Source organism: Balaenoptera borealis (genome assembly GCF_965194805.1).
Source record: "Balaenoptera borealis genome assembly, chromosome: 2".
Lineage (NCBI taxonomy): Eukaryota > Metazoa > Chordata > Mammalia > Artiodactyla > Balaenopteridae > Balaenoptera > Balaenoptera borealis.
In genome coordinates this window covers 164,009,670-164,070,617 of record NC_138867.1, presented here as the reverse complement: position 1 = coordinate 164,070,617, position 60,948 = coordinate 164,009,670, and the positions used below count along the sequence as shown (strand labels likewise).

General features: G+C 39.9%; 1 long non-coding RNA gene and 1 pseudogene across 2 annotated transcripts; both read left to right on the top strand.

Moving 5' to 3' along the window:
• The first annotated feature begins 446 nt into the window (after positions 1-446).
• LOC309624047 lies at positions 447-10,388 on the top strand. Its single transcript, XR_014241751.1, has 2 exons — positions 447-3,412; positions 3,448-10,388. It is a non-coding gene; the product is annotated as an uncharacterized lncRNA (long non-coding RNA).
• Positions 10,389-13,187: 2,799 nt separating this feature from the next.
• On the top strand, positions 13,188-29,628 carry LOC309624046 (UDP-N-acetylglucosamine--peptide N-acetylglucosaminyltransferase 110 kDa subunit pseudogene; annotated as a pseudogene). Its single transcript has one exon. The product of its transcript is annotated as a UDP-N-acetylglucosamine--peptide N-acetylglucosaminyltransferase 110 kDa subunit pseudogene (transcript).
• The last annotated feature ends 31,320 nt before the right edge of the window (positions 29,629-60,948 follow it).

Sequence of the window (60,948 nt, the reverse complement as noted above, 5' to 3'; positions counted from 1 at the left end):
AGAGCCATGAAGGCAAGACATTTTATCTGTTGTATTACTGCTGACTCTCCACAATAGTGCTTGGTACCTGGTAGACAATATTTGCTCAATGTTTTTTTTGTTTTTTTGTTTTTTTTTTTTTATAGCTACTTTATTTATTTATTTATTTATTTTTGGCTGTGTTGGGTCTTCGGTTCGTGCGAGGGCTTTTCTCCAGTTGCAGCAAGCGGGGGCCACTCTTCATTGCGGTGCGGGGACCGCTCTTCATCGCGGTGCGCGGGCCTTTCACCATCGCGCCCCCTCCCGTTGCGGGGCACAGGCTCCAGACGCGCAGGCTCAGTAGTTGTGGCCCACGGGCCCAGCCACTCCGTGGCATGTGGGATCTTCCCAGACCAGGGCTCGAACCCGTGTCCCCTGCATTAGCAGGCAGACTCTCAACCACTGCGCCACCAGGGAAGCCCTTGCTCAATGTTGTTGAAAAGAGTAGCAAATTTTAACCAGTGCTTGTCCCATGAACTAAACTGTGCCTTTCATCAGAAAAAAAAAATTGATAATAAGAAGTATATCACTGTTGCAAAGACATAGCCACAGAGTAGAAAAATGTTCCATGTGGCTTTTGTAAACTAAACAGATATTCGCACTGGGGCCAGCATTCAAAAGGGAAGCATATCTTGTATTATGATCCTTATACAGGCAAAGTGAAAAATACTAGTCCTAAGAGGGGTGGGATAGGGAGGGCGGGAGGGAGGGTGACGCAAGAGGGAGGAGATATGGGAACATATGTATCTATAGAACTGATTCACTTTGTTATAAAGCAGAAACTAACACACCATTGTAAAGCAATTAGACTCCAATAAAGATGTTTAAAAAAAAAAAATACTAGTCCTAGTGGCTCTTGGAGGCTCATCAGATGTTGAAAATGCAAACTGAAATTGGTAATGGAGAAAAGGCAGTTGAAATTTGCAGGAAAAAAAAATAACCAACTGAAACTGACAGAGAAGGACAGTTGAGGAGGATCCCTTAGAGAGTGACATCTGCTGATATGTAGTTAGTTCTATCTCTCTGTTAGCAATTCTCAAGAGGCCTGTGTAAGGAAACTGAAAAATATATATATTTAATTAAGTAGAAAGGAACATTTCATATAAATAATAAATATTTTACTTCGTTTCGTTCCCCCCCAGCTTTATTGAGATATAATTGACATAAAAGATTGTGAAAGTTTAAGGTGTGTAATGTAATGATTTGATATGGGTATTTAGTGCAAAATGATTAACACGATAATGTTACTTAACACATCCGTCACCTCACATAGTTATAAACCTTGTTTATGATGAGAACTTTTAAAATCTATTCTCTTAGTAGCTTTTAAATATACAATATAGTATTGTTAACTATAGTCACCATGCTGTACATTACGTCCCCGGAACTTATTCATCTTATAACTTGAAGTTTGTACCATTGACCACCCTCACCCATTTCCCCCACTCCCCAGCCCCTGCCCCTATTCTCTGTTTATATGAGTTTGGATTTTTTTCGATTCCACATGTAGGTGAGATCATATAGTATTTGTCTTTCTCCATCTGACTTACTTCACGTATCATAATGCCCTCAAGGTTCATCCATGTCATCACAAATGGCAGGATTTCATTCTTTTTATGGCTGAATAATATTCCATTGTGTATATATACCACAATATTTTTCCATTCACCCATCAGTGGACACTTGGGTTATTTTCATATCTTGGCTGCTGTAAATAGTGCTGCAATGAACATGGGAATGCACATATCTCTTTGAGATATTGATTTCATTTCCTTCAGATATATACCCAGAAGTGGGATTGCTGGATCATATGGTAGTTCTATTTTTAGGTTTTTGAGGAACCTCCATAATGTTCTACATAGTGGCTGCACCAGTTTACAATCCCATCAGCAGTGCACAAGGGTTCCCGTGTCTCTATATCCGCACCAGTACTTATTATTGCTTAACTTTTTGATAATAGCCATTCTAACAAGTGTGAGGTGGTATCTCATTTCGGTTTTAATTTGTATTTCTCTGATGATTAGTGATGTTGAGCACCTTTTCATATACCTGTTGACCGTTTGAATATCTTCTTTGGAAAAAATGTCTACTCAGATCCTTTGCCCATTTTTAATGGGATTGTTTGGGTGTTTTGCTATTGCATGAGTTGCTTATATATTTTGGATATGAACCCCTTATGAAATATGTTGTTTGCAAATATTTCTCCCATTCTGTGGGTTCTCTTTTCGTTTTTGTTGATTGTTTCTTTTGCTGTGCAGAAGGCTTTTTAGTTTGATGTAGTTTCACTTGTTGATTTTTGCTTTTGTTGTGATGCTTTGGGTGTCATAACCATAAAATCCTTGATAAGAGTAATGTCAATGAGCTTTTCCCTATGCTTTTTTTTTTTTTAAAGATTTAACTTTATTTATTTTTGGCTGCGCTGGGTCTTCGTTGCTGTGCACGGGCTTTCTCTAGCTGTGGCGAGCAGGGGCTATTCTTCATTGCGGTGCACGGGCTTCTCCTTGTGGTGGCTTCTCTTGTTGAGGAGCACAGGCTCTAGGCGTGTGGGCTTCAGTAGTTGTGGCGCGTGGGCTCAGTAGTTGTGGCACACAGGCTCTAGAGCGCAGGCTCAGTAGTTGTGTTGCACGGGCTTAGTTGCTCCGCGGCACGTGGGATCTTCCCGGACCAGGAATCGAACCTGTGTCCCCTGCATTGACAGGCAGATTCTTATCCACTGCGCCGCCAGGGAAGTCCCTATGCTTTGTTTTTAAAAGAAGTTCAGAAGAGGCAAGAGAAAGAGGGGGTATCTTGTTTTTTAACTGATAAATATCAAAACAGTATGTATGCAATTATTCCTACCTGGATAGAAAATAGTGAAGAGGACCACCAATTTTTCAGCTTTCATCTCCACAGCAATTCCTATCGCCAACTATGATGCCAGGGGCACATCCCCTAAGCTGATACATAAGTAGAGTTTTATCATTTAACTAAAAGGCTATATTGTACAAAGACAACACATTCAGAGGCTAAATAAAGATTTGGGGACCAGAAACCTGCAAATATTCTCTCTTTGCTGTGACATTTCATTTGTTTTCGATCCAAACATGGTGTCAACAGTACATGAGAGCAGTAGTGGTCCTATGAAGAGACTGTGCTTGATTATCATAATACTATTTTTTTTAAGTGAGAGTTTGGAGTGATTAAAATGTGTCGATTAATTTCCTCCTCTGTGACTGAATTTTACTTTTTACCACAGAAGTGTGTTGAGTGACTGCTGTTAAGTTGCAATCAACTCATCAGCAGCGCTTGACTAGAGAAGTTATTAAAATTATTTTAAACTTTTTATAGCACAGTGTCCTACCAAGCATCCTATTGAAAAGGTTTCCAGTGTCCTACCAAGCATCCTATTGAAAAGGTTTCCAGTGTCCTACCAAGCATCCTATTGAAAAGGTTCATATTAATATATTTAATAGGCCTACATGAGGATTTAATAGCAATAATACTAGCATCAGGCCTTAGTGACTCCTCATCAAGTCACTTATTAAATGCCTTCAAAGTGCGACGCTCTTGTATACTCTGTAAGGGATCCTTGTTTTCACACTTTGGTAAATTGTAGTCTCTCAGAGGTAAAAAGGCAATTTCTACAGATAAAGGTAGAAACCATGTCTAAACACAGGTCTTCCATAAGACAGATGCAAATAAAGCCAATGGAAGCACTGGAAGGGAAAGATCACTTTTGAGGAAAGGCTTCAGGAAAGAAGAGTATGAGGAAATCTTGTCATTCGGGATACACAGGATGTGTTAGGAGATGATCGAGCAGTGTGCCTCGACTGATGGTAAACGGAAGATAAGTCTTGGTCTGTTGATGACATGTCATGGAGGTTGCCAGGCAAGGCTTGCCCTTTATCGAGTATGCAGGGAGGAGCTGTTGAAGATTCTTGAGCGGGTGGGGAGAACATGAATGGAGCTGGGCTTTTTGAATATTAATGCAAGAATCGTTTACAACCTGGATGGAGACTGTAAACTGGAAGATGATTTAGTAGACTTTGAGAATAGTCCATGGGAGTTTAGGTAATGAGAGTTAGGAGAATGATAGGGGACATGGGGGGGGAGGAAAAGATGCAGGTGATACTCCTTCTTAGCTGATGGACCTTGAAAGTAGGACATCAGACAACTCTGAAGCTTCAGGCTTGGATGCCTAAGAGGAGAGTGGTGGCTTTAACAGGAATAGGGAGCCAAGAGAAGGAGTAGGTTTGGGAGAAGATAATGAGCTCATCTATAAATAAGAGAACCAGAGGATATTCAAGTGGAGACAGTTTTTTCCTTTGTTTTATTGAGATATAATTGACATATGGCACTGTATAAGTTTAAGGTGTACAGCGTAATGACTTGACTTACCTATATTATGAAATGTTTCCCGTAACTAGTTGAGTTAACATTCATCATCTGATTTTGATACAAGGGGAAAAAAGAGAAAAAAACTCGTTTGGAGTTTTTAAGAGCAGTTTTTAAATGATAGTTGAGAAGAGCATAGGTATGGTTTGGGGGGTTATCCATGTACATATGATAGTTGAAGCCACGGGCACAAATGAAGTTGGCGAGGGACAAAAATATAGAAATAAAGAAAAAGAGGATCAAGGACAAAATTTTGAGAAATTATACATTAGTGGAGGAGGAAAAGTAAGCAAATAAACAATCCAAAGAAAACAAAACTAGGAAAGAAGGCAGAAGGGAAGAACTTTTTAATTAAAGAATTTGGTGTCTCAGAGGATGTTTGGTAGATGTCTGTGGGACATCTGGGAGCTCACGTCCCCTTCTCTAAGAACTCATCCTCCGCCAACACGCAGAGGGTTTGGGCCTGACAGCTATGTTTGTACGATTTGACCTTGTTCTTCTGACCATGGTTGGTTTGACCTGAGTTCGATAACTGACCAAAGCTGCACCAATCAGGATTTCTCCCCTGGGAATTTGGAATTAAGAAATACAATGTTATTCTATTAAGGGCATGAACTGGGTGATCACAGAAACCTGTGCATGGGGTGGCCATCTTCTGTCACAGAAACAGAAAAGTGGAGGAAACCTGCCTTCTGAAAGAAACGAATGAAGTGACTTGCAGAAAATCAAAATGAGAACAGATGACCTGAGAGAGAGAGAGTGAAACAGAGTATGTTTATTTTCCCATGACGACTATTTTCTGTCTTACCCCTTTTCTTCAATCTTCTAAAACCATCCCCACACCTGCCTACCCTGATGCGACTCCAGTATATTCCTACCATCAAATCTACAAATCTTTTAGCATTTGGACCCATCTCTCCTTTCTTTCTTCCTCTCCTATCAAAAGCCATTCCTCTGCTTATGATTTAAATTCCTTCCCCTCTTCTTAGGGGTTTCATTTCTTCAGTTATTCCCTTCCTCTTGTTCATCATCAAATTCTTGAGTATCCCCAATATGTATAAACATGCTCCATCCTAACATTTAGAAAAAAACAAAGATTCTTATGCTATCCCTTTCCATCTGTAATACTAATTCTCTGATCCCTTCACAGCAAACCTTCTTGAGAGAGATGTCTACAGGTTAACTCTGATTTCCTATTCAATCTACTCGAACCTGACTTCCACCCGCACCACGCCAATGAAAACTGCTAATCCATGTTGTCAACAGCCTCCATATTGCTGGACCCAATGGATGTTCCTTGGACCTCATCCTACTCCAACTTTTAGCAGTTTTCAACACAGTTGGTCAGGCTCAACTTCTTGAAAACCAAATCTCTTCTATTGGCTGGTCTGTCTCCTAATTCTCTAACCACTGCTGTTCAGTGACCTTCAGGGGTTTTTCCTCCTCTAATGCCCTCTAAAAACTGGGCTCTATTCTCTGCTTTCTTCTCTGTGAACTCACCTTCTTGGTAATCTCAGTCATTCCCATAGCTTTAAATACTAAAAATGGTAACAAATTCCCAAATTAATCTCTTTAGCCTAGACATTTCCTCCAAAATCTGTATTCAGATATTCATTTGTCTGTATGACATGTCAAGTCTCCGTGAATATCTGAAATTAATGTATCTGAAATAGAACTAAACTCTCAATTTCTATCAACCTGCTTTCCTCCCCTCACTATTAAAAAGAAATTCTATCTTTACTTTTTCCCACTTCAGTAAATGTTATCACCATTCACCCAGTTATTGTAAACAAGACAACCCAGGCAATATTCTTGATTTTTCCCTCTCCTTCCCTCCCCAACTCTAACCTATCAGCTGGTCCTCTTATTTGCTCCTCGTGAATAGATGTGTAGTCCATCCACTTCTCTCCATCTCCTCTGCTACTACATTAAACCAAACTGCCATCATCTCTTACCTGAGCTATTGTTATAGCTGCCAACTGGTCTTCTACCTTCTACTCTTGCCTCCTTTCATCTATTTTCTGCTCATCAGTCAGGGTAAACCTGGAAATACATCGGACCCTGTTGTTTCCTGCTTAAATCAGTTCAATGTTTTCCAATTAGTTTGCCATGAGATCCAAATTCCTTTAAATACTTAAAAGGCCTGGCCTGCTCTGGCCTCTGCCTCCTTCTCCAACCTTACCTCCCTCTATTCTCCCCCTCACCCTTTAAGTTCCAGCCACAGTGGCCTCCTTTCACTTCCCCCGAAACACCACTGCAGGGTCTGCACACAGCTGTATCCTCAGCCTAAAGCACTCCTTCCGCAGCCCCAATCCTCAGTTGCCCTGAGTGGCTCCCTCCCATTCTTCAGATCTCAGTTTAAATGCCTTGTCTTCAGAGTATCCTTTCTGAGTCTTTGCCTATCACTAATAACCTATAATAACGTATCATTAGGTCAGTTTGTTTCATCTGTAGTGCTCATTATACGGTGTAAATACACAATTGTTTTCCTGTTTATATAAGCCTTCCCCACTAGATTATAAAGTCTCTCAAGGCAGGGACCTTGTCTCTTCTGTTTACTACTTGGTCACTGAACACCTAGGAGTGACTGGAATATAGCAGGTGCCCAAGAATTATTTGTTAAAACTTTATTGGTTACTGATAGCTTCCTAGTTCCTGACGCTAATCCTTGTGCAGTCCTATTATACTTTCTGTGAGAGAGTTTCTTTGGTCTTATATTACCCTCCCCCTTGCTGTTTCAATCATTTGAATAGGTTTCTGTTCTTATAGTTAAATGATGGCTAATTGATAAAGTTTTTAAAAGGATGTGGTGATCAGCAATGTCAAAAGCTGTTAGATGGGGAAGAAGGTTAAGGGCTAAGCAAAGTCATTGGATGTCATCACTGGAAATTTTCACACCAATAGTGTCCATAAAATGTGGCTCTGTGGAAGCCAGGGTACAGTTGGGTTGATGAGAATGGTGAGAAGATGAACGCAAGTAATGTAGAATTCTGTTTTTGAGAAATTTGACAGTAAACATAAGACATGAAGTAAAATGGGATCTTCGGGTTCATCAGACTCCAAGGAAGTATATGTTGCTTTAGTTTAAAAAGCATAGGGAAGAAACGTCTACTGATATGCCAATAGAAGCCAAAAGAGAAAAAAATGAAGTTGGAATGAGGAGGATTAATAGATTTAGTTTCCATGAGGCAGTAGAGGATTTGATCAAGAGCACAAGTTTGACAAAATGGGACAATGTTTCCCCCTCCATTTACAGGAAGAAGGGACGTTAAGAGAGTGAAGGTAAAGAAAAAATTTATGTAGAGCAAAGGAAGTTGAGCATGGCCATTTGAGGAGGTAGCAATGTCATCTACAACTGGTTGTCAAGGGGAATCTCTGGAAAGACTTTTCCAGACCACACCTCCATCCCTTTACTCCATGACCTCCCCACCCAAGATGGTAGATGCCCTCCACTGCAACTGCCGCAGAGACTCACTGCTGCTGAGGGCCACAGTGGTTGGTGGGAATGTGCCTTTCTTAGGTGGGGTGGAACAGAAAAAAAGCCTGCGATCACTGAGGAGAGGGGTAGTCAGAAGGGAATATTGGGGTTTGAAGGGCTCTGACATCATGAGGAATACGACAAGGACATAGAATTGTTTTCCAAACATATGTCTCATCAGGCATTCTTGGGGCCCTTCTAAAAATACAGATTTCAGCCTCATTCCCTAGAGAGTCTAATTCAGCAGGTCTGGGAGCAGGAGGGGCAGGATTGTACAACTTTTAACAAGTTCCCCAGGTGATGTTTATGATTTGGCCAATTTGGGAAACAGTGGATTAGAAATGATTAAAAGTTCACTAAGTTTAATTGCAGGCCCCACATATTTTCTCAGTGTTTAGCCAAATACAAAGATTTGTGGATAACTGACGTCAATTCGTGGAAATTACCCAAAGAAAACAGTTTTCAGTGGATTGGTATCTAATTCTATGGTTCCAAATAATCTGCAGCGATATTTAAAATGTAAGACTAGTTTATGGATATTTCTTTATAGACAATTTCATTGAGGAAAAGGTAAATGGAATGGACCAGCTAACAGTTATTATTCATAATATAATAACAAACTGAGATGTTTTAAAGCCCGTTCTGCTTCTAGTTTGCTTCCCTCCCAAATTAATAAGCTAAACATAATAAAAATCTAAGAATGTAACTTGATCTTACCCATTCCTAACATGCTTAGAGGAGATCTTTAGCCCAATAGCACTAGAGCTTCTGAGAGCAGATTCAGATCCATTTAAAATATTTTTTCCATTCCTTCCCAGAAAGAGTTATTTGTATTGATATACAACAGTTGGGCCCCAGACCACTTACTGGGACCACAGGGCCTCACTAATTTGTACCAGTTTTCCTCTATTCTAGTTGGTCCTGACCATCAGGTATAAATGAGTGCTAAATCAATATTAGCTGATACTTCCCCAGCTGTGGGAAGTATGGAAACCCTATCACATGAGCAAACACAGCCCTTCTTGGCTACATTTAAAATAAGGTGGTTATTATTACACTGTATGGGGAAAAGGCTTTTTTTTTTTTTTAAAGAAATCTCATGCCACCTTAATTTGCATTAACTTGATAGACTGATATCAGTAGTCAGAATCAATTTTCAATTGTTATAGTTTCCCTACCACCGTTCACACTTCCTTCATTCTTTCAGAGAGGCTTCTTCTGCCTTCCTATTTCTTCCCACCTCCAGCCATGCCATATACCCCACACCATTTTTCCTTTCTAGTACTACTTACTCATCGGGTTGAGTAGAGAAGCCAAAGGTGACTTAGTTTACATACCTGCTTTAATTGCTCACCTTGGGTGGAGCAGTGTCTTAAATAAACTTCACTTTTTCACAGCACCATTACTCAGTAAGGTATTTATACAAGTGTCATTTAATCCCATGAAAATAAACAAGGCACTTAAACTTGTTATTGAGAAAGAAGCTTTAGGCTTTAGCTGCCCACTCTCCTTACTCAAGGGCCAATCTCACCTCACTTATTCTTAGAAAACTTTTCAGCAGTTTTCCTTAAAGAAAATCAGGCAGAGCAAAGTACTGTGAGTCAGGTTTAAGCTACCCTTACCTTTGAAAGAAAGGGTTCCTTTGTTAATTATCAATAACAAGGAATCTTGTCATTTCTCCCAATATTTCCAAGTCATAGCTACTCATAGCGGAGCTATGCATTCAATGCATTCCTAAATATTGAAAGCATATATGTTCAGTATTTAACCAGAGATGAAAACAGAAACAAATATTTAACATTCCAAAGAAATGGTGCAACTCTACATGATTTTTTATTTTCTATATCCTGAACTGTATAGAAATTTCATAGTATTTTTAAAGCACTCTCATAAATATGACCTTTTTGCTTGTGATCATTCTGTGAGGTAGTTATACTATTTCCATTTTTCAGATGGGAAAATTGAGGCTTGAAACCTTGGCCAGGGTCACAGCACATGAGAGATTCAGAGCTGGGAATCAGCTCTCCTGACTCCAGGCCCAGTGTTTTTCCCTCTATAAAATTTGCCTTTATAGCAGGAGAGTCAGGGATATGTTCACTCAGTGATAGAGAAGTATGGATCTTTTCCACCCCTAGTCATTGAAGGACCTATGAGCTGATAGTGTATGTGAGAGAGGACACTTCCTGCCTGAAAGACTGATGACTTACATTCAGAGCAACCTGATGTTGCACTCTGATAGGAGAAGGACCTGTGTAAAACGTCCTAATTGCTTAAAACATCCAGAGTTCCCAATAGGAAGACAGGGTGTGGTAATTATATATCTTGCTTTTGGCTTATCTTCTCCATATCCTCACCCTCACAGATGTCTTTCAAACATTGGTAATTACAGCTTTCAGAGCCAAAGCCTACAAACTCATAATCCACACAGATGACATACTAAAATCTACTCAAATATGTAAGGCTAAAGAAAGTTTCAGTGCTACTGGACTCACATTAAAAAAAAAAACTGCTTAGAAAAGAGGTAGCCTTTATTTCTATGTCACTACTGCCTAGATGTGTAATGGTTTCTTGTTGATCTGTGAGGGTGCATATTAACTCATTTACCTCTAAATGTAATCAGTAACTTAAGAGTAAAGTACACATGCAGATGACAAGACCATATGATTAAAAGCAAATAGTCTGACATTGGAAAACGGATTCAAATTAATGTAACTAACTTGAAACAATGAAGGAACTGCTTCTAAGCAAGAGGAAGAATCAGTATCAAGAAATAAATGTAACACAGGAAAGCAGTTGTCCTTGTCATGCTGGCCTATAAATGGAACCTGAGTTAATAACATCATAATCTCTAAAGAATTCAGCAAGTTCTTGCTATAGTGGCAATGAGATAATATATAAAGTATGGTGGAATTTCCCACCATCTGTATCACTGGCGAGCGCAATGGTAATTGGAATGGTTCAATGTCCCACAGTTTTTAAGGGAAATCGTTTTAGGAGGAGTCACATTTCTAGATGAAGACACATTAACCCAATGATTTCAAAGAATATGGCTTGGGTCTGGTATCACATTTCAAGACCAAGAATTAGCACCTCAGTTACTTACTAAGTGAAAGATACTCCAATGATAATTGATAAGAAAACGGCTCAGAAATATGAGTGGGATTTTAAACAACTAAATTTGTTTGTCTCCCACTCTGATTGAATCCAGAAGTATTTATTTAGGGGAGCAAAAAATCCAGATGACTTTGAAGCAAATGTTTCTGTTCGTTGAAGAATAAGGATGTCTTCTGCCAAATGCAGCCATTTCCAAACTCAATGAAGGACTATGGCTCATATATCAATCCTGCCCCTTCCTAGCTCGGCCCTCATTCTCTGACCATCTTCTCCGAATTCCCTTGCAGGATTCCCTTCAGGACCATTGCTAATTCATGCCTTCTGGAATCCACCTTCCTCATAGCTATTGAGGCTTTTCCCACCTTTTCAGAAAAAAGTTTGCCCTGGGTGATATACATAAATCTTTGCTCAGCCTCAACCAGCTTGCTTTCTAGCTAACAGGTTTATCTGTGGCCCCAGGGGGCAGGACAGTGTGAGACAGGGGGCTCAAAAGACTATTAGCTTTCAGTACACAGCTAGGTAAACTAATTCCACCAAAGATCACAGGTTTCTATATTTCCTTGAATATGCTTTTTTTTTTAAAACGTCATCAAAATTTCACGTTTTAAATATTTTTTTTAAAGGAATTCCTTTTTTATTATTATTATTTATTTATTTATTTTTGGCTGTGTTGGGTCTTCGTTTCTGTGCAAGGGCTTTGTCTAGTTGCGGCAAGCGGGGGCCACTCTTCATGGTGGTGCACGGGCCTCTCACTATCGCGGCCTCTCTTGTTGCGGAGCGCAAGCTCCAGATGCGCAGGCTCAGTAGTTGTGGCTCACGGGCCTAGTTGCTCCGCGGCATGTGGGATCTTCCCAGACCAGGGCTCGAACCCGTGTCCCCTGCAATGGTGGGCAGATTCTCAACCACTGCGCCACTAGGGAAGCTCAGGATTTGTATTGTATTGCTAACAAAGAGACTGCATTTCTCCTCTGATGAATGTGCACAAGAAAGCATGCTGTCCCCGGTGATCGTTGGGTACCGTCTCATGATCCTGAGGGAAGCCATCCTATCCTTCTGGTTACGTGATACAGTGGGTTTCCTTATTGTTTAGGCCAGTTTTATTTGGAGTTTCAATTTTTACAGTGAAAAGTTGTCATAACTCTTTCTGTTCTAGGGGTTTTTTTTTGTTTGTTTTGTTTTTGTCAATTCCTGTTGGGTATTATTTGTATTGTTGATGTGGCAAGAACTCTACTGAGATATAGTCTTCTTGTCTTTATATTATGAATATATCTCTAAGTTTATCACTTATCATTTACTCCTTACTCTTGTTTAATATAGAGAAGATTATAATTTAAGTCTATTAAATCCATCAGTGTGTTTCTGCATGATGTATTCCATTGCTTTTACTTTTATTCATTCATTCATTAAAGTGTGTGTGTGTGTGTGTGTGTGTGTGTGTGTGTGTGTGTGTACTACAAGGTGCCAAGTACTACAAGAGGCAATAAGACTATTTATTGTGAGACAAGAAAGACACAGCCCCTGTCCTCGTGGAGTTCATATCCTGGTGGGGGATTGAGAATATGTTAGACGTTCACTGAAAAGCCACACAAGTGTGTGTAAGCTACTAAAGGATAGAGGCTACAGAGGGAAGGACCCAGTCTAGGAGCGCTTTCATAGGAGGGTTAGGTCTAGTTAGGGAAGTCAGGGGAAGCTTTCCTGGGGAAGTGGTGACTGAGCTAAGAATGATAAATAGGACTTAGGTAGTGGGCTAAGAGCATTACAGGCAGTGGAAAGAACAGGTCCAAATGTCCTGCTCAGGGGCAAGCACAGGAAACAGGAAGGACTGAAAGAATGTAGAACATGGTCCACATCCTCAGAGGGGCATGGTGTAAGTGAAGGCGGAAGGTTGAAGGGTGGGAAGTGGGGGATGCTGACCATGCAGGGCCAGTAAGTCCATGTTAAGGAGTTGTGTCTCCTTCCTAAGATCTATGGGAAATCACTGAAGGTGTCATCTTTGACAACCACATTACTTTTACCTCCAAACATCCAATCTCATAACAAGTCCTAACAATTTTGCTTTCTAAATATCTCTTCAGTCTATCCACTTCAATCCATCCACTTCTGTTCGTCATTACCAACACTTCCTCAGCCCATTCTATCATCATTTCTGTCTGGACTAAGGGAATAGCGTCCTGAACGATCTATTTGCACCTACTCCTGCCCCACTCCAATCCATTCCTGCACAGTTATGGGAAGACAGGCCTGACCTTGATACCATTTGATGACACAGAAAACACTGAAAGAGGACCAGTTTGTTTTTCATTAGTCTTGTTCTTGAGAGGTTGTGGAGTGGGCAGTTCATGAGTTTAATCTTGGACCTGCTGAGTTTTAAATATCCCTGGGATGTCCTAGAGAAGAAGCCAAGCCGGAGGTGTCTGTTAGGTAGATATCTTCTGCCTCCCCATCTAGAGCCACTCTCCACCCATCTCTACGCTGATCCCTGCCCGGAGACATTGACGTGTGTGGGATGTCAAGATTCCATGTATCCCCAGCACCTGCTCCCGTGTGCTCTGCCTTCTAGTTGCGTTCAGCCCATAGGAGGTACATGAAGGAAGAAGCGTGAAGGCTGAGTATTTACTCAATACGATATACAACCTGCATCATCTCTTCCTCTTCCCCACCTCCTCCTCTTTCCACCCTGCCTCCTTCAAACCCTCCTCCTCTGCCTCCTGCTCCTCCTGCTCTTCTTCCTCCCACCTCTTCCTCTTTTTTTCTCTCTCGAATCCAGTAATCATTTCCACCTCCTCCTTTTTTTAAAAATTAATTAATTAATTTTTGGCTGCGTTGGATCTTTGCTGTGCCCGGGCTTTCTCTAGTCGCGGCAAGTGGGGGCTACTCTTCGTTGCAGTGAATGGGCTTCTCATTTCGGTGGCTTCTCTTGTTGCAGAGCACGGGCTCTAGGTGCCCGGTCTTCAGAAGTTGCGGCACGCGGGCTTCAGTAGTTGCGGCACGCGGGCTCAGTAGTTGTGGCTCGCGGGCTCTAGAGTGCAGGCTGAGTAGTTTTGGCGCACAGGCTCAGTTGCTCCGTGGCATGTGGGATCTTTCCGGACCAGGGCTTGAACCCCTGCACTGGCAGGTGGATTCTTAACCACTGAGCCACCAGGGAAGTCCCTAACCTCCTCCTTTAAGCCTAGGCAGTAAAAGCTCCCTGAGATGCTGGACTACTGTCCTCTGTTGTTTTCCCCAAACCCTTTGCAAATGATCTCTTGACTAAAGTCTCCTTAATTACGGTACATTTGAATGTGCCACCTTTCTCTTTCAGGGATTCTGACTTATACTGATAGGTAAGAAATGCCTGGGGGAGAGTTAAATTTGAGTCACCTGAGTAGAGGTGGTACTTGGAGCCGTGGGTATATGTGAATATCTTGGGAGACAGTGTAGAGAAGGAATGGGCCCTGAGGAACTCAAACATGTAATGGCTTTCAGAGGAGGATAATCTTGCAAAGGAATTGGAGAAGTAGCAACCAAAGTGAGGTGAAAAATCAGGGCAGTGTGTGTCATAGAAGTCAAAGGAAGCAAAGGGAAGAAAAAGAGTGTTGGTAGTCAAGATTATCAGTTTGTCCTGCAAAGTCATTGGATTTAGTGACTTATACCATCGTGAATCTGTTACATATTTTCTGTGCTCCCTCTGAATAATGATTTAAATTTTTTTACATTAACTTCTCTATAATTGCTTTTAGGTAAATACAGTCAAATTTGTTTTAGAACGTATTTTAAGGTAAAAAATTAACTACCCTTCCTTAACCATTATTCCAACATTATTTATTTTATACTTTCTCTATTACCATTATTTCCTCCAACATTCACTGTTTCCAAAAATATAAAGAGATGTTTGTGCACTTTCTACTAGATGTATAAGAGCTTTCTATTTGACTGTATCATAGTGGTTCAACGGTTGTCGCTTTAGCATTCATTTTAAAATTGATCCATTACAACAAGTCTAACCTCTTAATTTTAATTTTCAGAATTCTATTATCAATAGCCCCATTTATTCTTCCAGATAAACTTTATATTTTTTTAACATCTTTATTGGAGTATAATTGCTTTACTATGGTGTGTTAGTTTCTGCTTTATAACAAAGTGAATCAGTTATACATATACATATGTCCCCACATCTCTTCCCTCTTGCATCTCCAGATAAACTTTAGAACCATTTTATCAATTAAAAAAGACTTCATTGTGATTTTTTTCAAGACCGTGAGACATAGATGGCCAACCAGAGTTCCTAAGGTTCAGTGTATGTAACTGTGGCCGCCGCTTAAGCCTGCCAAAGCAGTGGTATGGCTGCTGCCCTTGTATTTGCTACCTCTAGAAACATTCTTGCCAGTAGTGGCGGCAGCGGGACTCAATTACCCTCTTTTCACACTCCCTCCAGAAGCTCCAGATGGCATCTTCCGTGGGCAATGTGGCCGACAGCACAAAACCAACGAAACGTATGCTTTCCTTCCAAGGGTTAGCAGAGTTGACACATCGAGCCTATCAGGCGGGAGATTTTGAGGCAGCTGAGAGACACTGCATGCAGCTCTGGAGACAAGAGCCAGACAATACTGGTGTACTTTTATTACTTTCATCTATACACTTCCGGTGTCGAAGGCTGGACGGATCTGCCCACTTTAGTACTCTGGCAATTAAAAAGAACCCTCTTCTGGCAGAAGCCTATTCGAATTTGGGGAATGTGTACAAGGAAAGCGGGCAGTTGCAGGAAGCAATCGAGCATTACCGGCATGCGTTGCGTCTCAAACCAGATTTCATCGATGGTTATATTAACCTGGCAGCCACTTTGGTAGCAGCAGGCGACATGGAAGGGGCAGTACAAGCTTACGCCTCTGCTCTTCAGTACAATCCTGATCTGTACTGTGTTTGCAGTGACCTGGGGAACCTGCTCAAAGCCCTGGGTCGCTTGGAAGAAGCCAAGGCATGTTATTTGAAAGCAATTGAGATGCAACTGAACTTTGCAGTAGCTTGGAGTAATCTTGGCTGTGTTTTCAATGCACAAGGGGAGATTTGGCTTGCAATTCATCACTTTGAAAAGGCTGTCACCCATGACCCCAATTTTCTGGATGCTTATATCAATTTAGGAAATGTCTTCAAAGAGGCACGGATTTTTGAACGAGCTGTGGCAGCTTACCTTCGTGCCCTAAGCTTGAGTCCAAATCATGCAGTGGTACATGGCAGCCTGGCTTGTGTATACTATGAGCAAGGGCTGATAGATCTGGCAATAGACACCTACAGGCGAGCTATTGAATTGCAACCACACTTCCCGGACGCTTACTGCAACCTAGCCAACGCTCTCAAAGAGAAGGGCAGTGTTGCCGAAGCAGAAGATTGTTATAATACAGCTCTCTGGCTGTGTCCCACCCATGCAGACTCTCTGAATAACCTAGCCAATATCAAGCGAGAACAGGGAAACATTGAAGAGGCAGTTCGCTTGTATTGTAAAGCATTAGAAGTCTTCCCAGAGTTTGCTGCTGCCCATTCAAATTTAGCAAGTGTATTGCAGCAGCAGGGAAAAGTGCAGGAAGCTCTGATGCATTATAAGGAGGCTATTCGAATCAGTCCTACCTTTGCTGAGGCCTACTGTAATATGGGAAACACTCTAACGGGGATGCAGGATGTTCAGGGAGCCTGGCACTGTTATACTCGTGCCATTCAGATTGACCCTGCATTTGCGGAAGCCCACAGCAATCTGGCTTCCATTCACAAGGATTCAGGGAATATTCCAGAAGCAATTGCTTCTTATCGCACTGCTCTGAAGCTTCAACCTGACTTTCGTGACGCTTATTGTAATCTGGCTCATTGCCTGCAGATTGTCTGTGACTGGACAGACTATGATGAGCACATGAAGAGGTTGGTCAGCGTTGTGGCTGACCAGTTAGAGAAGAACAGGTTGCCTTCCGTGCAGCCTCATCACAGCATGTTATATCCTCTTCCTCACGGTGTCAGGAAGGTTATTGCCGAGAGGCATGGGCACCTCTGCCTGGATAACATCAATGTCCTTCACAAACCACCGTATGAACATCCAAAGGACTTGAAGCTCAGTGATGGTCGACTGCGTGTAGGATACGTGAGTTCTGACTTTGGGAACCATCCTACTTCTCATCTTATGCAGTCTATTCCAGGCATGCACAATCGTGATAAATTTGAGGTATTCTGTTATGCCCTGAGCCCAGATGATGGCACAAACTTCCGAGCGAAGGTGATGGCAGAAGCCGATCATTTCGTTGATCTTTCTCAGATTCCATGCGATGGAAAAGCAGCTGATCGCATCCATCAGGATGGTATACACATCCTTGTAAATATGAATGGTTATACCAGGGGTGCTCGAAATGAACTCTTTGCTCTCAGGCCAGCTCCTATTCAGGCAATGTGGCTGGGGTACCCTGGGACTAGTGGCGCGCTTTTCATGGATTATATCATCACTGATCAGGAAACTTCGCCTGCTGAAGTTGCTGAGCAGTATTCTGAGAAACTGGCTTATATGCTCCATACTTTCTTTATTGGTGATCATGCTAATATGTTCCCTCACCTGAAGGAAAAAGCAGTCATCGATTTTAAGTCCAATGGGCACATTTATGACAATCGAATTGTGCTGAATGGCATCGACCTCAAAGCATTTCTTGATAGTCTACCAGATGTGAAAATTGTCAAGATGAAATGTCCTGATGGAGGAAACAACACAGACAGCAGTAATATAGCTCTCAATATGCCTGTCATTCCTATGAATACGATTGCAGAAGCAGTTATTGAAATGATTAACAGAGGACAAATTCAGATAACAATTAATGGTTTCAGTATTAGCAATGGACTGGCAACTACCCAGATCAACAATAAGGCTGCCACTGGAGAGGAGGTTCCCCGTACCATTATTGTAACCACACGTTCTCAGTACGGGTTACCGGAAGATGCCATTGTGTATTGTAACTTTAATCAGTTATATAAAATTGACCCATCTACTTTGCAGATGTGGGCAAATATTCTGAAGCTTGTTCCCAATAGCGTACTGTGGCTGTTGCGTTTCCCAGCAGTAGGAGAACCTAATATTCAACAGTACGCGCAAAATATGGGCCTTCCCCAGAACCGTATCATTTTTTCACCTGTTGCTCCTAAAGAGGAACATGTTCGGAGAGGCCAGCTGGCTGATGTCTGCTTGGACACTCCACTCTGTAATGGAAACACCACAGGGATGGATGTCCTTTGGTCGGGGACACCCATGGTGACTATGCCAGGAGAGACTCTTGCTTCCCGAGTTGCAGCTTCCCAGCTCACTTGTTTAGGCTGTCTTGAGCTTATTGCTAAAAATAGACAAGAGTATGAAGACATAGCTGTGAAACTGGGAACTGATCTAGAATACCTGAAGAGAATTCGTGGCAAAGTCTGGAAGCAGAGAATATCTAGCCCTCTGTTCAACACCAAACAATACACAATGGAACTAGAGCGCCTCTATCTACAGATGTGGGAGCATTATGCAGCTGGCAACAAACCTGATCACATGATGAAGCCTGTTGAAGTCACTGAGTCAGCCTAAATAATGACTGTGTGCACAGGAGAATTACCCCTGTACCTGAGCCTCAACCTTCTGGGGGAAAGGGAACTAGATACGTTACTTTATACTTACCTTTGTAGCAATATCATGTTGCAGATGGGTGACAGACAGTGATAACAAATAGCACAGCCAGACTTGCTTCCTGCATGATCATGACAGGGAGAGACACAAGAGATGGGAGACTGCTGTTCCACAAGGAGTCTCCGTAGAATTTTGCAGCAGCCAGGTGTTGCCTAAGTCTGGAAGGTCTGATCTCCCTTGGTCTTCCATGGGATGGGTGGTTAGTGTGGAGGGGAGATAGAGATTGCCCAGTCTTCTGAATTAATTTTTTCTTTATATTTGGGGTATTGGAGCAATTAAAAATATTTGGTTTCAGGTATTTTTATTCATGTGAAGTGTATATGATTCTCTTGAGATAAGGTTTTAAGCTAAAATATTCCTTGTTTTAGTTTCTGAACTCTACAGATAAATGGGGACTTTGCTGGTGTAGTCTTTTTATAGGTTTAATAAACCACTTGAGCCTATATCAGTCATTTTAGTGTCTGACATGTTTGGAACTATCAGTGCTTTGTTGGTTTATGGCTTAAATTCCTTTTCTGGTCCGTTTCCTTCTTCCCTTCCCCCCACTTTAAACATTTTCCTGTATCTTGGCTAACAAAAAACCAAGACTGATTCAAAACCTCCCAGAGTGTTTCTCTTAAACACATCATCTGGTGCCAAATGAAGATTCTTAGGAGTGATTATTAATTATGAAGGGCACAGTTGTGGTACTGTCACTGATGATAATAATAATGGATTTTTGGCCTAGAGTTTTGACCTACTTCACCAGTGTTTTACCGTTGACTGCCCCTCTATGCTGCTTCCAAAAGTGATAGTGTGTGATAAGATTTTTACTTTCACTTATAAAGTTTGTTTTCTTTTTTAAGTGAGTCCTGTTCTTCCTTTTTCTTTCACCAGAAATGAAATCCCAGGTAAGTACAAGTACTCAAATATTTGATCAGTAAGTCACAGTTATCTCCAGTACATTAAATAACTTTCATCAAAAAACATGTTATAGGTACAAAGCTCTGGAGGACCAGCTATGTATATGATTATTATGTTTCAGACCTTCTAGGGTGTTATATATAATAACTTGTCTTCTGGACGTGGTCTTGAAGTCTTTATGGATTCAGCCTCAGTAGTAGCGAACTGCACTGCTACTTGGTTTGGAGTATAAATTAGACTTTAGCCCACCTGGAAGTTGAGTTTTTGGTATTGAAAACCATAGGAATGAAATTATTGTATTTCAACAAAGGATTGAGGGCTTGAGGCTTAAACAAGCCAACATATGAATATATGTTTTTATCTTGCTGTACTGCACATATGCTGTCTAGTAACAGATATTTTGTCTGCTACTGGTGTTCTAGATTCTGTCTTTCCAAAGCGCTGAGGCAGTGCATCTATTCTGTAGTTGCAGCTGATGCCTGAATGTATCCTAGCTGACAAATGATTGATTAATAAGAACTTGAATTTCGGAAAGATTTGTACTGTTAACCAAAATCTGAGCAAGGAGTCTCAAATGTAATTCTTAGCCAGAATTACATGTTAATGAACGATTTAACAGTGTAAATCAAGGAACATCAGTGTAGGGATTTCTTTTAATTTATTTTTTACCTGCTTGAAATAATCAGTTAAACGTTGCCAGCTTGGTTGCAGATGAATGGACGTTTGAAGTTCACCACACTACTTCATGTGGAATAGTATAATAGACTTCCAGCGCCCTCAAGGCTGTGAACTTGCAGCCATTTTACATAGCACAGCATCCCCCTAGAGGGATGAATCTTTCCCTGCCCGAAAAGTAGCCGCTCTGGTTGAAGCTTTGCTTTTTGTGACAGGCTTTTGTTTCCAGGTGACATGTCTGTGGAAGACTTAATTCTGAATAGAGATATAGATATTACTGGAAACTAATTGTTTTTTCTATTATACTCTTCTTCATCAAAAAAGTAAAACATTTACATTGTGCTACAGAAATTCAGATGTTGTCTTGCAATCTTTAAACAATAAATGAATGATTTGCCCTTAAAAACAAAAAACAAAAATCAAAAAAACTTCATTGTGATTTTGTTTGGGATTATTTTAATCCTGTAAATTAAATGGGAAAGAAGTTAAATCTTTATTATATTGCCTTTTAGCCAGAAACTTGATAGATAGATAGATAAATCCATTTATCTTCAAATCTCATTTTTAACTCTAATAAAAGTGTAACCATTTTCTTCAAATAATATGTTAATATATTTTGTGAAGGTCATTTCCAAATATTTTATATTTACATTCTTTTTTACTGATGTTTCTTAGATATTCTTTGCTACTCTTTCTCTGACTTTTTTTGGTATAATAGTAATATATGTTTCTGGTAGAAAAAAATGAGAAGAAATCAAGAGAAAACAACCTAAATATAATTCTAATAGTCAACACCCAGATTCCAATACAGTTAACTTTTTGGTGTACTCAGTAAATGCTTTTTATATGCTTATGTATGTGTATTTTTATATTTCTTATGTAAATGAGATATCATACTGTTCTGTAACTTCTTTCATCTACTATACAAGGAACATCTCATGTCAGTGTATGCACTTCATTGCTGGATGCTATTCTGTTATACAGATGTACCTTAATTTATTTAACCAGATCTTTACTGGGGACCTTTGTTGTTGTTTCTAACTTTCCAGCATGAAATCATTCTGTGATAAAGCTCTTTTTACCTCCTCAATTCCAAAGAGCCTTGACATTTTATTAAGTATCGGATATATACAAAAGAATATTTATAAAATAAATGTTTAAGGACAAAAAAAGTAACAAGGACATGATCACTTGTGCACCTACTGTCCCATTTAAGACATAGAACATTTAAGCTCCTATGTGTCCCTCTCCAATCCCATCCTTCCTAATCATTCTGTATATACATCTGTGTGTGTATGTATATATACATATATATGTATGTATATATGATTTTTGCATGCTTTTGAACTTCATATAATTGGAATTTACCATATGGGTCTTTCTGGGACATACTTTTTCCACTTAATAACATGTTCCTGAGATGCATCCACGTTGTTGCAAATAACTACAGTTTATTCATGTTTATTTCTGTATAGTATTCAATTATATGAATATATCAGAATTTTACTCCATTCTACTGTTGGTGAATATCTTGGTTATTTCTAGTTTTTGCTCTTACAGATATGCTACTTTGAACATCTTGTACCTACCGCCCACTACATGTGTACAAGATTTTCTCTAGGCCAAACATCAGAGAGTAGAATTGCTGAGTCAAAAGGCATGCATACCTTCAACCTAATAGATAATGCAAATTATCTTCCAAAATGGTTGAAATAAATTGACTCTCCCACAAACACTGTATAAGAATTCAGTGGTTCCACATCTCTAATTCTTGGTATTTCACATTTAAAAATTTCTGTCAAGCTGATGAGATTGAAATAATATGCCACTGTGGTTTTAATTTGCATTTCCCTGATTACAAATGAAGTTGAACATATTTTCATATGTTATTTTACCATTTGTGTTCTCTCTTCAGTGATATGCCCAGTCAAATCTTTTTCCCCTTTAAAATAAATTAGGTTGTAGTTTTCTGAATGGCTTATAGTTTTTATATGGTCTGGATACTAACCCTTTGTCATATGGGTATAGCAAATACCCTCTCCCAGTGTGTGGCTCATCTTTTCACTTCTGTTATGGTATATCTTGATGAACAGAAGTTCTTCATTTTAATGTAATTGACTTTAATATTAATTTACTTTACTCCCTGTGCTTTTCTGTCTCGCTTCAGAGATTCTTCTCATCCGTTAATTGAAAAGGGCATTTTCTTTTATTACTTTCAAAAAGTTTAAAAACTCTACCTAATTTTGAGTCTTTTAGACACCTAGAATTGATTTTTGGCATGTGGTGTGAGGTAGGGGTTCAGATACCTTCTTTTCTATATGAATACCCAGTTGTCTCAGCATCAGTTATTTAAAGCTCATACTTTCTCAACTGATTTTCAGTGTCCGTTCTGATACACTTGAGAATCAACTTGCCAAGTTCCACTATCCATTCCTCAATGCCCACCAGTCAAAATAAATACTTTGTTGGGATTTTAAATGTAATAAAAGAAATCTATGGATCAATTGGAAAAGCAATGACAACTTTATAATATTGAATTTTCCTACCCATAAACATAGTATCTCTTTCCATTTATTTAAATTTCCTTTGATTTCTCTCAGTCATTTTATGATTTTCTGTATACAGGTCTTACTCATATTTTGTTAAATCTCTTCCTAGGTAATTCATATTTTTGATACTACTGTAAATGGCATCTGTCTTTTTATTACACGTTCTAATTTTTTGTTGCTGGTATATAGAAATGCATTTTTAAAATATTGACCTTATAAGTATCAATTTTACTAAAAAATCTTAATTCTATTTTTATGTATAGGAAAATTTTTAAAGTGGGGGGAAGGGAAGAAGGAAACGGACCAGAAAAAGAATTTAAGCCATAAACCAGCAAAGCACTGATAGTTCCAAACATGTCAGACACTAAAATGACTGATATAGGCTCAAGTGGTTTATAAAACCTATAAAAAGACTACACCAGCAAAGTCCCCATCTTTAATATGTATTTTTATGTATATGTAAAAATCTTATCTCCTACAGATGACTCCCTAGTTTCTGCTCTCTAATCATTATAAATTATATATAAATTTTATACTATCTGATATTTCCAACACCTGATTGACTTTTTGTGGGTGATGTGAGTTGCTTGTTATTTTGTTGGGTCTCGCTCATGATGCTTTTCTTTTCTAATTGTGAATTCATATTTCTATGGGAATTCTTTGAAGCCTAGATAGAAGGGAGTTCATTTAAAAAGGATTTGCATGTGTTTCTGCCAGATGCTCATGGGTACTACTGAAGGAGGGCCACTTTAAACTAAATTCTCAGCTTGAAGGTTTTCCAGACCACCCAGGTAGTGCAACTCTGGCAACAAAACTCACACGTGAGGGCTAGCTTGTACTTAGAAACTTTCAGGAAAGATTTTTCTTCTCCTTTACCAGCGCCAAATTTTAACATAAGCAAATGTCCTTGTTGTCTGCAATGGGGGCAATTTTATTTCTAGTATACCCTTTCGAGCTTTATGTAGGATTGTCTTTTATGCTGCCCTCTTTGGGCTGGACCTAGGCTTTGTCAACTATCATCCATATTTCACAAGGCTGTGAACACTGGATCTCAAGATCCCCTGATTTGTCAAAAGTCCTCAGTGCAAAGGCCATTAGCAGTGCCTGGGTCATCTCACTTGGGCCTTGCTTAGAATTCCTTTTGGCCTTATTTTATTATCAGGTCCCTGATGCATTTAAAAATATATATATTTCTATATTTTATTCATTGTTTTTAGTTATTCTCAATGGGAAGTTTGTGAAGGGCATGTAGTTTGCTAAGCAACCCCCACCTCACTTCAGCTACACCTTCTCATATCCTAGATCTTTCATTTCCAATATCTATTTCACCTCCTAAATCTCAATTTCAAATATCTTCTCTATGGCCATCATCTCCTATCTTTGGGTGCCTCTAATTTACCAGTCCCACCTTAACAATTCTCCAGCCCTATTAGGACTCCCAATTCAATCACCCCCAAATATTCACTGGCCCTTTACTCAGGTTCTTCCTCATCCACATTAGAGTCTACGCTGGGTCTCTGTGTTGCAAAATACAATAAAAATAGTGTCTTCTGTAGTTGTGCCATGCTATGGTACTGACTTTGTGTTTCATCATCATAATCACTCCTTTATACACACCCTCCATGTCTTTTTTTTTTTTTTTAAGTTTCATTAGGTCCCATTTGTTTATTTTTGTTTTTATTTCCATTTCTCTAGGAGGTGGATCAAAAAAGATCTTGCTGTGATTTATGTCAAAGAGTGTTCTTCCTATGTTTTCCTCTAAGAGTTTTATAGTGTCCAGTCTTACATTTAGGTCTCGAATCCATTTTGAGTTTATTTTTGCGTATGGTGTTAGGGAGTATTCTAATTTCATTCTTTTCCATGTAGCTGTCCAGTTTTCCCAGCACCACTTATTGAAGAGACTGTCTTTTCTCCATTGTGTATCTTTGCCTCCTTTGTCATAGATTAGTTGACCATAGGTGCGTGGATTTATCTCTGGGCTTTCTATCTTGTTCCATTGATCTATGTTTCTGTTTTTGTGCCAGTACCATATTGTCTTGATTACTGTAGTGTTGTAGTATAGTCTGAAGTCAGGGAGTCTGATTCCTCCAGCTCCGTTTTTTTCCCTCAAGACTGCTTTGGCCATTCGGGGTCTTTTGTGTCTCCATACAGATTTTAAGATGATTTGTTCTAGTTCCGTAAAAAATGCCATTGGTAATTTGATAGGGATTGCATTGAATCTGTAGATTGCTTTGGGTAGTATAGTCATGTTCACAATGTTGATTCTTCCAATCCAAGAACATGGTATATCTCTCCATCTGTTGGTATCATCTTTAATTTCTTTCATCAGTGTCTTATAGTTTTCTGCATACAGGTCTTTTGTCTCCCTAGGTAGGTGTATTCCTAGGTATTTTATTCTTTTTGTTGCAATGGTAAATGGGAGTGTTTCCATAATTTCTCTTTCAGATTTTTCATCATCAGTGTATAGGAATGCAAGAGATTTCTGTGCATTAATTTTGTATCCTGCAACTTTACCATATTCATTAATTAGCTCTAGCAGTTTTCTGGTGGCAGTTTTAGGATTCTCTATGTATAGTATCATGTCATCTGCAAACAGTGACAGTTTTACTTCTTCTTTTCCAATTTGTATTCGTTTTATTTCTTTTTCTTCTCTGATTGCCGTGGCTAGGACTTCCAGAACTATGTTGAATAATAGTGGTGAGAGTGGACATCCTTGTCTCGTTCCTGGTCTTAGAGGAAATGCTTTCAGTTTTTCACCATTGAGAATGATGTTTGCTGTGGGTTTGTCATATATGGCCTTTATTATGTTGAGGTAGGTTCCCTCTATGCCCACTTTCTGGAGAGTTTTTATCATAAATGGGTGTTGAATTTTGTCAGAAGCTTTTTCTGCATCTATTGAGATGATCATATGGTTTTTATTCTTCAATTTGTTAATATGGTGTATCACATTGATCGATTTGCGTATATTGAAGAATCCTTGCATCCCTGGGATAAATCCCACTTGATCGTGGTGTATGATCCTTTTAATGTGTTGTTAGGTTCTGTTTGCTAGTATTTTGTTGAGGATTTTTTGCATCTATATTCATCAGTGATATTGGTCTGTAATTTTCTTTTTTTGTAGTGTCTTTCTCCGGTTTTGGTATCAGGCTGCTGGTGGCCTCATAGAATGAGTTTGGGAGTGTTCCTTCCTCTGCAATTTTTTGGAAGAGTTTGAGAAGGATAGGTGTTAGCTCTTCTCTAAATGTTTGATAGAATTCACCTGTGAAGCCATCTGGTCCTGGACTTTTGTTTGTTGGAAGATTTTTAATCACAGTTTCAATTTCATTACTTGTGATTGGTCTGTTCATATTTTCTGTTTCTTCCTGGTTCAGTCTTGGAAGGTTATACCTTTGTAAGAATTTGTCCATTTCTTCCAGGTTGTCCATTTTATTGGCATAAAGTTGCTTGTAGTAGTTTCTTAGGATGCTTTGTATTTCTGCGGTGCCTGTTGTAACTTCTCCTTTTTCATTTCTAATTTTATTGATTTGAGTCCTCTCCCTCTTTTTCTTGATGAGTCTGGCTAATGGCTTATCAATTTTGTTTATCTTCTCAAAGAACCAGCTTTTAGTTTTATTGATCTTTGCTATTGTTTTCTTTGTTTCTATTTCATTTATTTCTGCTCTGATCTTTATGATTTCTTTCCTTCTGCTAACTTTGGGTTTTGTTTGTTCTTCTTTCTCTAGTTTCTTTAGGTGTAAGGTTAGATTGTTTACTTGAGATTTTTCTTGTTTCTTTTGTTAGGCTTGTATAGCTATAAACTTCCCTCTTAGAACTGCTTTTGCTGCATCCCATAGGTTTTGGGTCGTCGTGTTTTCATTGGCATTTGCCTCTAGGTATTTTTTTATTTCCTCTTTGATTTCTTCAGTGATCTCTTGGTTATTTAGTAATGTATTGTTTAGCCTCCATGTCTTTGTGTTTTTTACGTTTTTTTCCCTGTAATTCATTTCTAATCTCATAGCATTATGGTCAGAAAAGATGTTTGATATGATTTCAATTTTGTAAAATTTACTGAGGCTTGATTTGTGACCCAAGATGTGATCTATCCTGGAGAATGTTCCGTGTGCACTTGAGAAGAACGTGTAATCTGCTGTTTTTGGATGGAATGTCCTATAAATATCAATTAAATCTATCTGGTCTATTGTGTCATTTAAAGCTTCTGTTTTCTTATTTATTTTCATTTTGGATGATCTGTCCATTGGTGTAAGTGAGGTGTTAAAGTCCCCCACTATTGGGCTTCCCTGGTGGCGCAGTGGTTGGGAGTCCGCCTGCCAATGCAGGGGGCACGGGTTCGTGTCCCGGTCCGGGAAGATCCCACATGCCGCGGAGCGGCTAGGCCCGTGAGCCACAACTACTGAGCCTGCGCGTCTGGAGCCTGTGCTCTGCAATGGGAGAGGCCGCGACAGTGAGAGGCCCGCGCACCGCGATGAAGAGTGGCTCCCGCTCGCCACAACTGGAGAAAGCCCTCGCACAGAAACGAAGACCCAACACAGCCAAAATAAATAAATAAATAAATAAATTTAAAGTCCCCCACTATGATTGTGTTACTGTCAATGTCCTCTTTTACAGCTGTTAGCAGTCGCCTTATGTACTGAGGTGCTCCTATGTTGGGTGCCTATATATTTATAATTGTTATATCTTCTTCTTGGATTGATTCCTTGATCATTATGTAGTGTCCTTCCTTGTCTCTTGTAACATTCTTTATTTTAAAGTCTATTTTATCTGATATGAGTATAGCTACTCCAGCTTTCTTTTAATTTCCATTTGCATGGAATCTCTTTTTCCATCCCCTCACTTTCAGTCTGTATGTGTCCCTAGGTCTGAAGTGGGTCTCTTGTAGACAGCATATATATGGGTCTTGTTTTTGTATCCATTCAGCAAGCCTGTGTCTTTTGGTTGGAGCATTTAATCCATTCACGTTTATGGTAATTATCGATATGTATGTTCCTATGACCATTTTCTTAATTGTTTTGGGTTTGTTTTTGTAGGTCCTTTTCTTGCCTTGTGTTTCCCACTTAGAGAAGTTCCTTTAGCACTTGTTGTAGAGCTGGTTTGGTGGTGCTGAATTCTCTTAGCTTTTGCTTGTCTGTAAAGCTTTTGATTTCTCCATCCAATCTAAATGAGATCCTTGCTGGGTAGAGTAATCTTGGTTGTAGGTTCTTCCCTTTCATCACTTTAAGTATATCATGCCACTCCCTTCTGGCTTGTAGAGTTTCTGCTGAGAAATCAGCTGTTAACCTTATGGGAGTTCCCTTGTATGTTATTTGTCATTTTTCCCTTGCTGCTTTCAATAATTTTTCTTTGTCTTTAATTTTTGCCACTTTGATTACTATGTGTCTCGGCGTGTTTCTCCTTGGGATTATCCTGTATGGGACTCTCTGCGCTTCCTGAACTTGGGTGGCTATTTCCTTTCCCATTGTAGGGAAGTTTTTGACTATAATGTCTTCAAATATTTTCTCGGGTCTTTTCTCTCTCTCTTCTCCTTCTGGGACCCCTATAATGCGAATGTTGTTGCATTTAATGTTGTCCCAGAGGTCTCTTAGGCTGTCTTCATTTCTTTTCATTCTTTTTTCTTTAATCTGTTCCACAGCAGTGAATTCCACCATTCTGTCTTCCAGGTCACTTATCCGTTCTTCTGCCTCAGTTATTCTGCTATTGATTCCTTCTAGTGTAGTTTTCATTTCAGTTATTGTATTGGTCATCTCTGTTTGTTTGTTCTTTAATTCTTCTAGGTCTTTGTGAAACATTTCTTGCATCTTCTCGGTCTTTGTCTCCATTCTTATTCCGAGGTCCTGGATCATCTTCACTATCATTATTCTGAATTCTTTTTCTGGAAGGTTGCCTATCTCCACTTCATTCAGTTGTGTTTCTGGGTTTTTTTCTTGTTCCTTCATCTGGTATATAGCCCTCTGCCTTTTCATCTTGTCTATCTTTCTGTAAATGTGGTTTTTGTTCCACAGGCTGCAGGATTGTAGTTTTTCTTGCTTCTGCTGTCTGCCCTCTCACCCTCCATGTCTTTCTTTTTTTTTTTTTTTTTTTGCTTCTCTCATCTGATCTGGCACAGTTATTGATTAAGCCCACATTTATCTGCCTACTCTGTACCCAGTTCTGGAGGAAAACAAGCAACTAGGCTAACTGGTTTCCTTCTAAATTTATGTGGCTTCAGGATGTAGAGAAATCCTTCTGTATTCGTCTAGTCAGTTCTCTCCACCACCTTTCAAAGCAGCTTCTCTCTGCAAATCCCCAGCCTTCCCTGACCCCGGCCCCCTTTCTCAGTTGATGGCTTCCCTTATTCCATGGAGACATCCTCATCCACTCACCACCAAACTCCCTGCATTTCTAATAGATGCTCACCTTTTCCTCTTGTGACTTCAGATGAACTCTCCATGTTCACATCTAGGGCCATTCTTTCCACTTGTGCACAGGATCCCACCCCCTTTTTCTCCCCTCCACCCCTATCAGTGGTTCTCTGTCATTCTGACTCTCCTCCTGCTCTGAGAATGAACACATCCTTTCAGATTTTTTTTTTTCCTTAACATAAGAGACAACTTCTTCTGGGAAGATGAAGTTGATGTACTTTCCCATATTCCTCCAGCTAAGTGAAACTAACACCCTTGGACATTACATATAAAAGAAACATAAGAAGGCTGAAAGGTAGAGAGAGGAAGGCAGATCAGCTAGGGACTTTGAGACCTGAGGAATGACACATGGTTAGTTCCTACCTTGTTTGTTTGTTTACCTCATATATCCCAGACTTGGAGCTGAAGAAGCTAGCAACCTGCAAACGCCAACAGGCACAGACAAAAAAAAAAAAACAACCTTCAACCAAAGCCTGGTCTGCTTAGCCAGAGAACCAGGAATAGGTCAGCCTAGTGAAATAGAAAACTTTTAGAATTATCTAAGCAGCTCTACTCCAGCCAAAAACCACAGAAAAAAAAACAAACAAAACAAAACTGTGGCCCCACTCCCACCCATGCCAGCCAAGTCCTAGAGGGGAGACTAGACTTCAGCCTTCCGCTAGGCTGTACCAAGGCACCCCAACACACCTGCCAATGTGGCGGCAGAGAAGGATACATAGGGAGCTGGGATTTTCATCCCCAACAGGCATGAATGATACACACTCTCCTCCCTCCCCTCTCCACAGTACCAGTGGAGACCACACGGGGAGCCTGGACTTCCACCCCCACTGGCAGTAACAAGGCCTCTCTCCCCATCCCAGATGGGGTACTGCCAGAGAAGGCCTAGGGGAGCTTCAGGGCTTTTGCCACCACCCGGCGGTAACGAGGCACTTCTGCCCCTCCCATCCAGGAAGGCATCCGTGAAGGCCTCGTGAGAAGCTGGCACTCCCACACCTGCCCAGCAGTAATGAGGAGCTCACAGCTGTAAGAGAGCGTACACTTTGCCTTCTAGGTCACTGTGTAACCCCAGTGCCTGGAATGACAGGGGCTAGTTGCATGATCTCGCTCAAATCACTCATCCCTTTGGTGTCGCAATTTGTTCCTCTGTAAAATGAGAATGAAAATAATAGCATCTACCTGTAGGTTGCTGTGAGGATTAAATGAGTCCATACATATAAAGCTCCTAGAATAGAAAGTGTTAGCCATTGCTGCTCCTGCTGGCATTGTCATTATTCATTCCTTACTGATTTATGTGCCTCTTAAAATATAGCTTTAGCCGTATCACATGAGTTTTGATTTGTAGTGTTTTCATTATTTTTATTTTCTAAATATTCTATGATTGCAATCATATTTCCCCATTTGTGCCCAAGAGATATACAGAAGGGTATTTTTGAATTTCCAAGTGGGTGGGAAATTTTTGTTTAAATGTTCCTAATTTATAGTTTTATTGCTCTGTGGTCAGAGAATGTCTGTGCACTTTGTGCTTTAGGAGATTTGTTGATGTCTTCTTTATAGTCTAGTCCATGATCTATTTTAAAAAATAAGTTCTTCAATTAAAATAGTTTTTCCCCTTTTCCTCATTGTGAAGGATACATCTTATCCCTAGCATAAAAGCTGGAAACATACTTTCCAACACACAAAACTAGACAGTTAAATGAAATAAAAGCGTCAATCATGTTGAGTTAACATGCTTTATTCCCATTCAATTTGCAGTAAGCACACATTGCAAAGTTCCCCAGAGGGAGAGAAATGGGAGCAGGCATTCTCAGACTTCAGGTGTGATTGGTTAGTTGTTCTTCTGCTGCCTCTTTTCTCCCTCTAATTTTTTTCTTGTCAAGAAGGCATTTAATTCTAGTTGTAGCAGATTGTCATTTCCATAAGTGGCCACAGCAATATTTCTGACCCCACATGCTGTTCCAGGACCTTGCCACTTCCCGTCAAGAGGTGAAGTCTATTCCCTTCCCCTTGAACTGGAATAGAACTTTATGACTGCCCCAACAAAAAGAGGATGGGGTGGATGTCATGTTGCATGCCTTCCCAGCTGGGTCATAAATGGCAATATAGCCTCTGCCTGACTGTCTCGTGATGCCCACTCTTGGAAGCCAGTCACCATGTTGTGAGGAAGCTCAGGCTACATAGAGAGGCTGCTTGTAGGTGTTGAGGTCCCAGCGAGAGCCACCATCAGTCAGCAGACATGTGAGTGAGCGAGTGAGTGAGTCTTCAGGGCATCTTAGCCCCAAGTCATCTCCACAGCCCCTGTCTGAATTGTGACCCACAGACCCAATAAGCATTATAAACAGTTGTTTTACCTCATTGATTTGTAGGGTAATTTGGTCCTCAGCTATAGTAACCGTATCTCTAAGGATACAGTGACCCCAGCTAATCAGAAAATTCCAACTAGAAGGTGGGTGTTATAATGAGAAAAACATTAGACTAGGACCTGGGAGACCTAGGTCATAGGCTGGATTAACTCATAATTGACCTTAGGACCTTGAACATATCATGTAACCTTTGTGAGTCCTAACATTTGAACCTTTTAGGCCCCTTCAAGTTCTACCATTAATTAAGGCCTTGATAGAGAACAATATGAAAAGGTTTCATATTGGAAATACTCGATCTCTTGAGTGACTGCATATCTATATGTAATCAATGACATTCTTGGTTTTACAGTTAACTCTCACAGGGAAATCTTATTTCCCTCCTTTCCAAACTATGGGAAAATTTTTCCAAAGTATTGACAGCAGAGAATAGGGTCATTTTTTATCAACCCAATTTTAGCATAAAATAAATTAGAAAGCTGGCTGGGCCTTTGCTGCAAAACGTGGGCTCCCCAGTCTCAGTTCATGGTAATATAGTAACCACTGCTTAGATTCTCGACTTTTATATTGTTCAGTCATCTTTGCCTGCTATTTTGGGTGTTCTTTGTTAGTTACCCGGTGACTTGCTGCCAGAATATGCTTACAGAGATTTTACTGTCTCTCTCTAGATTCAGCAGTTTGAGAACGTTAAATGTGCCTTGCAAAGCTAAATCTGCTATGGTATATATAAGGCTGGTCTCTCATCAGTTGTAATTCTCTGGTAGTTGCATTGTTAAGAGGAGTCATCTATTATTCCACATACTACATTCCAGAAGAAGCTAAAGCAAGTGTTGAATGCATGCTTTCCAGGGCACAATACTGCACAGTCCCTAGAGTGTGATGACTTGGAACAGCTGCCCCAAGTCAATATTCAGGGGACCCAGCCATTCTGGCAGTGTGTCAGTGACTCAAGGAGCACCAGCTGGGGCCCTGTAACATGCTTGTACCACACTCACAGAGAAACAGTCTTTTTTTATTAAAATAAATTTATTTATTTATTATTTATTTTTGGCTGCGTGGGGTCTTCGTTGCTACGCGTGAGCTTTCTCTAGCTGTGGAGAGCGGGTGCTACTCTTCGTTGTGGTGCATGGGCTTCTCATTGTGGTGGTTTCTCTTGTTGTGGAGCCCAGGCTTTAGCCATGCGGGCTTCAGTAGTTGTGGCACATGGGCTCAGTAGTTGTGGCACATGGGCTTAGTTGCTCTGCGGCATGTGGGATCTTCCCAGACTAGGGCTCAAACCCGTGTCCCCTGCATTGGTAGGCGGATTCTCAACAACTGCGCCACCAGGGAAGTCCTGAGAAACCCTCTTAACTTGCCTCCCTTTCCTGGAGTCACCAGAATCACCGCCTATTCCCTTTGTACCCCAGCGTTCCCACCACAGAGCAAGGTTAGTAGGTTACCTTCTGATATGAATTGTATCCTCCCTGTGAAGCAGTAGTTTCCTACGTCTGTTTAGGACACTTGCATTTTGTTATTTTAATGATGTGATATCATTAAATATTACATAAATAGATGAAATATGAAGACAAAGAAAAGAGTTGTTTCTAGTGAAAAAGTCAAAAGCTTCCTAAAGTGTGAGCGATATAGCTGCAAAAATTGTGGGAAAAACTCTAGAAGAATTCTGCACTCAGATCGCTTCCCCTTTATCTATAAGTTTTCATTCTCCTTTAAAGACACCCATACTTTAAATCTCAGTTAATGTTATGGGTGTTCTTTATTCAAGAGTGATGCCCTGTGCTCAAAAGCCTTGCTCCTGTGTCAAAAGATTGGGCAACGTCTATATGCTTGTTTTCAGTTAAACAAAATGTTTTTGGAAATTTTCATGTTTTGACTTGTTACTTTAACCTACTTTTTAACAGAGCAACACATGCTCCTGAGGAATAAGTTGGCTTGAACTGTACATAAATTCAGTTCATCTCTACTTTCTGTTTCATCACAACAAATAAAGAACTGTGCAGACTGCCCTTTCCTGCTGCCAAACTACAAACTGCCACTTTGTGATTTTGTTTTCACATCAAGGATACTCTTCAGCTTTAGCCAGATCCCCCCAAGCCATTTCCCCCTCACTTTCCAGATTAATTCGAGAGGAATGTGATCTATTCCAGCCCCCACAAACCTCACTGGGATGGTTCTAAGTTCATTTACACAGGGAATCCTCTGCTATTTACCCCAATCTCAAAAGCTCCCCTACCCCTTGCCCCAGACAATTCCCTAGTACAGCACCTGGTTCCTTCTCTTCTTTGCTTCAACCAGTGTTTATTGGGCACCTACCACATGTCAGGCTCAGCGCCAGGTACTAGCTGTGCTGTAGTGAATAAAATGTGTTTACTTTATATTGTCAACAACAGAACTGTAGTATGCGCAGAAGAGCAGTAGCTACGTCTTTTTGTCTTGTTTTTTAAATTGATAAATTGGTAAACGAATGAAGGAGAATTTCCGTAGCACTTTTGACTTGGGAAATTGTTAGTGTATGTCATTATGTATGCATTTATATATGGTCTGTATTTATTTGCATTTCTCTGGAAATTAAAAGGGCATGTCATACTTTAGTTTAACCCAGGGGCTAACAAACTTTTTCTGTAAGGGGGTCAGAGAGTAGATATTTTTGGTTTTGTGTCACAGGGTGTCTTTCACAACTACTAAAGTAAGTAAGCTGTTACAGCATAAAAACAGTCATCGATAATACATAAATGAATGGGAGTGGCTGGCTTCCAATACAATTTTATTTATAAAAACAGGCAGTAGCCCTAGTTTGCTGACCCCTGGAATCTATTAAAATACCTTACTGCTTCTCCTACTAGCAATTAAACTTGCTTAAGCCTCTTCCCTTTAAAAAAAAAAAAAAATCCAAGTCCCACATCACTGCAAGTAGTTGTCTTGTACACACCATCTCTAACTCCCCACCTCTCATTCACCTCCAGTGCTAGACAGTCTGACCTCTGTGCTCACCGCCCACTGAAATTGCTCTTATCAAGGTCACCAAAAATCTCTGTGCTGCTAAATCCCTGAGAGTCTCTAGTCCTCTCTTTCTTACTCACTCTCTCCGCAGCTTAGAACACAGCCGGCCACTCCCTCCTCCTGGAAACACTCTCCGCTCTTAGCTTCCGAAACCTCACAGGATTCGTTTTCCTTGTACAATAGTAGCTACTCTTTCTGCCATCAAAGGCTCCTTTTTCTCTTGACAAACTCTAAATGGCAGAGTTGCTCAGGCCTCCATCCTGGGTTCTATTGTCTCTCCTTTGGGGATTCATCCACTCTTTAGCTTCAAATGATATACTGAAAACTCCCACATTTATTTCTGCAGCCCACATCTTTCCCGCGTTCCTGCCTCACATATCCATCGGCCCTCTTGACATTTCAAATCTCTCAGGTGTCTTAAACATAAAGTGCTGAATAAATAAATGAGTTTCCCTGGTTGCCCAAGCAGAGCCCAGAGCCTAATCGCTAACCCCTCCCTTTTGCTCACCTCACGCATTCCCCACATGTAAGCCTTCCCTTTCCTGACCATCTCCTGAATCTTTCCCTGGCTCTCTATACCACATTCCCAGACTACTACAGTTGCATCTGGTGCTGAAATATTCAAATACTTCCATACTGGTTGCAAAGAGCTGCTAGTCTAAGCCCCAGTTGTGTTGGCTTCACCCCTGGGTTCCACCTGTCTATCCAGCCTGGCCCAGCAGAGAGACGTCTGCAGACCCTGCTCAGTGCTGAAGCTACCATCCATCCTGATGAGTTAGTGCTCATGCCAAACTGATTGTTAAATAGTTTAATATTACGTCTACCTAATAGCACTGTTACTAAAATATTCTGGCACTAGGAAATTCTTTCTCACCCAGTTCACTGGAAAAGCCATCCAGCTGATCTCCCTACCTCTTCCTTCTGCCTTGTTCATCTCCAGACTCTGCATAGAAGCCAGAATGATTTGTCTAAAATACAAGTTGATTGCATCTCTCCTCTACTTAAAACCTTTAAACATGGATAACCATCAAGATAAAACCCCAACTCCCAGACCTAAATAGACATCTCTCCAAAGAAGACATGCAGATGGCCAAGAGGCACGTGAAAAGCTGTTCAGCATCACTAGTTATTAGAGAAATGCAAATCAAAACTACAATGAGCTATCACTTCACACCAGTCAGAAAGGGCATCATCAGAAAATCTACAAACAACAAATGCTGGAGACGGTGTGGAGAAAAGGGAACCCTCTTGCACTGTTGGTGGGAATGTAAATTGGTACAGCCACTATGGAGAACAGTATGGAGGTTCCTTAAAAAACTAAAAATAGAATTACCATATGGCCCAGCAATCCCTCTACTGGGCATATACCCAGAGAAAACCATAATTCAAAAAGACACATGCACCCCAATGTTCATTGCAGCACTAGTTACAATAGCCGGGTCATGGAAGCAACCTAAATGCCCATCGACAGACTAACGGATAAAGAAGATGTGCTACATATATACAATGGATATTACTCAGCCATAAAAAGGAATGAAACTGGGTCATTTGTAGAGACGTGGATGGACCTAGAGACTGTCATACAGAGTGAAGTATGTCAGAAAGAGAAAAGCAAAGATCGTAAATTAACGCGTATATGTGGAACCTAGAAAAATGGTACAGATGAACCAGTCTTCAAGGCAAAAATAGACACAGAGGTAGAGAACAAACGTATGGACACACGGGGGAAAGTGGGAGGGGGTGGTTGGATGAATTGGGAGGCTGGGATTGACATATATACACTAATAGGTATAAAATAGATAACCAATAAGAACCTGCTGTATAAAAGAAAACAAAATTCAAAAATAACCCCACAAAACCCACAACTCACTAATAAGGTTCACCAGGCCCTTCATGATCTGACCCTTTTTCATCCTGCAAATCTCACCTCCTCAGAGATGTCTCCTCTGAGCCCATCTTAAGCAGATTCTTCCTGTTACTCTCTCATCACACCCATTTGTTTTCTTCATTGTATTGATCACAATTTGACATTAGTGTTGATTTTTAAAAATCTTTTTCTCCTACTAAACTATTTGCTCCCTGAGGGCAGATACCATATCTATCTTTTGCACTGATAGGCCCCTGGCCCCTGAATGTTTAAGTTGATAAATCTGTCCCCTGAATCCCTTTTGGCTTTGTTTTTCACCACTTTCTGCCTTGTAATCTATAGGTTAGCTGTATGCACTCAACAAATATTCAATAATCATTTGATCACAAACTATTCTCATTTCCTTAAACATTCCTTGTAATGGAATACTTTGCCTGGAATACTTTGCATCATTATGTCCTTTCCCCTGAACTCCTGTTACCTTCCATGTATCAACACTGTCATTACACCCTCCAGGACAGAACTCTTGATACTATCATTAGTATCTAGTGCCTTCCTCACTAGATGGTAAGCTTGTAGAAGGCAAGAACCGTTTGTGATTTTTCATAGTTGCATCTAAGGCACCTTGCTCAGTACCTAGCTAATATTTAGCAGACCAATTCAGCCCTAAAGCAGACACCCCAAGTCCTGAGAGGGAGTCAGTGAATTTACATCCATTTGGGTGGCAATATACTATTTGTAAATGGGATATCTTCCCCCGAAGGTAAGGGTTTTTGCTTTCATGGGAAACATAGGAATTTTCCCATGAAAATTCACGGGAATGAATTTTCCCTTAGTGACATGCTTCTGTGATTTGCAGTGACTTCACCTGGAACTCACTGTTTGGCTTTATGGGCAGAAAGTGGTTCTTAGTGGGAAGTACAAAATATAGGTTACTAGAAAGATCTTTAGTGAGACTGGGTTTTGTAATGTCTTAGAGGACATAACAAGATAGCAGTTTGCCTTCTTTGAAATATTTTTTTTATATGTTCATCCTGAATTCAGTTAAAAAAACAATCTCTTTCCTCTGCTTGTTAATGGTGGTTTTCTGGTTTCATTCTTCTGGGCACATAAATATGTTATAATATAAACAAGCCAATGGTGTAATGAATTATTGCAGTCTTATTGTACGTATGTTTTTACTACAGATCTTGGGGGGAAAAGCTATTCACGCTCTGCATTTTTAAATCATGCTAATGTGATTAGTCACTATGATCCTACTTACTCTTCATGATGGAGGCAAGACGTCTAAGCATCCAATGTACTTGTGAAGGGCCTGATTAGTGCTTGAGACCCAATCAAGAAGCTGCTGATGAAGCTCACATAACACATTAAAAAGTTACTTAGGACAGAGGAGTTGATCGTTGCTTATATAAGATTGTATAACAAATAAAATAAGTGTAAATTGTCCTAATGCACATTTTTATTCTTCCATGAGAATTTCAACTGCTACCATAACCTCCGAATATATTTTGCCAGGATATGTCCAGACCACTGTTTTTGTAATCAAAGTGTGAAAGTGACAGAGTAAGCTGCTATTATTGTTCAATAGAAAAATTCACACATCCACATCACTAAACAGGTGTTTTCAAAGCCCAGACTTCAAAATAGTTCACCCATTCTAGCGTTTTGATGTTGTAATCAAGCAAAATGAGAAACAGAAGAGACACATTTTGGTTGATTATTATCCTGCCAAATCAGATTGTTCCTGTTATTGTCTTACACAAACACCAAGCTCAGAGGGAGAAGTGGGGAGCAGGGAGAAAAATATGGATGTGTGTGAGAAGAGAGAAAAGATGGTTTTAGAATCTTAAATGAGTCCAATAAATTGAAGACTTGCTTAACAATCTCAGAAAAAAAAAGTCAGTAGAAAAAGAAGGAGTATAACACTTTACATTCAGTTTTTTAAAAGACTTTTTTTAGGAGTAGGACCCTCTTTTCAGAAGGAATCTTATGAAGAATCACAAATATATAAAACAGATAGGAAGAATATTTTTAGTAAACATTGTATTAGTTCAGATTTATCATATTTGTTCAAATTCAATGAAAAAACGAGCCTGTTTTGATGAATGCCAAAAATTAAAATTAGGGGATTAATGACAATTATCTTACGTGAGCTTCAGCAACCAATTTATTTCTGTGATTTCTTACTTCTTGCATATTATCAAGATTTTTCTTGATTACAATGATAAACTGTTGGAAATGGTAAAAAATAGAGTTTTTAAACAAGTTGCCTTGTGATCTAAGGATACCATTCCATTTCTAAGTACCAAGGGGGAGCTTCATTTGTTCTGAGGGCTGTACCAAGAGAGTTAACCTGGAGAGGCCAGTAAGCATGTTGTTGGCCTCTTCTGTAGTAACATTTGTATGTGACACACTTGAATATGCCTTTTAAAAAAAATATATAGTTTTGTAGTAGTTAAAAATTAAGTAAAATTTGATAATGGCCATTCTGACTGGTGTGAGGTGATACCACATTGCAGTTTTGATTTGCATTTCTCTGATGATTAGTGATGTTGAGCATCCTTTCATGTGTTTATTGGCAATCTGTATATCTTCTTGGAGAAATGTCTATTTAGGTCTTCTGCCCATATTTTGGATTGGGTTGTTTGTTTTTTTGATATTGAGCTGCATGACTTGCTTGTATATTTTGGAGATTAATCTTTTGTCAGTTGCTTCATTTGCAAATATTTTCTCCCATTCTGAGGGTTGTCTTTTTGTCTTGTTTATGGTTTCCTTTGCTGTGCAAGAGCTTTGAAGTTTCATTAGGTCCCATTTGTTTATTTTTGCTTTTCTTTCCATTTCTCTAGGAGGTGGGTCAAAAGGATCTTGCTGTGATTTATTTCATTGATTGTTCTGCCTATGTTTTCCTCTAAGAGTTTTAGAGTGTCTGGCCTTACATTTTAGGTCTTTAATCCATTTTGAGTTTATTTTTGTATATGTTGTTAGGGAGTGTTCTAATTTCATACTTTTACATGTAGCTGTCCAGTTTTCCCAGCACCACTTATTGAAGAGGCTGTCTTTTCTCTGTTGTATATGCTTGCCTCCTTTATCAAAGATAAGGTGACCATAGGGGCGTGGGTTTATCTCTGGGCTTGCTATCCTTTTACATTGATCTATATTTCTATTTCTGTGCCAGTACCATATTGTCTTAATTACTTATTGTCTTAATTGGAGCTTTGTAGTAGAGTCTGAAGTCAGGGCACTGATTCCGCCAGCTCCGTTTTTTAAAATTTTTCTCGAGATTGCTTTGGCTATTTGGGGTCTTTTGTGTCTCAATACAAATTGTGAACCTTTTTGTTCTAGTTCTGTGAAAAATGCCAGTGGTAGTTTGATAGGGATTGCGTTGAATCTGTAGATTGCTTTGGGTAGTATAGTCATCTTCACAATGTTGATTCTTCTAATCCAAGAACATGGTATATCTCTCCATCTGTCTGTATCATCCTTAATTTCTTTCTTCAGTGTCTTATAGTTTTCTGCATACAGGTCTTTTGTCTCCTTAGTTAGGTTTATTCCTAGGTATTTTATTCTTTTTGTTACAGTGGTAAATGAGAGTGTTTCCTTAATTTCTCTTTCAGATTTTTCATCATTAGTGTAGATGTATGCAAGAGATTTCTGTGCCATAATTTTGTATCCTTCTACTTTACCAAATTCATTGATTAGCTCTAGTAGTTTTCTGGTAGCATCTTTAGGCTTCTCTGTGTATAGTGTCATGTTATCTGCAAACAGTGACAGCTTTACTTCTTTTCCGATTTGGATTCCTTTTGTTTCTTTTTCCTCTCTGATTGCTGTGGCTAAAACCTCCCAAACTATGTTGAATAATAGTAGTGAGAGTGGGCAAGCTTGCCTTGTTCCTGATCTTAGAGGAAATGGTTTCAGTTTTTCACCATTGACAACGATGTTGGCTGTGGGTTTGTCATATATGGCTTTTATTCTGTTGAGGTAGGTTCCCTCTATGCCTACTTTCTGGAGAGTTTTTATCATAAATGGGTGTTGGATTTTGTTGAAAGCTTTTTCTCCACCTATTGAGATGACCATATGGTTTTTACCCTTCAATTTGTTAATATGGTGTATCACACGGATTGATTTGCATATATCGAAGAATCCTTGCATTCCTGGGATAAACCCCACTTGATCATGGTGTACAATCCTTTTAATGTGCTGTTGGATTCTGTTTGCTAGTATTTTGTTGAGGATTTTTGCATCTATGTTCGTCAGTGATATTGTCCTGTAGTTTTCTTTTTTGGTTAAATCTTTATCTGAGGAATAAATCTTTATCTTTGGTACCAGGGTGATGGTGGCCTCATAGAATGAGTTGGGAGTGGTCCTTCCTCTGCTATATTTTGGAAGAGTTTGAGAAGGATAGGTGTTAACTCTTCTCTAAACGTTTGATCAAATTCTCCTGTGAAGCCATCTGTTTCTGGGCTTTGGTTTGTTGGAAGATTTTTAATCACAGTTTCAATTTCATTACTTGTGATTGGTCTGTTCATATCTTCCATTTCTTCCTGGTTCAGTCTTGGAAGGTTATACCTTTTCTAAGAATGTGTCCATTTCTTCCAGGTTGTCCATTTTATTGGCATAGAGTTGCCTGTAGTACTGTCATAGGATGTTTTGTATTTGTGCGGTGTCTGTTGTAACTTCTCCTTTTTCATTTCTGATTTTATTGATTTGAGTCCTCTCCCTCTTTTTCTTGATGAGTCTGGCTAATGGCTTATCAATTTTGTTTATCTTCTCAAAGAACCAGCTTTTAGTTTTATTGATCTTTGCTATTGTTTTCTTTGTTTCTATTTCATTTATTTCTGCTCTGATCTTTATGATTTCTTTCCTTCTGCTAACTTTGGGTTTTGTTTGTTCTTCTTTCTCTAGTTCCTTTAGGTGTAAGGTTAGATTGTTTATTTGAGATTTTTCTTGTTTCTTGAGGTAGGCTTGTATAGCTATAAACTTCCCTCTTAGAACTGCTTTTGCTGCATCCCATAGGTTTTGGGCCATCGTGTTTTCATTGTCATTTGTCTCTAGGTATTTTTTTATTTCCTCTTTGATTTCTTCAGTGATGTCTTGGTTATTTAGTAACGTATTGTTTAGCCTCCATGTGTTTGTTTTTTTTACGTTTCTTTCCTTGTAATTCATTTCTAATCTCATAGGGTTGTGGTCAGAAAAGATGCTTGATATGATTTCAATTTTCTTAAATTTACTGAGGCTTGATTTGTGACCTAAGATGTGATCTATCTTGGAGAATGTTCCATGCACACTTGAGAAGAAAGTGTAATCTGCTGTTTTTGGATGGAATGTCCTATAAATATCAATTAAATCTATCTGGTCTATTGTGTCATTTAAAGCTTCTGTTTCCTTATTTATTTTCATTTTGGATGATCTGTCCATTGGTGTAAGTGAGGTGTTAAAGTCCCCCACTATTATTGTGTTACTGTCGATTTCCTCTTTTATAGCTGTTAGCAGTTGCCTTATGTATTGAGGTGCTCCTATGTTGGGTGCATATATATTTATAATTGTTATATCTTCTTCTTGGATTGATCCCTCGATCATTATGTAGTGTCCTTCCTTGTCTCTTGTAACATTCTTTATTTTAAAGTCTATTTTATCTGATATGAGTATAGCTACTCCAGCTTTCTTTTGATTTCCATTTGCATGGAATATCTTTTTCCATCCCCTCACTTTCAGTCTGTATGTGTCCCTAGGTCTAAAGTGGGTCTCTTGTAGACAGCATATATATGGGTCTTGTTTTTGTATCCATTCAGCCAGTCTATGTCTTTTGGTTGGGGCATTTAATCCATTCACGTTTAAGGTAATTATCGATATGTATGTTCCTATGACCATTTTCTTAATTGTTTTGGGTTTGTCTTTGTAGGTCCTTTTCTTCTCTTGTGTTTCCCACTTAAAGAAGTTCCTTTAGCATTTGTTGTAGAGCTGGTTTGGTGGTGCTGAATTCTCTTAGCTTTTGCTTGTCTGTAAAGCTTTTGATTTCTCCATCGAATCTGAATGAGATCCTTGCCGGCTGGAGTAATCTTGGTTGTAGATTCTTCCCTTTCATCACTTTAAGTATATCATGCCACTTCCTTCTGGCTTGTAGAGTTTCTGCTGAAAAGTCAGCTGTTAACCTTATGGGAGTTCCCTTGTGTATTATTTGTTGTTTTTCCCTTGCTGCTTTCAAGAATTTTTGTCTTTAATTTTTGCCAATTTGATTACTATGTGTCTCGACGTGTTCCTCCTTGGGTTCTCCTGTATGGGACTCACTGCGCTTCCTGGACTTGGGTGGCTATTTCCGTTCCCATGTTAGGGAAGTTTTCGACTATAATCTCCTCAAATATTTTCTCTGGTCCTTTCTCTCTCCCTTCTCCTTCTGAGACCCCTATAATGCGAATGTTGTTGTGTTTAATGTTGTCCCAGAGGTCTCTTAGGCTGTCTTCATTTCTTTTCATTCTTTTTTCTTTAGTCTGTTCTGCAGCAGTGAATTCCACCATTCTGTCTTCTGGGTCACTTATCCATTCTTCTGCCTCAGTTATTCTGCTATTGATTCCTTCTAGTGTATTTTTCATTTCAGTTATTTTATTGGTCATCTCTGTTTGTTTGTTCTTTAATTCTTCTAGGTCTTTGTTAAACATTTCTTGCATCTTCTCGATCTTTGCCTCCATTCTTTTACCAAGGTCCTGGATCATCTTCACTATCATTATTCTGAATTTTTTTTCTGGAAGGTTGCCTATCTCCACTTCATTGAGTTGTTTTTCTGGGGTTTTATCTTGTTCCTTCATCTGGTATATAGCCCTCTGCCTTTTTGTCTTGTCTATCTTTCTGTAAATGTGGTTTTTGTTCCACAGGCTGCAGGATTGTAGTTCTTCTTGCTTCTGCTCTCTGCCCTCTGGTGGAGGAGGCTATCTAAGAGGCTTGATGGGAGGGACTGGTGGTGGGTAGAGCTGGCTGTTGCTGTGGTGGTCAGAGCTCAGTAAAACTTTAATCCACTTGACTGTTGATGGGTGGGGCTGGGTTCCCTCCCTGTTTGTTGTTTTGCCTGAGGCAACCCAACACTGGAGCCTAACTGGGCTCTTTGTTGGGGCTAATGACAGACTCTGGGAGGGCTCAAGCCAAGGATTATTTCCTAGAACTTCTGCTGCCAGTGTCCTTGTCCCCATGGTGAGCCACAGCCACCCCCCGCCTCTGCAGGAGACCCTCCAACACTAGCAGGTAGGTCTGGTCCCGTCTCCCCCGGGGTCACTGCTCCTTCCCCTGGTTCCCGATGCACACACTACTTTGTGTGTGCCCTCCAAGAGTGGGGTCTCTGTTTCCCCCAGTCCTGTCAAAGTCCTGCAATCAATTCCCACTAGGCTTCAAAGTCTGATTCTCTAGGAATTCCTCCTCCCGTTGCCAGACCCCCAGGTTGGGAAGCTTGACGTGGGGCTCAGAACCTTCACTCCAGTCGGTGGACTTCTGTGGTATAAGTGTTCTCCAGTCTGTGAGTCACCCACTCAGCAGTTATGGGATTTGATTTTACTGTGATTGCACCCCTCCTACAGCCTCATTGTAGCTTCTCCTTTGTCTTTGGATGTGGGGTATCTTTTTTGGTGAGTTCCAGTGTCTTCCTGTTGATGATTGTCCAGCAGTTATTTGTGATTCTGGTGTTCTCGCAAGAGGGAGTGAGAGCACGTCCTTCTACCTTCATTGCAGTTTTTAAATTTTAGGAATTTCTGACAGTTTTACAGTTCCTTGCTGTTCACAAATAGAAACATTCAAAATATATTATCCTATCTTCCTTTTTAATGTAGAATCATTATGTTCTTTTTAATTTATTTTATTGAAGTACATTTGATTTACAATATTGTGTTAATTTCTGCTGTAAAGCAAAGTGGTTCAGTTATACATATATATATTCTTTTTCATATTCTTTTCCATACGGTTTTTTATAGGATATTGAATATATTCAATAGTTCCCTGTGTTATACAGTAGGACCTTATTGTTTATCCATTCTCTATATGATAGTTTGTATCTGCTAATCCGCAACTCCCAATCCATCTCTCCCTCACATCCACTTCCCCTTGGCAACCACAAGTCTGCAAGTCTGTTTTCTATGTCTGTGAGCCTGTTTCTGTTTCCCAGATAAGTTCATTTGTGTCATATTTTAGATTCCACATATAAGTGATATCATATGGTATTTGTCTTTCTCTTTCTGACTGACTTCACTTAGTATGATAATCTCTAGGTCCATCCATGTTGCTGCAAATGGCATTATTTCATTCCTTTTTATGGTTGAGAAGTATTCCATTGTATATATGTACCACATCTTCTTTATCCATTTGTCTGTGAATGGACATTTAGGTTACTTCCATGACTTGGCTATTGTGAATAGTGCTGCTATGATAATTGGGGTACATGTGTCTTTTTGAATTATAGTTTTGTCCAGATATATGCCCAGGAGTGGGATTACTGGATGGAATCATTATATTATTTATGCCTTCAAACTTCCATATTAGAAGCACATTAATTGCATAATACATACCCATAAAAATGGCCACAATGAAAATTGCTGACGATACTAAAAGCTGTTTAAGCCATGGAGCAACTGGATCTCTCATCCACTGCTGGTGGGAGTGCAAAATAGTACAATCACTTGAGATATCGGTGCAGTATTTTCTTTTATACTATTATATCACACAACAATTGATGCAACTTTCCCACTCAAGATAGTTGCTTTTCAGGAATAAAAACTTACATTCATGAAAAACTGCAGGTAGAAATGCTTCTTAGAAGCTCAATTTATAATTGCCAAAACCTGGATGGTACTCCAACATCCTTCACTGCATGAATGGATAATCAACAGGACCCGTTACTACAGTGGGATACCCCTCAAAAATAAATGGAACGTGGTTTTCTTCAAATCTAATTTCAATTTTAACAAGTGTAAATTTACTGTATGTATTGGAAAAGTTATAACATGTAAACAATAATAATATTGGATTGGCCGTATGTTCATTCTGTTTTTTCCATAAGATGGCTCTAGTAGCACTTGGTTGTCTTTAACTTCATTCGAAACAGTTTTGTTAGATTGTATTGTGACAGCTGTTATATCAGTGTCCATTCAAAAAAAAACTTATCAAAATTGGTGAATTTTTGTGTAGCCATTTTCATATTAAAGATGGAAGAAAAAAGCAACATTTTCGGCATATTACGCTTTAATATTTCAAGAAAGGTAAAAAAGCAACTGAAATGCAAAAAAAAAGATTTGTGCAGTGTATGGAGAAGGTGTTGTGACTGATCAAACATGTCAAAAGTGGTTTGCAAAGTTTCTTGCTGGAGATTTCTTGCTGGATGATGCTCCATGGCTGGGTAGACCTGTTGAAGTTGATAGCGATCAAATCAAGACATTAATTGAGAACAATTAATGTTATACCACGCAGGAGATAGCCGACATACTCAAAATATCCAAATTACGTGTTGAAAATCATTTGCACCAGCTTGGTTATGTTCATCACTTTGATGTTTGGGTTCCACATAAGTTAATCGAAAAAAACCTTCTTGACCGTATTTCCACATGCGATTCTCTACTTAAACATAATGAAAATGTTCCGTTTTTAAAACAAATTGTGACAGGTGATGAAAAGTGGATACTGTACAATAACATGGAATGGAAGACATCATGGAGCAAGCGAAATGAACCAACCACACCAGAAGCCAGTCTTCATCCAAAGAAGGTGATGTTGTGCATAGGGTGGGATTGTAAGGGAGTCCGCTATTATGAGCTCCTTCTGGAAAACCAAATGATTAATTCCAACAAGTACTGCTCCCAAGTAGACCAACTTAAAGCAGCACTTGTCGAAAATCGTCCAGAATTAGTCAACAGAAAACGCATAATCTTCCATCAGGATAACGCAAGACCGCATGTTTTTTTGATGACCAGGCAAAAACTGTTACAGCTTGGCTGGGAAGTTCTGATTCATCCACCGTATTCACCAGTCATTACACCTTTGGATTTCCATTTATTTCGATCTTTACAAAATTCTCTTAATGGAAAAAATTTCAATTCCCTGGAAGACTGTAAAAGGCACCTGGAACATTCTTTGCTCAAAAAGATAAAAAGTTTTGGGAAGATGGAATTATGAAGTTGCCTGAAAATGGCAAAGGATAGTGGAACAAAAAGGTGAATACATTGTTCAATAAAGTCCTTGGTGAAAATGAAAAATGTGTCTTTTATTTTTACTTAAAAACCAAAGTCACTTTTTGGTCAACCCAATAGTAATAAGAAAATCCCGAGTATCTGTATCCGTGAAATAAAGTATATTTTGTATCAAAAAAAATTACTAGGAACAAAAAAGCACATTACCTGATGATAAAAAGTCAATCCACCAAGAACATAGTGATTACAACAGAGAATCAAAATATTGGGTTGGCCAAAAAGTTCCTTTGGGTTTCTGTAAGCTCTTATAGAAAAACCCGAACGAACGGCCAACCCAATACACGAAACAAAAAAAGATATATCATGATATTGTGTATCTTAAAAAGAAAAGAAACCACATTGTACAACCTAAGTAACATAATTTGAATTTGTCAATCCTACCTTAATAAAGCTGGAAAAAAAGAGTGAGACACATCAAAACATAACATGGTTTCATTGATATATTGTTCATAGCTATGAGACAAAGCAAGTATTAAAAATGGTAAAATCTATGTTGTGAGTATGCAGGTGTTCACCTAAAATTCTTTGAGGTTTTCTGTACTTTTGAAAATATTCACGATAAAATCAAAATCTAAAAAAATAACTGACATAACTGAAAGTAAAAATAGAGTAATCCAAAATTATAACTAGGGACTTCAGTACCCCCCCTCAGGAAGTGACAGTGTTACTCAACAAAAAGTCAGCAAGAATATAGGAAAACTGAGCAACTATCAAACATCAGTATCCTGTTGACATTTATAGAACACTGGGTTGAAATTTATAGTACACTCCATTCAACAACATCAGAATACACGTTACTGTCAAGCCCCCATAAAACATCCACCAAAATAGAACATATTCTGGGCCATTAAAAAAGCACTCAAGAAATATAAAAGAATTGAAATCATACAGAGGATGTTCACTGACCATGATGGAACCAATTTCAAAGCAATAACATAAAAAATGACGAGAAAATCTCCAAATAATTGGAAATTATTCAACACACTTATAAATAACCTATGGTAAAAATTGAAACCCTCAAAAAATTTTTTTAAATAGACAAAAGTAATGAACATGAAAATACAGCACTTCAAAGTTTGTAGAATGGAAATAAAATAGTGCCAAGAGGGAAACTTATTGCACTATATGCTTATGTTAGAAGAGAAGAAATGTCTGAAATCAATAATCTGAGCTCCGCCTTAGGAAATTTTAAAAAGAAGAGAAGAGTAAATTTGGAGGATTGGAAGGAAGGTAATCATAAAAATAATGACAAATCAATGAATTCTAAACAAATACAACAGGGACTTCCCTGGTGGCACAACGGATAAAGACTCCGTGCTCCCAATGCAGGGAGCCCGGGTTCAATCCCTGGTCAGGGAACTAGATCCCACATGCATGCCACAGCTAAGAGTTTGCATGCTGCAACTGGGGAGCCCATGTGCTGCAACTAAGGAGCCTTGGAGCTGCAACTAAGGAGACCTGGAGCTGCAACTAAGGAGCCCACCTGCTGCAACTAAGACCCAGCAACCAAATAAATAAATATTTTTAAATAAATTATTAACAAATACAATAGAGAAAAGAGAACACATTATGATGAAGTAATATGACAGGAAATAAAATCCCTGATTAAGTAGAGACATACTATCTTTATCAATGGTTACAATATTGGAAAGAGCTGATTTTCACCCCAAATATTTGATTTAATGTAATATAGTTAAAACCATAATGTAATTTTTAGAAAGTAAAGATGTAGATTCTCAAATTCACAAGGAAGGGAATTTTTCAAGGAGAACTAAGACATTTTAGGTGGGGGAACATGAGAGAGAATATGGAAAATAGTAATATACCAAAATAATCTCCAGAGTTCATTATCAGAGGAAAAAACCAAAATACTGAATAAGAATACAGAGGCTCTAGAATCAATCCCTTGTTAATATAGAGGCTTACTGTTTGATAAAGTTGCCATTTCGTTTAGAATCTGCCTGCTTTGCATACCCTGTGAAACTGCACACAACATGTGATTCCATAAAAAAGATAAACCCTGTGGCTGTAAAATGCCTTAATCCCTGATGTCCTTTAGAGCTGTCTAAGCCAGAGATCCCCACGAGGCTGCTGAGTGACATCAACTAGACATGTAAGTTTCCTCACTGACCACCTCCCCTCTCTCTAGTGAGAGTTCCCTTGCCCTTCTACCCTTCTGAGTAGTGATTTCCACGCCATAACCTCTTCAAAATGTCATGCTCCCAGGTACTTCCCCTGCATGCATACTGGTCCAAGTATTGCCTAGTAAACCTTGTGTGTGCTGCTGCCACCTTGTGTGTGGTCATATCTTTTTTCTTGCTCAACCCTGAAATATTTCAAAACCCTTATACTGGGTTGGATTGGCATGGGAACATGTGAGAAATAGGTAGTCAGGAAGAACAACTAGTCTTGGCTTGAGCCCGTTTCTTCCTCTTACCAGGGCACCTTTGAGGACACTCCTGGGCACGTTTATCCTTCAATGCCTCATTTGAGAACTTGCCTGAGGAGCAATTTGCCCACTAACATTTTTTTCCAATTTACCCAATTTTCTCATTTAATAAGACTTACTCTATGAATAATTCCTTTCAAGTATAGTTTTATTCAAGAGTATATTTCAAGCAAGCGGACAAAGCCAGATTCTGTTCTGGCGTCTTTAAGAGTCAATGACATAATAAAAAAACAGCGGGGCGGGTGGGGGGGGAGGTGAGGTTCTGAGTAGGACTAAATCAAAAGACACTAAAAAGTCAATAACCTAATTGTTATAGGAAGGTGGATTGAATCCTAGTTTGAAAAAAGCCACCTACAAAAAGGAAATATTTGAAGACAGTTGGAATACCGTAAGTCCCCTACACACAAACCTTGAAGTTGAGTACTTTCAAAGATACGAACATGGGTTCGCATGTCCAATCATGTAAGTTAGTTCACGTGTCTGGCATACATTGTCACGTGCGTGCATCCTCTACAAGTGGTTATGCTTTTGTGTACTTTACTGTACAGTACCGTATCGAGTACAGTAGCACAGCATCTTTATTTCAAGCCCAGATGTCTGGAAGCAAGTGTAAAAGCAGCGGTGATGTAGCTGGTACAGCAAAGAAGCACCAAGGGATAAAAATGAAAAAAAAAAGTGAAAATAATTGAGAGAGTGGAGGCAAAAAGATGTTTTTTATGTATTATTTGTGTGAAAAGTATTATAAATCTATTACAGTACAGTACTACATAGCCAATTGTGTTACTTGGGTACTTAGGCTAACTTTGTTGGACTTATCAACAAATTGGACTCCCCAGTGGCTTTAAGGGAAATGTTTTATAGACAAAGTGAGGAAGAGGGTCATGCTGCACAATTCTCTAATTGGTGGACGGTGAGGTAACAGGGTGGTATTTCAGGAGTTAACAGCATCAACTTTCTGGTTCCAGCCACTCTGGGGTCCATGTGTTTGTGGTCAGCATACAGTTAACTTCTTCCACCTGGTGGGAGTTTTATTATCAGGAAAACAACTCAAAGATACAGCTCAGATTATTAAATATACCCTTGAGGAGGAACTCAGGTCCTTGACTTTGTTTTCTGGCTAAACTATTATTATTTTGTCTTGCTTGACCCTTTTCCTTTGTTTCAGCATTCTCCCCCTTCTCTTATTAAATTTGCTCTTTGGAACTCCGGGAAGGCCTAGGAGGCTAAAGATTTTCTACAATATAAACATCAGGTGGGGGATACAGGGGTATCCCTGTAAAGTCCCCACAGGTTCTGCTTGGTTTGATATGGACTGAATATTAGATGATACCAAAATAGTCTCAACTTTTGAAGCGTGGTATTGGTATTATGGTTACACAGGACAATGTCCTGATTCTGGGTGATTCATGCTGATATATTTAATGGTGAAGTGTCATGATATTTTCAACTTTCAAATGGTTCAGAAAAAAATTATATCTACATCTACATGCAGTCAGTTCTGCTATAATGCTTTTTTGAAAACATGATATTTTTCTGGGTATAGATAAATTTGGAAACAATTTGAACATAATGTAAATTTTATGTTTGCTTATGTGCAATTTCATCTGCAAGGCACACAAGAGAAACTGGAGTTAACTGCAGAAAACTGCACCCAGGTGAACCTAGCTGCTCAGAAATACACAGAACACATGCGCACAGCTCAAGACACTGCCAGCTCATTCAGTGCCTCTCAGGTGTTATGAAGGATCCCCATATCCATCTGGGTTCTGACTTTCTGTGTGATTTTAGGTAACTCTCCTTCCACCTCTTCATTATAACTCACAAGTGTCAATACTTCTAATGATCACTTCTACAAGCAAAGGACAGGCCTCTTTCAAGGTAAAGTGCTCTGTTTCTTGTAGTGCTTTTGTATTTCTTAACCATTCAATATAGGTAAGATGCTGTTTTATTAGATTCCTTTTCTTTTTCAATGTCAGTGACAAGTTTTGAGTGTTGAACCCCACCCAGTCCCATTTTTCCCATAAGTCCTGTGGCTTTCACTGTGTGATTATGCATAATATTGGTTAGGAACACCTATGAAAAAGTCTTGTTTAAAAGCAAACTTCCCTGGAGGCGGCAAGTTCCAGCCCACTGGCTGAAACTCATTATGTTCAACCACGTGACCTGCCCTGCTGTCACTCAGGGAAAGGGGGTGGGTTCTCATGAATTGTCCAATCAGGGGCGCAGCACGGGAAGGTGGGTGGGGCAACACTTAGCCGACCACATAGGGGCTCCTGGAGGTGCTCAGTGTCGCGTTTCATCTGTTCTCCCGGTTCCCAGGTGTCTCTCTGCAGCGTATATGATGCTGTGAACTGCAGAGGCGGCAGGAGTGGAAGGGAGGACCCCAGGGGGACCCCAGAAGCCAGGAAATGGTGAGTTGAGGGGCCAGGTGTCCCAGGACAGGGAGGAGGGGTTGAGTCGGAACCTGCCACTGTGGGACCCGAACCCTGCTGCGGTCAACTCCGGAGTCTGCAGACCTAAGTCCGCCCGGGGCTCAGCTCAGACCTAAGCCCCCTCCAGCTCTCAGCGCGGGGGCTGGGCCAGCAGCCGAGACTTCGGGCGTCCTGTCCCATCACTGTGCGTGGTGACTTTGGTCCCGGAGCCTCTCTGGGCAGCTCTGCGCCCGCAACCCGTCTCTCCTCAGATTGTGCATTGACCTCGGGTAGAGTCTTCAGACTCTGTGTCTGGTCTTTAAGTGTGGGTGGAGCTTTAGTCTGTGGGGACCCCAGTGCCACCTTTCTCCCCAAGAGGACCCGTTTTCTCCGGAGTTTTCCAAATGTTTGGGGAAGCAGAGTCTCAAATCCACGAACCTGTCGCCCTAGCCTAGCTCTTCCTAGGGCTGGCATTAAATCCATAAATTCCCGGTCCCTCCCCGCCTTCCCAAAGCCAACTGTGTCTCTAATTCACAGCATCATTATCAAATATTTGTCCTCCGTGGTGCATGTCAAACAGACGCGGTATTTTTTTTTTCCAGGGCGGAAAATTTATGTGTTCATTTATTTAGTAATAAAATCAATAGTATTATTAATGGAAATAAAAATTATTTAATGCTCACCATATATCAGGGATTGTGCATACACCTTACACAGATCTCATTTAATCCTAACACCTAATAAATATTAAGCTCACTTTTTAGAAGCAAACATTGAAGGATCCAAGAAGTTAAATTCTTACACAAGGTCCCACAGCTACTCTTTGGCAGAGGGGGATGCGGAATTTTGTCATTTTCCCACAGCCAATGAATGGCTCATGTTTAAAGGTGTAGTTTTTGGTTTGTGGATACTTTACCACGAGAGGAAAGCAGAGAATAACCACCTGTAACTAGGCTGTATGAAATCCTTGGGTGTCTCCCCCCAGAGTCTTTCCTGGGCACAGACATCCGTATCCTATGGGAAGCCCTTGGGTGTAACTACCCCTTGAGAAATGTTCCTGCTCCTCCATGGGTTTGTCACCCTAAAAAGTTTTATTCACTTTTTAGTCACCGTTTTACAGTAACTGTAAACTAAAGAAAGGTGAATTTCAGAAAAGTAAAATATAACATTAGTACATTGCCTGTGTTAAAATTTGTTTCCCTTTTTTCCTGCCCTTAGCGGGTGTTTCTGAAGTCTATTGCTTACTTTTGGGTGCTTTCGAATGTATCAATAATTCCAGGGCTTAGGCTTGCAGAGCAGAAGTGCTCAAGTATGATTGTTTACAAAACAGTTTCTTACCATGGAAATAATAACCAGCATCATTATTTTCTGGAATCAATAGATACTTGTGGCTTTTCTTCTTCTTTTTTTTTTAAACATCTTTATTGGAGTATAATTGCTTTATAATGATGTTAGTTTCTGCTTTATAACAAAGTGAATCAGTTATACATATACATATGTTCCCGTATCTCTTCCCTCTTGTGTCTCCCTCCCTCCCACCCTTCCCATCCCACCCCGCCAGGCAGTCACAAAGCACAGGGCCGATCTCCCTGTGCTATGCGGCTGCTTCCCACTAGCTATCTATTTTACGTTTGGTAGTGTATATATGTCCATGTTGTGGCTTTTCTTGTTGAGCTAGCAGAATGCCTTACAATCTTCTTTTTTTTTTCCTTCTTCATTTTCCACGAAGTGTTGTGTTGCTGTCTTTGCATTTGAAGAAACAGTCACCTCTTCCAGTTTTTACTGACTGGCTTTGGGAGAGAAACACCGTCACCATTCAACCCAGATGGATATTCTGAGCTTCTCTCAGGCTTTTTCTGTGGATGCCCACTTCATGCCTCTTGTTCCCTCTTTTGGACAGAATTCTTAAGATTCTATGCCTTTCCCTGATCCCTCACATCCAGGCTGGGTGCTGTGTTTGCTTCCCCTGAAATGCTCACGTTTGTATGTCTTCCCAATCCCACCTAGTCAAGCCGGCTACATGTGTGTGCTTATGAGCTACAGGTGTGTGTTTACTGTGCAGTCTTGCGCTCCTCATCTGGGGGTCATGTGAGGAGCCAGACATAGGGTGTGGGTTGATGTATATGGAGCACTGGGTGTGCCCATGGGCCAGTTGGAAGCGTCTGCAGGCAGAGTATCCCAAGCAGCTGGTGTGCAAGGCTCCTGATGCATTTAGCGAGCAATTAGTAGGGTCTGCAGCCCTTTTTTGGATTTCCAAGACCTGCTTGGTGTGAGTCCTCATGACTTCCTGGTACCAGCCTTCCAGCCACTCATCCATGCTGACCCCCTTGGTACTCTTTTTTTTTTTTTTTAATTAATTAATTAATTAATTTTTGGCTGCGTTGGGTCTTCTTTGCTGCACGCGGGCTTTCTCTAGTTGTGGCGAGTGGGGGCTACTCTTCATTGCGGTGCGTGAGCTTCTCATTGTGGTGACTTCTCTTGTTGCGGAGCACGGGCTCTAGGGCACGCGGACTTCAGTAGTTGTGGCTCGCGGGCTCTAGAGCGCAGGCTCAGTAGTTGTGGCGCACGGGCTTAGTTGCTCCATGACATGTAGGATCTTCCCGGACCAGGGATTGAACCTATGTCCCCTGCATTGGCAGGTGGATTCTTAACCACTGTGCCACCAGGGAAGCCCAGTTTAGTTTTATTTTGTTTTTTAATCCACTGTGACAGGTTTTTTTTGTTTCACTTATTGTATTTAGACCACTGATGTTTAAAGTGATTATTGATATAGCTTGATTAATATCTACCATATTTTTACCATTTTTTATTTGTTGCCCTTGTTCTTTGTTTCTCTTTTGTCTTCCACTTTTCTTCTGTCTTCTCTACCTTTTAGGGGACATTTTACTTGATTCCATTTTTTCTCTTCTCTTAGCATATCATTATAACTTTTTTTTTTTTTTTTACATTTTTAGTCATTGCCCTTGAGTTTGTAGTATACATTTACAACTAACCCAACTCCTCTCTGAAGTAATACCATAACATTTCACTGGATGTGCAAATTCTCTCCCTTGCCCCTTGTAACATTTCTGTCATTCATTTCACTCATCCAAAAGCCATAATTACTGAATATGTTGCTGCTATTATTATTTTCAACAAAATGTTATGTCAGATTAATTAAGAATAACAAAAACAAACAATTTAATTATTACCTTCATTTGTTCCTTCTCTAACACTTAACCTTTATCATTTACCTTCTTCCTGATGAATTTCTTTTAACATTTCTTGCAAAGCAGGGGTATTGGTGACAAATTCCCTCAATTTTTTTGGAAGTCTTTATTTCTCCCTCACTTGAAAGATAATTTTGCTTGACACAAAATTCTAGTTGGGTGGTTTCTCTTTCAACACACTGTGTTTCACAAAACTCTCTTCCTGCTTGCATGGTTTCTGAAAAGAAAAGTCCAATTTACTTCTTATCCTTGTTTCTCTGTAACTAAGGTTTTTTTTTCCCTGACATTTCAAGACTTTTTTTGTTTTTGATTTTTCTTGAGTTTGAATATATATTTCTAGGTGTTCATTTTTAGGGTTTTTATCCTGTTTGGTGACTTCTGAGCTGCCTACATCTCTATTTTGGTATCCATTATTAATCTGGGGGAAAATCTCACTCATCATTGTTTTACGTATCCTGTTTATTTCTTCTGCTTCATGTATTCCCATTTTGTATATGTTACACCTTTTTTAATTGTCCCAAAGCTCTTGGATTTCTGTTCTGTCTTTTTACCCTTTTCTTATCTTTGCATTTCAGTTCAGAAAGTTCTAGTGATGGCTCCTCAAGGTTGCTGATTCTTTTTTCTCACACATTTCCACTGTAATGGTCAGGTCCCCCCCAAAAAGGAATTCTTTATTTTTGTTCTGTTCTTTTGTTTTCTTAAAAATTTCTTTGCTTTCCCTTTGGTTCTTTTTTAGAGTTTCCAGCTCTGCACATGTTACCTATCTGTTCTTGCAGGTCATCCATTATTTCCATTAGAGCACTTTGCATATGAATCATGGTTGCTTTAAATGACTGGTCTGATAATTCCAGCATATATCTGCTACATCTGAATCAGGTTCTTTTGCTTGTCCTAATCCCAGAGATGTGTTGGGGTTTTTTTTTTCCTCTCTCTTTTTTTCCCCTTCTTTTTTTGGTTATTTTTTTAGGAGATGTGTTTTTTAAGTCTTTTATTGTGCCTTTTGATCTTTTGTTGAATACCAGACATGACGTACCGTGAAAAGGAACTGAGGTTTTTAGGCCTGTAGTATGAGATTTTAGGTTTATCTGACTAGGGTTTGGAGTTGTTTATTATTTGCTGTGGCTGTCAGAGGCTAAAATATCTTCAGGTGTCCTTGCTTTTGTCTCCCATGTCATCTTTAGGAGTACTATAGAGACTTGTAAATAAGTTCTGAAACATACAGTTCTGTCAGTGTTTTATACTGTTATTAGGTGTCTTCTTGATGTGGTGGTACGTTGAGGGTGGAAAGGAAATGTTTTATAGTCCCATGATTGGGTCTCAGTATGTGACCATAGACTGTGACCTTCTATGGTATAAGAAAGATATTTTGTCTTTGTCCATGGTTCTTAGCAAAGACCTCCTAAAGCCCTTGGAATTTCCCATGTGATAGTAGCATCTTACATTCTAATGAGGCAACTGTTTCCAGACCCATAGATGATTTCATGATGGGGGATGGTTACCAGGAAGAACAAGCTATGATTAGAGGCTTAAAACTTCCAGCCCAGCCCACCCTCAAGCCCCCAGTGTTGAAAACTCCATCAAAACCCCTAAACTTTGGGATTCAGAGATATCTGGGTTGGTGAACACATCACTGTGCTGGGAGGCTGTCATGCCAGGAGAGGGCATGGAACCTTCCTACCCCTGTTCCCCTACTTTGCCCTGTGCACCCTTTCCATTTGGCTGTGCCTGACTTGTATCTTTTAAAATAAACTGATAATAATAAGTAAAGCATTTTTCTTAGTTCTAATAGTCGTTCTATCAAATGAACAAACATGAGGGGTTATAGGGAACTTCTGAATTTGTAGTCAGTCATCCAGAAATGTGTGTGGCCTGGGCCTTGCATTTGCAGCTGGCATCTGACATGGGGGCAGTCTTGTGGTGTTGCAGGAAGGGTAACCCCTTCCAGGGCCTGAGAATGGGCTCCTGTCTAACACTCAGAAATGAATTGTCCAAGGAGACACACATGCTGACAAAGCGAGAGATTTCATTGGGAAGGGGCGCCCAGGTGGAGAGCAGCAGGGTAAGGGAACCCAGAAGAACTGCTCTGCCACATAGCTCAAAGTCTCACGTTTTATAGTAATGGGGTTCGTTTCTGGGTTGTCTCTGGCCGATCATTCTGACTCAGGGTCCTTCCTGGTGGCACGCCCATCGCTCAGCCAAGATGGATTCCAGTGAGAAGGATTCTGGGAGGTTGGTAAGATATATGGACTGGCATCTCTTCTCTCCTTTTGACCTTTCCCGAATTCTTACGGTTGGTGGTAGCTTGTTAGTTCATTCCTTACCAGAACCTCCTGTTGTAAGATAACTCATTGCAAGTGGTTACTATCGTGTCTGGCCAGGGTGGGCAGTTATGGTCAGAGATTCCCCCAACAACAGGACTGGGCCCTTCAACTGTGGAATCTGGTGTTAATTGTGGTTAGTGGTAGAATTGAGTTGTAAGACACCCAGTTGGAATTGGAGAGCTGGTGAAGTGGTTTCGGAAAACACACCACGTGTTTGCTGTTGGGGTTTAAACAAAACAAAACAAAACTCTCAACCTCACAACTCTTTCTGAGGTCCCTCTCTCCCTCAACTTAGGTCAAGCAGAAAGGCTAGAGGAGACTCAAGTTAGCAATTTCCCCTGTTGCCAAAAAAACCTTGGCTCTCTGTGCACTGATGCTGAACAGGAATATGGAGACAGAGTTTTTGGAGGAAAAGAAAGATAGCTTTTAATTCTTTGCCAGGCAAAGGGGAAAACACAGCAGGCTAGCGCCTCAAGAACTGTGCCCTCACTTCCCGAGGAATCAGAGGAGATCTTATAGGTGGGGCTCGAAGTCCGGGGGTGTATGATAAGGATCAAAGTCATGAAGGTCTTGCATTTTTCTTCTTCTTGCATTATTTCAAAACAGTCACATCTGGCGTCAGGCGGCCCGACCCGGTAACTGGGCCTGTTTGTCTCTGGCTTATTGGCCTGTGACCTTCTTTCTGAAATGCAAAAAGCGACAAGGGGTGACTTGTTACAAGGGAGTGCAGGGAGCTTAAACACCAGGTGCAGGATGTAATTTACATCACACAGAGTTAGGGGGTGATAGGTGCAGGATGTAATTCACATAGTGTCAGGTAGTGATAGGTTAGCTTTGTGAAGGATGAATCTAGTTACAGACACTACAGATTAGTAACAGTTAAAATATAGCTAGGAGTGATTAACTCTTTCAGGCCTGTTGGTTTCTTCTCTAGGCTGATCACTGTTCCCTTTACTTTCCTTGTTCTCAGGAGAGGAAAAACTCCATTTCTATTTTTGCTGCAACAAATTCCCCACTGCCAGTTCATTCCCTCCATATCAGTGGAGGAAGGGAAACGGGCATCATTCTTGTCTGGCTGAGGACAAAACTTCAGTTTTGCTCCACTTGACAAACACCAGCTGTCTGGCCCAGGGGCCCATCTATCTCCTAGTTCACCCTCCCACCATGTCAGTTAGGCACTGGTAAAACAGAATCTTTTGAGGACAGGCATTGTTAAGAGCAGAATATTGTGGGCATATTTCAAAATTTCTATTTTACTGTCTCTCCAATTTTGGAGACAGCAGTCGGCCCTGTGATTAATGGTTTGATAGATCCGAGTCGTTAATTTTAAGTTTGTTTGCTTTTTTCTGGTGAGGATTATAGGAATGTCCCCTTCTAAGCTCTTTACATGCCAGATGAGAATCTAGAAGTCTGACTCCATTTTTTAATGTTTGACTGCTGACAACTTTTAAAGCCTCATCCTTCCTTCTCCTGGTGCCCCACATCTGTACAAGATGACAAGAAGCCCTGGGTGCTTACTTCTTTGGTGCTGGTAAGAGATTAAATCCTTGGTAGCCCCTGCCTTTGTGTGCAAAATCTCACACTAGCCCACCTCCTAATCTCAATTAAAACAAACAAACAAACAAACAAAAAACCTCAGGCCAAAATTTGCAGCAACATGGATGGACCTAGAGATTCTCATACTGAGTGAAGTAAGTCAGACAGAGAAAGGCAAATATATTATATCGCTTATATGTGGAATCTAAAAAAATGGCACAAATGAACTTATTTATAAAACAGAAATAGAGTCACAGATGTGAAAAACAAACACAGTTACTGGGGGGAAAGGGGGGTGGGGAAGGTTAAATTGGGAGATTGGGATTGACATATACACACTAACATATATAAAATAGGGGGACTTCCCTGGTGGTCCAGTGGTGAAGACTCTCCACTTCCAATGCAGGAGGCACAGGTTCAATCCCTGGTCTGGGAACTAAGATCCCATGTGCTGTGTGGTGCGGCCAAAAATTTTTTTTAAATTAAATAAAATAGATAACTAATAGGGACCTACTATATAGCACAGGGAACCCTACTCAGGACTCTGTAATGACCTATATGGGAAAAGAATCTAAAAAAGAGTGGATATATATTTATGTATAATTGATTCACTTTGCTGTACAGCAGAAACTAACACACATTGTAAATCAACTATATTCCAATAAAAATTTAAAAAACAAAAAACAAAAAACTCAGGCCAGGCTCCTTTCCTTGTTCTGTCAAGGCACTTCCCACCTACTTAAGAGGCCTTCCCTGCCCTCCCCAGACACTTCCATTATGGAAGTAATAAACTCTTTCATACGTTCTTGGCAGTAATGTGTTGTCAATCAAACCTAGGGTAGGAACCCACCTAACACAGTAGGTTACCATAACAGTTATAGAAGGGGTAAGGTATTGTCAACTGAAAAAAAATATTCACAGCCTGAAAATTGAGACTTGTGTTTTCTTCAGTGGACATACTGAGGACTTCAAGTCCGGGAGGCAGCATTTCAAGTAACCCTGAGAAAACTGCTCTGAGGAGGTGAGGCGGGGAGCTAGGATATATAGGAGTTTTGCAACAAGGGGCAGGTAGTAGGAACAAAAGATTACTGTTAATAAAAGAAAACTAGGTACAGTAAGTCCCGTACATAAGAATGAGTTCTGATTCTGAGAGCACATTTATCAGTCCAACTTGTTTGTAAGTCCAACAAAGTTAGTCTAGGTATCCAACTAACACAATCGGCTATAATAGTACTGTACTGTAATAGGTTTATAATACTTTTCACACAAATAATACATTAAAAAACAAAGAATAAATAAAACATTTTTAATCTTACAGTACAGTACCTTGAAAAGTACAGTAGTACAGTACAACAGCTGGCATACAGGGGCTGGCATCGAGTGAACAGGCAAAAAGAGTTACTGACTGGAGGAGGGAGAGGAGGTGGGAGATGGTAGAGCTGAAGGATCGTCAGCAATAGGAGGTGGAGAGCAAGCTGCAGTTTCACTCACACCTAACGTTGATGGAACGCTCATTTGCATCTTTGAAAGTTCGAAACTTGAAGGGTCGTTTGCAGGGACTTACTGTATCTCAAGTTAAGGAACTTAGCGCTTTTCTATGTATGGGAAGATGCGAGAGTCTGGGCTCACTGAAATCATTCCTTTTTTTTTTTTAACATCTTTATTGGAGTATAATTGCTTTACAATGGTGTGTTAGTTTCTGCTTTATAACAAAGTGAATCAGTTATACATATACATATGTTCCCATATCTCTTCCCTCTTGCATCTCCCTCCCTCCCACCCTCCCTATCCCACCCCTCTAGGTGGTCACAAAGCACCGAGCTGATCTCCCTGTGCTATGCGGTTGCTTCCCACTAGCTATCTATTTTACGCTTGGTAGTGTATATGTGTCCATGCCACTCTCTCACTTTATCACAGCTTACCCTTCCCCCTCCCCATATCCTCAAGTCCATTCTCTAGTAGGTCTGTGTCTTTATTCCCGTCTTGCCACTAGGTTCTTCATGACCTTTTTTTTTTCCCTTAGATTCCATATATACATGTTAGCATACTATATTTGTTTTTCTCTTTCTGACTTACTTCACTCTGTATGACAGACTCTAACTCCATCCACCTCACTACAAATACCTCCATTTCATTTCTTTTTATGGCTGAGTAATATTCCATTGTATATATGTGCCACATCTTCTTTATCCATTCATCCGATGATGGACACTTAGATTTCTTCCATGTCCTTGCTATTGTAAATAGAGCTGCAGTGAACATTTTGGTACATGACACTTTTTGAATTATGGTTTTCTCAGAGTATATGCCCAGTAGTGGGATTGCTGTGTCATATGGTAGTTCTATTTTTAGTTTTTTAAGGAACCTCCATACTGTTCTCCATAGTGACTGTATCAATTTACATTCCCACCAACA